This window comes from Ranitomeya imitator, chromosome 2 (assembly GCF_032444005.1).
Source record: "Ranitomeya imitator isolate aRanImi1 chromosome 2, aRanImi1.pri, whole genome shotgun sequence".
NCBI classification, from domain to species: Eukaryota; Metazoa; Chordata; class Amphibia; order Anura; family Dendrobatidae; genus Ranitomeya; species Ranitomeya imitator.
The window spans coordinates 358,796,441-358,868,529 of record NC_091283.1 but is presented as its reverse complement, the minus strand read 5'-3'; the positions used below and the strand labels follow the sequence as shown (position 1 = coordinate 358,868,529).

At 41.5% G+C, this 72,089-nt stretch overlaps 2 protein-coding genes across 2 annotated transcripts; one reads left to right on the top strand and one right to left on the bottom strand.

The window, feature by feature from the left end:
* Nucleotides 1-19,523: 19,523 nt before the first annotated feature.
* On the bottom strand, nucleotides 19,524-43,179 carry LOC138663816 (zinc finger protein ZFP2-like). Its single transcript, XM_069750157.1, has 7 exons — nucleotides 43,118-43,179; nucleotides 35,539-35,688; nucleotides 35,231-35,410; nucleotides 35,033-35,156; nucleotides 34,855-34,949; nucleotides 34,570-34,663; nucleotides 19,524-27,408 (listed from the first exon to the last, which is right to left on the bottom strand). The coding sequence occupies exons 1-7, from the start codon at nucleotides 43,142-43,144 to the stop codon at nucleotides 26,132-26,134; spliced, it is 1,947 nt and encodes a 648-aa protein (XP_069606258.1). The 5' UTR covers nucleotides 43,145-43,179; the 3' UTR covers nucleotides 19,524-26,131.
* A 26,134-nt stretch (nucleotides 43,180-69,313) lies between these two features.
* Nucleotides 69,314-70,951, top strand: LOC138666571 (uncharacterized). The gene is made up of 2 exons (XM_069754776.1): nucleotides 69,314-69,757; nucleotides 70,241-70,951. The coding sequence occupies exons 1-2, from the start codon at nucleotides 69,314-69,316 to the stop codon at nucleotides 70,949-70,951; spliced, it is 1,155 nt and encodes a 384-aa protein (XP_069610877.1).
* Nucleotides 70,952-72,089: the final 1,138 nt, after the last annotated feature.

Sequence of the window (72,089 nt, the reverse complement as noted above, 5' to 3'; positions counted from 1 at the left end):
TCTGGCAAATTCTAAGTCCATTAAGTTCAGATCGGCGCCTGAATCCACAAATGCCATGACAGAAAATGACGATAATAAGCAGATCAAGGTCACAGATAACAGAAATTTAGGTTGTACAGTACTGATGGTAACAGAACTAGCGATTCTCTTTGTACGCTTAGGGCAATCAGAAATAACATGAGCAGAGTTGCCGAAGTAAAAACACAACCTATTCTGACGCCTAAATCCTTGTCGTTCAGCTCTAGACAAAATCCTATCACACTGCATAGGCTCAGCGCTCCGCTCGGAGGACAACGCCACAGTGTGCACAACTCTGCGCTCGCGCAAGCGCCGATCAATCTGAATGGCCAGAGACATAGAATCACTCAGACCATCAGGCGTGGGAAACCCCACCATAACATCTTTAACGGATTCAGAAAGACCCTTTCTGAAAATTGCCACCAAGGCATCCTCATTCCATTTAGTCAGTACAGACCATTTTCTAAATTTCTGGCAATACGATTCTGCCGCTTCTTGACCCTGACACAGGGCCAACAAGATCTTCTCAGCTTGATCCACAGAATTAGGCTCATCATACAATAACCCCAATGCTTGAAAGAAAGAATCAACATTAAGCAAAACAGGATTGCCAGATTCAAGGGAAAATGCCCAATCCTGTGGGTCACCACGCAGCAGGGATATGATGATTTTAACCTGCTGAATGGGATCACCAGAGGACCGGGGTCTCAATGCAAAAACAGTTTACAGTTATTTTTGAAACTCAAAAATTTGGATCTGTCACCAAAAAATAAATCAGGAGTGGGAATCTTAGGTTCTAAGGCAGGAGTCTGAATAATATAATCTGAAATACCCTGTACCCTAGCAGCAAGCTGATCAAACCGAGAAACTAACTCCTGAACATTCATGTTATTACTAGGTTCCGTAGCCACCCAGAGATTAAGAGGGAGGAAAAGACAAAACAGGCTAAGGAAAAAAAATGGCTCAAAACCTTTCCTCCCTTCTTCTGAGATGCAATTAACTCATTGTGGGCCAGTTGTACTGTTATGATCTGGTGGCCTAGGAGCAGCATGAGACGTACTCTGGAGAAGGTGGTACCTGTACTGACCGCAAACCCTGAACTTAGCAGCGCAACTAGAAGTAGCCGTGGGGGGTACCTAACACTCCCTAGACCCCTCGACACAGCCTAAGAACTAACTTCCCCTAAAGACAGAAACGGGAAAACTATCTTGCCTCAGAGAAAATCCCCAAATGATAGACAGCCCCCCACAAATATTGACTGTGAGAGGAGAGGGAAATAACATACGCAGACATAAAATCAGGATTTAGCATAGGAGGCCATTCTAGCTAAAAAGAAAGAATAGGACAGAGTACTATGCGGTCAGTATTAAAACACTAGAAAATATCCACCACAGAAAATACAAATCACCACATCTGACTAAAAACGTGGAGGGTATATCTGCATCTCCAGAGACACAGCTTGGCTGCAAAAAATCCTTCACAAACAAAGCTGGACAAGACAAAACATGAAAATGCACAGAACTATAATGTCCACAGCAGGTGGACAGCAAAAACAAAGCCAGAACTTATCTTTGTAGAAATGAACAGCAAAACAGAAGAGACCAGGTATGGATGTGAATCCTCCAAAAACAAAACAATGGACAACTGGCACTGACTAAAGGATAAAGCAGGACTAAATAGCCCAGCCTAAATTGCAAAAAATGGATACACCTGATAAATGCTGCGATCCAAAGACAGCAGCACTACCACTCATAACCACCGGAGGGAGCCCAAGAGCAGAATTCACAACAGTGCATACGTTGCGGATTTAGATGAGGATTTGCAGCGTTTTTGGACACGCGAAATTGCATCAAATCCGCAGTGTAGTGCACAAGCAATGTTAGTCAATATGAAATTGACATTTGATGTGCACATGCTGTGAAAAAAAATGCACGGAATCGCATCACATCGTTTTGGCGCTGTGCCATCCGCAACAAAATGCAACATGTTGCATTCGACGCAGCATCAAAACGACGCATGCAGACGTATCCGAATTCATCCGCATGGCCTGCGTACCCAATGTTAAAGATATTTACGCAGGATGCATGCAGATGTAGGCGGAGCTGAATGGAAGAGGTGCGGCAGTGGGCGAGGCTTAATGGAGGAACTACACAGCCCTCCGCAGCTCTGCCCTATGCAATTGTGAAACCAGCCTCTGCAGATTTGCTGCAAATGTGCCTGCGAGAAACACTGCAGATCAGGAGGGGGAAGAGTGTGTGGGTGGAGAGTGTGTGTGCGGAGAAGATGTGCTTGTCTGTGTGTGGGTGTTTGTGTGTGTCTGTAGGGCTGTGTGTGTGCATGGGTCTGCAGGGCTGTGTGTGTGTTTGAGGCTGTATGTGTGTGTCTGTGTGTAGGCAGGCATCGACCAATGGGCCTACTAGCCCCATCCAGCTATGCCTCATACAGTGACAGCTAGCCGGATGATGGGACAGTAGTAGTCCCATCATCTGGCTACGGTGTTCAAGTGTAAAAAAAACAAAATACATACTCACATATACAGTACATACAGCATACAGTATGTACATATAGATATACAGTACATACTCACCATACAGCTAATCCCCAAAGCAAATTAAAATAATAAACTAACAGTATACTCCCTGTTCCGATGTAATCCATTTAACAACGAGTGTTCCACGGCGATCTCCCGTAGAAGGTCTCATTCCACACTGTATCCCTCCACCACTATGAGTGCACAGTTCATACTGTCACTTGCGGCACCGTTGTGTGAGAAAATTCTCACGTAGTAGTGCCATAAAGTGAGAGGCCATTGAACCCTCAGTGATAACAATGCAGGAGCCATTGTCTCCTGTCAGTATGTCACTGGAGGCCTATAGAGCAGTCACATCTACTGTTGTAACAGCTCTATAGAGGGGACACTCATTATTAAATGGACTGCATTGGACCAGGGAGTATTTGTGTTGGTTTATTATATTTTTATTTTCTCCAGGAGATCGAGCGTCGCATGGATTGGCAGAACAATAAAGATGGCAAAACTGTGTGGTGTTTTATTTCATTAAAATACTTTATTCTGCATGTGTGTTTATTTAACCCATTAACAACTATAGGATTAGTAATGGATAGGTGTCTTATTGACGCCTCTCCATTACCATACCGGCTTGATAATGGCTTGATTAACCCCCTATTAACCCATATGCCACCGCTACAGGGCAGTGGGAAGAGAGAGGCTAAGTGCCAGAAAGATGCGCCATTTCTGGGGCAGCTGTGTGCTGGTATTTGTAGCTGGGGGGGCCAATATCCATGGTCCCTTCCTAGGCTATGAGCATCAGCCCGCAGCTGTCTGCATAGCCTTTTCTGGCTATTAATTATAAAGGGACCCCACGTCATTTTTTGGGGGGTCCCCCTATTTTAATATCTAGCAAAGGCTAAATATACAGCTGTGGACTGATTCATAGCCTGGGAAGATCCATGGGTATTAGCCCCTACCCAGGCCATAAACATCGGCCTCTATTCGCTGACTTTCCCTTTCTGGTGCAGAAAAAATTAAACAGATATTGCGTTTAATGCCAGGATCATACTTGTAAGAAACTCGCACAAGTCTCTCGCATCAATACCCAGCACTGCCACTGGCACTCGGGGCAGGGTTTTGAGGTACGAGACTTGTGCGAGTTTCTCACAAGTGTAACCCCACCCTAACACAGATTTTGTGTGTGTGTCTTTAACTCTTTATGTACCATTTTATTATGTTTATTACTAAACATCGGGCTTGGTATTATCTATCTATCTATAGATCTATCTATTATCTATCCATCTATCTTTCTGCCTGTGTAAACATTATTCTTCAATGGAGTATGTAAATGAAGAGGTTGGACAAGAAATTACATCACAATTCTTATTTTTTGTTCAATAATCTTTATTTAGCTTTCAAAAACGCATTCAAATCCGCATGAAAAAATGCATGAAAATCCGCATCAAAAACTAGCAGATTTTTAACTGCGTTTTCTGCCAAGAGATGCAGAATCTGCTCAGTAAATTCCACAGGCAAATCTGCAACGTGTGCACATACCTTTAAAGACAGTTGTCTTACATAGTCACCTTTAAAAGACTCCTGTCCATAGACTTAATCAGTCAGACTCCACCCTCTACAACATGGGTGAGACAAAAGAGCCTTCTAAGGATATCAGGGACAAGATCATAGACCTGCACAAAGCTGGAATGGGCTACAAAACCATAAGTAAGACGCTGGGTGAGAAGGAGACAACTGTTGGTGCAATAGTAAGAAAATGGAAGAAATACAAAATGACTGTCAATCGACATCGATCTGGGGCACCATGCAAAATCTCACCTTGTGGGGTATCCTTGATCATGAGGAAAGTGAGAGATCAGCCTAAAACTACACGGGGGGAACTTGTTAATGATCAAGGCAAATGGGACCACAGTCACCAAGAAAACCACTGGTAACACTTTACGCCGTAAAGGTTTAAAATCCTGCAGTGACCACAAGGTTCCCCTGCTCAAGAAGGCACATGTGCAGGCCTGTCTGAAGTCTGCCAATGAGCACCTAGATGATTCTGTGAGTGATTGGTAGAAGGTGCTGTGGTCAGATGAGACAAAAAGTGAGCTCTTTGGCATTAACTCAACTCTCCATGTTTGGAGAAATGCTGACTATGACCCAAAGAACACAAGGCAACAAAGGAATGGCTCAAAAAGAAGTACATTAAGGTCATGGAGTGGCCTAGCCAGTCTCCAGACCTTAATCCCATAGAAAACTTATGGAGGGAGTGGAAGTTCTGAGATGCCAAGTGACAGCCTCAAAATGTGATTTAGATGATGATCTGCAAAGATGAGTGAACCAAAATTCCTCCTGACATGTGCGCAAACCTCACCATCAACTACAAAAAACATCTGACTGCTGTGCTTGCCAAAAAGGGTTTTGCCACCAAGTATTAAGTCTTGTTTGCCCAATTGCATCCCGCTGTGGGTAGTACTCCCAAGTTTGCCCAGATTTATATCTTGGACAGTGAAAATGCAATAAGTAGAAGAAGTCAAGCAAATAAAAAGTGCCTCCCAGCACTGCTATCATCTCTTGGAGAGAAAATGAAAGCAATTAACCCACTCACAAGAGCCTTCACAATGATGAGGGAATTTGAAATAGAGGAAGAGAGGATTGCTGAATTAAAAAATCGCGATCCACTCGAAATAACAATGTCAATTATAAATGACTACAACGATGACCAGAGGCACTACAATGCACCAAGGTGCAATGAAGTAGCTATAATTTGTCAAAATGCAATGGGTGAACCCCCATTTAATAGGAACATCAGAGTTCACCTCAAAAGTGAAAACCAAACTGTTCAAATCAGCTTTCTTCACAGAAAGTGTGATGCAATGACATATCCACTTCTATTCTCATATGGGGACAGTGGATGGACAATAAATTTGACAACTCCAATTGCCCTAGGTGTGCAACATCAAGGAATTGGTGATATTCATCTACCATCCATACCAGTGGATCAAGATCGACAAGAAAAAAATCCCCCTGTTGCAGTACTATGCATACAGGCTTGCCATTCGTGACGAGTTCAAACCCCTTTTAAATGCTGGGAAGTTGACACAACAATTTATCGTTGACAGTTACGTCAAAATTGAATCTGACTGGATCGAATATATAAAACAAAATCAAAAAACATTTCGAGTCGACAGTTATGCCAGCGTTATGGATTATATCCATAATGCTGCATTACACCAAGGGCTAAAAGCTGGGACACCAGTAATTTTACCGTCCACTTTCATTGGAAGCCCTAGAGCTATGCAGCAAAATTACCAATACGCCATGACAATTGTCCAAAAATTCGGAAAGCCAGATCTTTTTGTTACGATGAACTGTAACCCAAAGCGGGAAGAAGTTACTGAGAACTTAGAACCATGGCAAAGGCCAGAGTTCAGACCAGATTTGGCTGCACAAATCAAATTTAAAATCAAACTCGAAGCCATGCTTAACGAGATTTTGAAAAAAACACATTTTTGGCCGTGTAGTTGCCTATGTGCATGTAATAGAATTTCAAAAGAGAGGACTACCACACGCTCACATGCGCTTAATACTTGGAGAGGAAGATAAACCGAGGGACAAAGAAATAATTGACGAATTGGTCTCTGCTGAAATCCCAAATGCGACAGCAAATCCAAAACTGCATGAGGCAGTGATGAAGCACATGATTCATGGCCCATGTGGCGAAGATCAACCTGGTGCTATATGCATGACAGATGGTCAATGCACAAAAAAATTCCCAAAGGAATTTAATACAGAGATAAACCCCAATATTGATGGTTATCCACAGTACCGTCGAAGCAATACTGGGAAAACCAGAGGAGGAACGCGAGAAATCGACAATAGATGGGTAGTTCCATACAACCCTTATTTATTACTCAAGTAAAATTGCCATATCAATGTTGAGATATATGCTTCAATAAAAAGTGTTAAATATCTTTTCAAATATGTATACAAAGGACATGACTGTGAATATATCAAGTTTGATACATAAAACTGGAATGAACCAGCCATGTACCTAGATTCTCAGTATATAAGCGCCCCTGAGGGCATGTGGAGAATCAGAAAAAATAAAATACATGATGCTTCACATACCATTAAAAGGCTTGCTGTTCACCTTGAAAACATGCAGCAAGTGTTTTTCGAAGATGGTAATGTCGATATGGTTATTTCAGACTCAAAAGCCTCTACTCTGCAGGTTTATTTTGAGCTAAACAGAGTTGATGCTTCCACCCGTCAGTATTTGTACAGTGAAATCCCTGAACATTATGTCTGGGATGGAAAAAATAATGGCTCAATTTGGGAAAACAATTGCCTGAATGTATACAGTCTCTTTAACAGATGGTGAGCTGTATTACCTAAGACTCCTTTTACTTCACGCAACAGGAGAAAAGTCTTATGCTGACTTAAGGACTGTCAATGGAGTTGTACATGACACGCATAAAAATGCATGCATTGATCTTCATCTTTTGGAAGACGATTTGAAATGGGAAACGGTATAACAGATGCAATCGCTTTCCAAATGCCCTACTAACTTAGCAAATTATTTGCTATAATTTGTGTATATGGGGAACCAGCTAAACCATTGGTATTATGGAAAAAATATAAAACCGAATTTATGGAGGATTACACCAGGAGGTATACTCCAGAAACTGTTGAGCAACTGGCTCTTCGTGATATTAATGAAGTACTCTTAAGCAATAAAAAGTCCTGTGCTGACTACGGATTGCCAACTCCAGAAAATGTTCCAGATGAAATACTGGACCAACTGAATTATGCTGTAATAAAGCAGGAGGCTAAGCAATTGAAAGCTATGCTTAATGAAGCTCAGAAATCAGCTTTCGATGCAGATCTGTGCCCCCAACCCCACTCTATGGGCAGTAATTGGCATAATTCACTTGATTCACTCTGTACAGAAAAAAGCAGCATCTCATCATTCCGCCAATGTGCGTCGCTGTTGCGCCGGCGACGCAGCGGCGACGCGCCCCTATGTTTAACATAGGGGACGCGTGCGTTTTTTGGGTGGCGTTTTTCGACAATTGCGTCGTTTTCGACGCTAGCGTCGGACGCAAGAAAATGTAACAAGTTGCATTTTCTGTGCGTCCGATTTTGGTCAAAAAACGACGCACGCGTCGCAAAACGCGCGCGTTTGCGCGCGTTTTTGCGTGCGTCGCGTCGCCGACGCAGGGCGGCGCAACGCTAGTGTGAACGTAGCCATGAACGTTATGTATTCCAGCAGCTAACTAAGCCTATTTCCGGTAGGCGGCAAGCAGAAACATCTAAAAAGGGATCCGAAATCATTGGAAAGCACACAGTGTTCCATTTTGACACACATAGTACTGCCCAGATGGCAGTGGCTCAACGGTAGCAGCATTTCTCATTTGAGATTATTTCCTCTGATGAACCCCTTTCTACAGCTAAGGGAGGGTGGTGGAAATGTGTCAGGATGGGGTACTCTACCCAAAAATAGTACATTACTATGCAGTGTTGTGTTTTTATGTACCCAGTTTTCAATTAACTCTATTGTGGGTATATTTTCAGAAAATCTGGCATATACTGCATTGAAACACATATTAGATCATACATTCCTTTTGCTCATTTGACCAACAGATTAGAGAGTTATTAATCTATTCCACTTGAGAATCTCTCCTTTTTACCAGACACACATTTGAGTCATCTACTAATACGAACAGTGGGCCAAAAAAAATCACGGCACTCTGTTCATGAGACCCAATTGCCTAAGCCAGAATATAATTTAACTTTTTTTGCACTATAGAACATTATTGGGTGTTGTTGGAGTTTTTTTTTTAGGGAAGTCCGGTGAAGGTCAGGTAGGGTAAGCTTACGTTGAGCGGGGGTGCCATGACAAACTTTTAATATGCCAACCTCCGCTGTTACGGTCATTTAGGGCTAAGCCCTCTGTCTCACATAGATACTTTCTCATATGTTACTTAATACAATTGTCATACTTAATTTATCTAATATGTTGTTGGTCTTGACCCTTTACAGCCTTGGTGTATTATAATTTAGAGTTCTAGTGATATTAATAAAATACTAATAAAAGTAATTTATTAAGAAATCTTTTTCTCATGTGGCTGTACTGTTGATAGACCCTTGTTCACATTATTCAGGTTTTCCTTTCTTTGACTGTACCGTCTGCTCCCTGGCAGCATATTTGGATGGATTTCATTACCGATCTTCCAGTGTAGGATGCTAGCAGGTGCGTAGGATGCAGTGATGGACGGGAGGCAGAGCAAGGGTTAACAGGTTTATTTACAGGGGAATATTCCACGCAGGAATGGAAACAGTTAAACAGTATTAAAAGGAAACAGCATTAAAGGCACAGTACAATACAACGGTTCAAATATTAGCAAAAGTATAAGGAAGTCAATACTGCAGCTCCTGCTGTGAACTAAATGGTGCCGGCAACGGCCGACGCAGTGTCCTCATCAATGGGGTCAAGCAGACAACAATACACCAGTCTTCTGGTGACAGTGGTCGGTCTCTGGTACCTTTCACTGCCCCTAGTCCATATACTGTAGTTTCCTACAAAGATAAGGGCCACGACTACTGTCTAAGCTCGACGAGACTCCTGCACAACTCTCCTCACAGTCTCGGTCAACCGAGCCCAAAGTGGTTGATGGTAATAGGGGACACGATCTAGTACGGGCCGCACGTGGCTCAGTTGTTTAACAGCATGGTCAGGGTACAAGGGTCTGTCCTGTCCTTGGTCACTCGTATGGAGCACGTGTGTTATACTCACGGACACGGAGCATTCTGTGCCATGCTTTCTGATAGTCACCGGACTCACGCTGTACGTCCCTTTCTCTCTGGTCTCTGCTGTTGGTGACGTCTGGCACTAGCTTGCACACTGCCTATGTTCTCGGGGCTTGGCACTTCTCTATCTGGCTACTGCACGGCTGACTCAGCTCTACTCTGTGTGCATGTCTCAGCTCTATGTACACAGCTCGGTTCTTTTTTTGCACTGCTCTGCAGCGGTCTCTCTCTGGCGTGCTACTGTACACACTTGGCTCTGCAAGCGACAGGCTCTTTCCATGCAACCCCTCGCAGCGTTGGTACTCCGTGCAGGGGACAAGGGAAGCAGAGCGCGCCACTCACCGCTCTGCTCTGGCACCAAACTCCTCTGCTTCGTGCATTCTCCTTTTATCTCCCTGCTGCTGAGCGCCCTTTTCTCCTGTCTCTCCCTGCCCTCTTGGGTCTGCAGGAAGGTCCGCCTCTCTCGTGCTTCCCTCATGCAGAGGGGAAGATCCACCCCACTCCGGCTTCTCCCGGGAATAGAGGATGCAGCCTTTCTAGTTCTGGACCCAGCATGTAGGTACCCAAGGTCCGGTCTATCTCCTTACACCAGTATCAGCTGAGTGTACCGACATGTGGATGGTTGTGCGCTTCTATAAAATGGCCCATTTCACTCCACTGTCCGGTCTCCCATCTGCTGCTGTGCTTGCTGAGAAGTTCATACTACATATATCCTGGCTCCATGATTTATCTCTCCATGTCTCAGATAGAAGAGTTTAAGTTACATCTTGCTTCTAGAAGGCTACCTGCAAACTAATGAATGTCACTTTGGATTTCTCTTTAGCCTACCGTCCACAGTTCAATAGCCAGGTAGAGCAGGAAAATCAGATCCTGACCGACTTCACTTTGTTAAAGTAAACCTGTCAGCAGGATTGTGCTCAGTAACCTACAGGCACTGTCATGTTAGCGCCGTTATACTGGTTAAAATGATACCTTGGTTGATGAAATCCGTCTTGTGGTTGTTGTTTAATCTTAATTTGCAGCTTTCAGTTAATGAGATTCTCATGCTTCGGGGCGACCTGTGTGTGGGGGAGGGGGGTCTTTATTTGGAGCTCTGCTTAGATATTCATACTGATGGCTTATGACAATTCATTGAGCCCTCAGTGACCTGCCCCCTGTTTTACATACTGTATATAATATGTATTGAAAAAAAAAATCATATTCCACAGGTAGGCATGATAGGCATCAGCAATATGCAATAAATTATTTTTATTTAGTCATATACAGTTATTCTGCAAAAAAAAATTTCTGTCTCAAAATGGAGTTGGCTGCGCCTGCGCAGTAGCATCTATCGGCAATCCGATAGATGCTACTGCACAGGCGCTGCTGATGCCATTTTGCTAGAGGAAAAAAATAGTCTCCACCAAGATGAAACCGGTGGCACCTGCACAGTATCATCTGAATGTTTTGTCCAGTTTTGGGGGTCATCTAAGTACAGTGGGTATGGAAAGTATTCAGACCCCTTTAAATGTTTCACTCTGTTTCATTGCAGCCATTTGGTAATTTTCTCATTAATGTACACTCTGCGCCCCATCTTGACTGAAAAAAACAGAAATGTAGAAATTTTTGCAAATTTATTTAAAAAAAAACCCTGAAATATCACACAGTCATAAGTATTCAGACCCTTTGCTCAGTATTGGGTAGAAGCACCCTTTTGAGCTAATAAAGCCATGAGTCTTCTTGGGAATGATGCAACAAGTTTTTAACACCTGGATTTGGGGATCCTCTGCCATTCTTCCTTGCAGAACCTCTCCAGTTCCGTCAGGTTGGATGGTGAACGTTGGTGGACAGCCATTTTCAGGTCTCTCCAGAGATGCTCAATTGGGTTTAGGTCAGAGCTCTGGCTGGGCCAGTCAAGAATGGTCACAGAGTTGTTCTGAAGCCACTCCTTTTGTTATTTTAGCTGTGTGCTTAGGGTCATTTTCTTGTTGGAAGGTGAACATTTGGCTGAGGTCCAGAGCACTCTAGAAGAGGTTTTCATACAGGATATCTCTGTACTTCGCCGCATTCATATTTCTTTCAATGGCAACCAGTCATCCTGTCCCTGCAGCTGAAAAACATCCCCAAAGCATGATGCTGCAACCACCATGTTTAATTGTTGGGATTGTATTGGGCAGGTGATGAGCAGTGCCTGGTTTTCTCCACACATACCACTTAGAATTATCACCAAAAAGGTCTAGCTTCATCTCATCAGACCAAAGAAAATCTTATTTTCTCATTGTTTAGGAGTCCTTCATGTGTTTTTTTTAGCAAACTCTATGCAGGCTTTCATGTGTCTTGTCCAAAGGTAGAAGCAACACACATCCGCACTGCTAGTATGTCAAACCCATCGACCGTGTAAAGCTACCGGTCCGGCACCTAGTAGAATGGTCACGGCTGTATATATCCCCCACACTTCAAACACAGGGGTGCCGCTTCCGAAAAATATATACAGAATCCAATGAAAAAAATGAAGAAAATGGAAGCGCACTTACCCTGGTGTGGTTAACATCACTTTATTCGGACATGTGCAAAAGCAGACAGCAGGGAGGGATAGGATCAGCTACGGACAACGGCCGTTTCGTGCTAGATGGCACTTCAACGGGTCCTAGCGCTGAATGGATCCGGGGAGTGTTTTATAGACCCACCTGAGTCCTCAACTCCTCCCCCAACGCTCAAAACATGAACAATGTTACATTTACAAACAGTGTTACATTTAAAAACAACAAAGTATTTAAAATAGCACACGCTATGAACCTCAAAATGACCGGATTCGATATTCACAGGTTGACATGCTTTACAATAAGACCGACATGTTGACTTTTTCATTCAAACCAGATGGTCCTGCTGCGTCTGCGCGCAGGATCCATCTGGCTTCTCTACGTAGTAGAAGGCGGCACAAGTCGCCTCCTCCCTCCGGCAATGAGACCCGCTCCAGACCAGCAAACCTCAACACCTGAGTGTCCCCCGCATGGTAAGAACGGACATGCTCTATTAATCTGGGAGCTCCCTTTCCTGTGCCTACGGAATAAAAATGCTCCCTAATACAGACAAATAAAGGGCGGATCGTTTTCCCAATATAGAAGTATCTACATGGGCCTCTTTTTTCTATAAATATTTTTATGGAAAGGTGGTTTTGATATGAAGCATTTGAGGTGTGTCTTACACTATTTATGGATTTATGAGATTATTATAGTGTATTTTCTGTTTTCTAACAGAGTGTCCAAATACCATAATATGGACCTGAAAGCCAGGGAAAATAATTGGCGGTCCAAAGCGTGTGATTTGTTTAAACAGGGAAATTCTTCGGGACTACAGGATACGATTGAAAATAGAGATCTTTCTGTTCAGTATAAGAATGCTATCTTTAAAAAGACTAAGACGTGGTGGAATAAGACCACTTTGGAGAACTATGTGACCAGAAATATTGTACCAAGAGGTTTACGTGTACAGGTATACCCTTCTTTTGATCTGGAAGATTCGGAGTTGATATTAAAATGGAAGAAAGCCGCTATTACCTGCTCAGTGGAATTTATGAAAATTATTATTGAAAAAAATGTTGCTAGTATGGAAATATTGGACAGTGAAATTGAGGAATTACACAAGTCTTTGAAAAACCAATTAACGGCAGATAGGATGGAAAATTTGATTCAAACACTTGAGAAGGAAATTGATAAGAAAGAGGCTGAAATTAGTGAACTTAAACTCAAGAAATTCATTAGAGATACAACGGATTTTGAAACTGACAAGATATTTAGGTGGCAACTTCCCAAAAAGAAGCCTATTAAATTAGGCCTGAAAACAGTAAGATCAGCAGGGGAGCTATCTGCATATGCTGAAAGCAGTACCTCATGTAGTGAGGCGGAGAGTTCCAGTGAGGTATATACACGTACCAGAGCATCTAACAGAGACAATAGAAAATATCCTGACATTTTCTATAATAAAAAGACCAACAAACGCGGCAATGATAGATTGAAGGTAATTAATCTATCGGAGCATGTTCTCACAGAATCTCAGATACAACTACTTGAAAAGGGCCTAACATTCTCACCTTCTTCATATTTAGATAAATTCGAAGTGGTAAAGGATTTACATCTGTTTGCACGCAAAATCATTTTGCAAAAAATACACCATAGATCTGATCTGGATAGTTTTATTACCACGGATGTAGAAAGGGAGGCATTGAGATGTTTGGAAGAACTTATTGAAGAAAACAATCAGGAAATACCTGATAAGTTTCCCACACATCTGTTGGGGAAATCAAATAAATTTCCTAGTCTCAATATGTGTTCGGCCGTTGACATTTTCATTAAAATGGTAGTTAAAGAAGTGGAAAGTCTGCCTCAGATACCTGGTTGGGTGTCCAATATTAGTGCTAAGGAGAATGTGGCTCTGAGGGAATTACAGTCTTGGAATGATGTCGTCATCAAGCAAGCAGATAAAGGTGGTAATACTGTCATTTGGCCATGTAAAATGTATGAAAAACAGGCCTACAAAATCTTAAATGACAGTAATTGCTACAAAAAATTATGTTATAATCCTCTTGCTAAATTTCAGGGTGAACTTGTGACTATACTTGAATCTGCGTTTGATGACGGCATCATCCCTAAAAGACTGGTAGATACTGTTTTAAAGCTGCAGCCCAGAATGGCCACATTCTACCTTTTACCTAAATTACATAAGAATTCATTGGACCCACCAGGTAGGCCAATTGTGGCGGGAAGTGGGAGTCTCTGTGAGATAATATGTACGGTTATAGACTATTACCTGCAGCCTTTAGTGTCCTCATTGCCTTCTTACATCAAAGACACCACAATGATGTTAAAAAGACTGGATACATTACAGTTGGAGAAAGGAGCTGTTTTAGTTACAGCTGATGTAGAGGCTCTATATTCGTCCATTAAGCATGATGATGGCTTGAAAGCTGTGGCCCACTATCTATATGAGAGTAACCTAGAAACATCGTTGATAGAACTTCTTCTGGTACTTTTAAAGTTTGTATTGGAACATAATGTGTTCTTGTTTAGAGACGAAGTCTTTATACAGAAACAAGGTACTGCCATGGGGGCCACCTGTGCCCCAGCCTATGCGAACTTATTCATGGGATACTGGGAACGACAGATATTCCAGGACGATGAGTGGGACAGTCATGCTATACAAGGGTGGAGTCGTTATATAGACGACATCCTATTCGTATGGGAAGATTCTATTGATAAATTGCCCGCAGCCATGAATAAATTAAATCAAAATCAATGTAACATCAAGTTGACCTATAATGCTGGCAGGAGAGTGGAATTTTTAGATCTGGATATTAGGGTATTGGAAGATGGTAATATAATTACCAATGTGTTCAGGAAACCCACAGCAACTAACACACTGCTGCATGCCTCCTCGGCCCACCATAGGTCTACAATCAATGGCATTCCAACGGGGCAATTTCTTAGAATCAAGAGAATATGTACCACTGTAGATGATTGTGAACACCAGGCATCTGATCTAGCCAGAAGGTTCGCTGATAGAGGATATAGTAATCGTCAAATCAAAAAAGGCCGCAAAAAAGCCGCTATTGTCTCTAGAAATGAACTATTGTATGGTAATGGAAGGAAGGTGAAGACTTCCAAAAAAGCAACAAGTGAAGTACGTTTTATTACGAGGTTCAATAAGCAATGGCCGGAACTATGTGGGATTATGCGAAAGCATTGGAATATCTTGCAAACAGACCCAGTTTTGAAAACAATTCTGCCAGATAGGCCATTGATGGTTCCGAGAAGATCAAGGAATCTTAAAGATCTTCTCGTACACAGCCATTATGCAGCAACGGGTTCTACAACAGGTACTTTTGGTGAGAAGGGCTTTTTTCCGTGCAATATGTGTAAGGGATGTATTAATATGTTCAAAAGTAAATCATTCGTTAATCATGACGGATCCAGAGTCTTTGAAATAAGAAAGAGGCTTACATGTACATCAAAGAATGTTGTTTATCACGCTCAGTGTCTTTGTGGCAAAGTTTATATCGGTTTACCTACACGTGAATTACGTGTTAGAACAAGAGAACACGTAAGAGATATTGAAAAATCTGTTACTGTAACCGATCTAAGTGCCTTGAAAACTCTATCTAGGCACTTTAAACTTTGTCACAAGTCTGACCCCAGAGGGCTTAAAATCCAGGCGATTGACCAAATCCAATTGGGAAAAAGAGGTGGCAACGTGGCAAAAATACTTGCGCAAAAAGAAAGCAAGTGGATTTATTTGCTTGGTACCTTAGCCCCTAATGGTCTTAATGAGACGCAGGGCTTTGGATCATTTTTGTAGGCCCCATTAGATAAGATATATATATAGCTTTTCTGATAATACATCTATATTCTATCTATAGTTTTTACAGGAAATTCCGAGAGTCTCTACACACGCATTCCACAAAAATTGGGAGTTGACACGATTAAAAACATTTTGGAGAATACACCCACTGGACAGGACACTGTTAAGTTCATCTGCGATGGACTCTCTTGCATCCTAAAGCATAATGCTTTTGAATTTGATGGCCAGTGGTACCTGCAGACGGAGGGTACCGCTATGGGTACCCCTGTCGCATGTACCCTGGCTAACCTCTTTCTTGCGAGGTTCGAGGAGGAATATATCTATTCCTCAAATAACCCTTTTCTACGACATATCAAGCTTTATGCTAGATATGTCGATGACATGTTCATGGTGTGGGATGGGCACCAGGATACCTTCACGGAATTTGTGAGGTACTTGGGGACATCCAACACCATGAACATGAGGTTTACCTCGCAATTTGGGGGGACCAATTTGGTCTTTTTGGATGTTAAATTACAAATTGGGGATAGGGGTATCTCCACAGAAGTTCACCGAAAACCTTCGGCATCTAACTCCTTGTTACACTATAATAGTGCTCATCCGCCACATATGAAATATTCTTTGCCGTTCAGTCAACTACTCAGGGTAAAGAGAATCAATAGTGATCCGACGGGGTTTGCGCAGCAGTCAGCTGATTTGATTGACAGGTTCAAAAAACGGGGTTATCCTCCTGCGGTTTTGAGTACTGCCTATGACAGAGCAGTTGCCACAGAAATTTCTATTTCCCCCAAGAAAAGATAAGAAAAAGAAAAAAAGTTTGTGTTTAGCTTTAAATTTGGTCCGCTGGACAGCCACATCAGAACAGCCATACGAAAGAATTGGCAGATTCTACGACAAGATAATGATCTTAAAGATATAGTATATAGAGGACCTCTATTTGCCAATCGTCGTAGTAGGAATATCAGAGACAGTATAGTCCGTAATCGTTTTGTAACCAAGAGAAATAACTGGCTCACAGATAGCATTCCTAAGGGGAACTTTAAATGTGGGGGCTGTAACTTTTGCAAATACCATTATACAGGAAACAAAATTAGAGTAGGGCATATACAGCATATAGTGCGAGATTTCATATCCTGTAGAACCACACACGTTGTTTATGTTCTTTTCTGCCCATGTAGATACTTCTATATTGGGAAAACGATCCGCCCTTTATTTGTCCGTATTAGGGAGCATTTTTATTCCGTAGGCACAGGAAAGGGAGCTCCCAGATTAATAGAGCATGTCCGTTCTTACCATGCGGGGGACACTCAGGTGTTGAGGTTTGCTGGTCTGGAGCGGGTCTCAATGCCGGAGGGAGGAGGCGACTTGTGCCGTCTTCTACTACGTAGAGAAGCCAGATGGATCCTGCGCGCAGACGCAGCAGGACCGTCTGGTTTGAATGAAAAAGTCGACATGTCGGTCTTCTTGTAATACATGTCAACCTGTGAATATCGAATCCGGTCATTTTGAGGTTCATAGCGTGTGCTATTTTAAATACTTTGTTGTTTTTAAATGTAACACTGTTCATGTTTTGAGCATTGGGGGAGGAGTTGAGGACTCAGGTGGGTCTATAAAACACTCCCCGGATCCATTCAGCGCTAGGACCCGTTGAAGTGCCATCTAGCACGAAACGGCCATTGTCCGTAGCTGATCCTATCCCTCCCTGCTGTCTGCTTTTGCACATGTCCGAATAAAGTGATGTTAACCACACCAGGGTAAGTGCGCTTCCATTTTCTTCATTTTTTTCATGTGTCTTGCTCTGAGGAGAGGCTTCCGTAGGGCCACTCTGCTATAAAGGCCCGACTAGTGGGGGCTGCAGTGATAGTTGACTTTGTGGAACTTTCTCCCATCTCCCTACTGCATTTCTGGAGCTCAGCCACAGTGTGATCTTGGGGTTCTTCTTTACCTCTCTCACCAATGCTCTTCTCCCATGATTGCTCAGTTTGGCTGGACGGTCAGGTCAAGGAAGACTTCTGGTGGTCCCAAACTTCTTCCATTTAAGGATTATGGAGGCCACTGTGCTCTTAGGAACCTTGAGTACTATAGAAATTCTTTTGTAACCTTGTGTCATGCTCCAGGTCGGGGTTTGATTCTTGCTTTTCCTTCCCCGGCCTGGTTATGATGGGGTTAACCTTTCCTGCCTCTCTTTGGTTCGTGGGTGGCTATTTATTGGTGCCACTTCTGGTAGCATGTGTCAGTGATAGTTCCAGTCTCTGGCTTGAGCAGCTGACCCGTGTACCTGTTCCCTGTCCCTGACTTAGGGTGTGTTTGGTGGTTTCCTACAGTGTATGACTCGGCTTGTATTTTGAACCCTGCCTCCTGCTTTCCGTCTCTGTTACTACATTTCCCGTCTGGCTTTGACTCTCTGGCTCATACCCAGACTACGTCTTTTGTCTCACGTTTTGGATCCCGCGCTCCCATCTGGTTTCAATTTCTGGCTTGTCTCTGACCTCGTGCATTGCTGTGACCTCCGGAACTTTGTCTTCCTGTTTGTTGCTGACCGGCCTGTCTGACTACTCTGCTGCCTCCTGGTGGCGCTTCTTGCTTTGCACTGTGGTGCTACACGATGATTGCTACCTTTTTCACCTTACCTGCGCACGTGTTATGATCCGGTGACCTTGGAGCAGCATGAAAACTTTCACTGGAGTAGGTGGTAACTATACTGACCACAAATCCTGATCTTAACACCGCAACTAGAAGTAGCCGTGGGGTGTACCTAACAAGCCCTAGACACCTCGTCACAGCTGGAGGACTAAATACCCCTAAAGATGGAAATAGGAATACTACCTTGCCTCAGAGCAGAACCCCAAAGGATAGGCAGCCCCCCATATTGGCTGTGAGTAGGAGAGGAAAGACACACACAGTCAGAAAACAGGATTTAGCACAAGAGGCCACTCTAGCTAAAATAGGAAAGGATAGGACAGAGTTCTGTGCTGTCAGTATTAAAACCCTTCCAAAAATATCCACAGCAGATTATACAAAAAATTCCTCCATCTAACTAAAGACGTGGAACGTATATCTGCAACTCCAGAGACTACAAAACTCAGAGCAGGAATACAATCAAAAAACAAGCACACAGCTTGTGTGCCATAGAAAAAGAAACAGACACTTATCTTTGCTGAATTGGCAGCTAAGCAGGAGAAGCCAGACAGGGATCCAACACTTTCCAAGAAACATTGACAACTGGCAAGGACTAATGAGTCCTGCAAACCTAAATACCCCAGTCAGAACTGCAATCAGCAGATACACCTGTCCAGGACTGCAGCCCAGAGACAACTGCATTACCACCTACAACCACCGGAGGGAGCCCAAAAGCAGAATTCACAACACGCACCCTGGTGGAGGTTGCGTGCAACTGCCTTGCAGTTGCATTACACCTTGGCCAGATCTGTGCCTTGCCACAATTCTGTCTCTGAGCTCCTTGGCCAGTTCCTCATGAATCTCATTTGATCTGACATGCACTGTGAGTTGTGATGTCTTATATAGACAGGTGTGCGTCTTTCCAAATCAAGTCCTACCAGTTTAATTAAACACAGCTGGACTCCAATGAAGGAGTAGAACCATCTCAAGGAGGATCACAAGGAAATGGACAGCATGTGACTTAACTATGAGTGTCTGAGCAAAAGGGTCTGAATACTTATGACAATGTGATATTTCGGTTTTTCTTTTTAAATAAATATGCAAAAATTTCTACATTTGTCTTTTTTTTTTCAGGCAAGATTGGTTGCAGAGTGTACAGTAATGAGAAAAAAATGAACTTTTTTGAATTTACAATAGTGAAGACAGAAAGTTCTCCAGCGTTGATTTTCATAGAATTAAAACATCAATTTTATTGGAGACATATTTAAAACCATAATTAGGCTATATGCAACATGGAAATGGGGTCCCTGGTGGTCCAAACCAACGCTTTTGACTTATTCATGGTATGAAGACAGACCCACATCGCTGGTATTAAATACAAAAGGACATACAAAAAATAGGTGCATTAATTAAAAACATCAGTGGAGCAATCAGAGACTCTCCAAACAGTTAACCAGTTAACCATAATGAAACCACATGAGTTAAGATTATAACATTGACACAAAAACTTTTGTAATAGTGAAACGGTAAGTAGCAAAAACCGCAATAATAAAACCTACGGACGTAAGAATGGTGATAATTTAGTCAATAAAAAAACCTGCTTGGAATACTGGAATTAATTAGGGCTAACAAAAAAAAATCACATGAGATTCATACTTGCAGAGTCTATATCCTTAGAAAAATTAATTAATCAAGCTGCAATATAAGATTCAGCCGTTTATGTAAACCTAGCGGCACTCTTGACTGTAATCTAAAAATCCAAAATGATTCACGGTTTAACACTTTTTCTCTGACGTCTCCCCCCCCCCTGGGTGGTTTAAAGACTTTTTCAATAGTGACCCTGAGGGTATTAGGGTTACCAGCATGTTTTACAATGATTAGACACTGCTGAGACCTGGGAGACCTATATTTTATATGTAGTGGATGGTAGTTGTCCCTAGCAGGGTATACTTGGGGCCTGTCCTTTTTGGGACAGGAGCAATACAAGCGGCATGACAGGGAGTTTAGTAAAGCCCTGTACCCCCTCCCCTCCTATCTAGAGAAGGCAACAGGAGGAACCTGCTGTGAACGTTTGCCCGTTACTATTGGTGAGATCAAACCAATTTTTATCTTGAGCACTGGTTTGCAAGAGCACTTTACTCACAAGTCTTATTTGTGTCATGTTAGTTTGTCCATTTTATTTTAGTGATTAAAAGTTACGTTTTATTTTATTGGGAAACTCTCCGTTCTATACTCTACTGATATCCCTGAATGCATTGTATAGGTGTGACTCATCTCACACTTTTGGTAGTTTTGCTGTTCGAGGTTCTCCAACAGATAAATCCTACAGCCTACAAGCTCAAACTCCAGGCCTCTTTAAGGATTGATTTCAAGTGTCCCTCCTAAAGCCAGTAGTCTTCAGTCCCTAGTCTTCCAAGGTAAAGGGACCAGATCTGTTCCAGTCAGCTCTGAAGACGTTTTCAAGGTAGAGAATATTCTGTTCGCCAGGATAGTAAGACAAAACTTTTTTTCTTGTGGATTGGAATTGGTTCAGTCCTGAGGAGAGGTCGTGGGAACTCAGGGAGAACATTCATGCTCCTCTGCTCCTAGAGAGATTTCTTGCGGGCTTAAAGAAAAGAGTTGTAAATGGTGGAGGGTACTGTAGCACTGGCGTCCTTCCACGTTTCTCCCATTCCCCGGCAGGGACGCCTGCTCACTCACCACTGCGGCTGTGGTCTTGCACTTTCTCTCGTGCTATGTCTGTTGCCTGGGGTCTGCACATGGTGTGCAGATCCGCGGGCACTATTCTTAGGGCATGCACACATTCCCTCCTTCTTCTTTCTTGAATGGAGGTGCCTGAGCAATGTGTAAAGCTAGTCCCTTGCATGCTTGCTTGTTGTCAGGTCCCCAGTACCCACCAGTCAGTCTTCATATCCGGTACCTGTCTGCCTGTACTTGCCTTGTCTCTTTGTATTTCAGCTGAACCAGGCCACACGTGTCAATGCTTATCTGTACACCAGCCCCTACCTGCCAGTGCTTATCTATATACTGGCCAAGCCAGCCTGCACCTGCCAGTGCCTATCTGTATAGCAGCCGCACCAGCTTGCACCTGCCAGTTCTTATCTGATTACCAGCCTGCACCTATCTGTATACGAGCTGGATTAGCTTGCACCTGAAAGTGCTTATCTGTATACCTAGCTATACCTGTCTGCATCTGTGGTTCCGGCAGTGTCTGCATATATTAGCTGTACTCTCCTACAGAGCCATTCCAGCTACCTGTCCCTTGGGGGTCAGCTGCCGTGTGTCCGTGATCTGTCCTGGAGTAGCATCTGATGACCATCGGGAGCCAAGCCTAAACCCACCATCACGGGCTCTAGTGAAGAGTCAGATGCTCACCTAGTCACGCACTTCCAGGCTCTCCTTCGATCACGGCACAGTGGTTTCTCCAATCCTATTACACCCTCTCTTGACCCATCCTCTATGTCTAGCTATTTCCCCATACCACTTCTACCCTATGCCTAAAACTACTGGAACAACATGTCCATCATGAACTGTCCTGCCACCTCTTCTCCTGCTTCCTCTTTGACTGGTTACAGTCTGGCCTCCTAACCACCAAATCCAAGCAACACTACTCTGTCCTACTCCTCCTGGACCATTCCCTCTTAATACAGATTCTCTCATCTCTTGGCATTACAGACTTGGCCCTATTGTGGATCTCTTCATACCTAACAGACCAGATATTCAACGTCTCCCACTCACACACCACCTCCTCATCTCACCCCTTATGTGTCGGTGTCCCCCAATGATCAGTTCTAGGACCCCTGCTCTTCTCCACCCACACCTTAAGCTTGGGAAAGCTCATAGAGTCCCATGGCTTTCAGTATAATCTCTATGCTGATGCCACACAAATCCACCTCTCTGGACTGAACTGAATATCACCTTCTTATTAACCAGAATCCCACAATGTCTGTCAGCTATTTTATCCTTCTTCTTTGCTCAATTTCTAAAACTTAACATGGACAAAACAGAATCCATCATGTTTTCTCGATCTTACTCAATCCCTCCAACAGATCTTATCCACCAAAGTCAATGGCTGCTCACTCTCCCCAGTCCCGCAAGCTTGCTGAAACGGGAAACCTTTCCTTAACTCTGCTCTCTCCTTCAAACTATACATCCAAGCAATTCCCACCTACTGCCAACTGCAACTCAATAATATTTTCCAGATACGTACATTCCTTAACCAACACTCTGCAAAAACACTAGTGCCCTCATCTCCCGCCTTGACTATTGCAACCTCCTGCTCTGTGGCCTCATTTCTAACACTCTTGCAACCCTACAATCTATCCTAAACTGCTGCCCGACTAAACCAACTGTACCTCTGCTATTCCCTGGCCTCTCCTCTCTGCCAATCCCTTCACTGGCTCCACATTGCTCAGACTCCAGTTCAAAATCCTAACCATGACAAACAAAGCCATACAGTGAAATAGTCTACCAGCACTTGCTTACAAGCAACCTCCGATCCTCACAAGTTCTCCATCTCTCTACTCCATTCTTATCTCCTCTTCCCACAAGAATATATCTTGCATACAAGATTTCTCCCATGCATCCCCTCTACTCTGAAATTCTGTACCCCAACATATATCAGGCTATCATATAATATGGAAACCTTAAAAAGGAACCTGAAGACCTACCTCTTCCGACAACCCTTCAACGTGCAGTAACCATCGTTCCATTTACCACTGCACGACCACCTCTACTCTCGCCTACTGTATCTTCACCCATCCCTTGAAGACTGTGAGCCCTTGCGGGCAAAGTCCTCTCTCCTCCAGTACCAGTCGGTGACTTGTATTTTTTATGATTATTGTACTTGTTTTTTACTATGTATACCCATTATAACAGGCTGAGGTACATTATTACAAGCTAGGGGACATTAGTACAGGACAAGAGACACTATTACAGAATGATGGATATTATTACAAGCTTGGGGATATTATTACAGGATTTGGGGACATTATTACTGAACAGGGAACATTACATTCTTGGAGACAAGATTACAGAAAAGGGGACATGATTATAAGATCGAGTATATTTTAGAGGATGGCAGACATTACAGGTTTGGGGATATTATTACAGGATAGGAGACCTTATTACAGTCTGGGGGCCAGAATTACTATATGGGGATAATTGTAAAACAATATTACTGTAAGGGGCTGATTACGGGTAAAAAAAAAAAAAAGAAAAATTACAATAAAGAATGAAATGACAATGGAATAATATTTGGCCACTAAAAATGGCATTTTATGTAAAAATGTAAGCAAAAAGGAGACCTGTACCATAACCCATATGATAAACACCACTAGAAAGAAAAAAACTGCTAAAAAAATGATCAAATAATGGTATTGCTGAAAACATCACTGCAAAGAACGCGGCCGTTCATATCCAATTTTTTTCTATGTTTGAGCCATTTATCAGGCTGAGTGTGATGGCCCTGCCCTAAATGATTATTCCCTGTCTCGATATAGAAGTATGCATTAACACAATTTTACATCAACGAGTATATTCAATATTTTCATTATTCATGAGTGTAGCCAATTTTAAAATTCAAAAGGACTCCCTATTGATTAGCCTCTGCAATTGATCACAAAACTTTTCAGATATACAGTCATGGCCAAAGTGTTGGCATGCTTGAAATTGTTCCAGAAAAGGAAGTATTTCACCCCGATAATTATTGCAATTACACATGTGTTGTTATATACATGTTTAATTTACCTTGTGTGCATTGGAACAACACAAAAAGAGGAGAAAAAGGCAAATTGGATATAATTTTACACAAAAAAAAACAAAAATGATCCGGACAAAATTGTTGGCACCCTCAACTTAATATTTGATTGCACACTTGAAAATAACTGCAATCAAGCACTTTCTATAACCATCAACAAGCTTCTTGCATCTCTCAAATGGAATTTTGGACCACTCTTCTTTTGCTAACTGCTCCAGGTCTATCATACTTGAAGGGTACCTTCTCAGCAATTTTAAGATCTACCCAAAGATGTTCAAAGGGAATGATATCAAGACTCAATGTTGGTCACTTTAGAACACACCAGCACTTTGTTTCCATCCTTTTCTGAAGGCTTCTTGAAGTATGCTTGGGGTCATTGACCTGCTTGAAGACCCATGAAAAAATAACATGCAAACCCAGATTTCTGGCAATGGGCACTACATTGCAACAGAAAATCCTTTGGTAATCTTCAGATTTCATGATGACTTGCACACAGTCAAGGCACCTAGTGCCAGAGGCAGAACAACCCCAAATCATCTTTGTTCTTCCACGATATTTGACTGTAGGTGCTGTGTTTTTTCTTTGTTTGCCTCCTTACGTTTTCTGGAAAACAGTAGAATGATGTGCTTCATCAAAATTCTGTCTTGGTCTCATCTGTCCACAAGATGCTTACGCACGTACATTTTGGCAAACTGCAGTCTAAATTTGTATAAGTCTGTATCAGCAGTGGGGTCCTCCAGAGTTGCCTGCCATAGTGTTTTATTTAATTGAAATGTCGACAGATAGATCAAGCTGAAACTAACACACCCGAAGCCTGCAGGATAGCTTGAACTTCTTTGCAACTTGAATGCGGCTGCTTATTCACGATTGCAACCTTTCATCAATTTTTCTCTGCTGTCTATGTCCTGGAAGGTTAGCTACAGCTTCATGGGTTGTAAGCTTCTTGATTATGTTGCTTGCCATGGACGAAGAAACATCAAGATCTCTGGAGACGGACTTGTAACCTTGAGATTATTAATATTGTTCAACAATTTTGGTTCTCGAGTCCTCAGATAGTTCTCTTCTTCTCTTTCTGTTCACCATGCTTAGTGTGGCACACACAGACACTATATGCACAATGCAAAGACTGAGTCAACTTCTCCCCTTCTTATCTGATTTCAGGTGTGATTTGTGCACCACATGCTTGAAACAAAGTTGTTAACTCACAATTTTGGAAAAGTGCCAGTATTTTTGTCTGGACCATTTTGGGGTTTTGAGTGAAATTATGGCCAATTTTCCTTTTTCTTTTGTGTTGCTCCAATATGCACAAAAGAAATAAACATGTGTATAAAAAACAGGTGTCATTTAAATAATTTTCTCAGAGAAATACTTCATTTTCTGGAACAATTTCAAGGGTGCAAACACATTTGGCCATGACTGTATATTCCAATATTATTATGCGTAAACAGTCTGGATTTTTCTGATGGTCAATAAGAAAATGTTTAGGCAATGGTTTAGTACTCAGTGCCTAATGGTTTACCTGTGCTTGTTCATTACTGAATGTTGCAGCAAACATATTGAAGCATACAGTTGCACTTTAACAAATAAGCAATAAAAGATGTGTTGCAATTTAAAAAGTGGCTGACAGCCCACTGGACCTAGAGTGAAAGCTCTCGCACTTATGTATAAGCAATGCACAGCATAAATACTTGGGGCACCCACAACGATAAACCCCTCCTCAGTCGGGAAACAAGGAGGATTTTGCCTCACAGTGGATGTAAAAATGTTTGAGTTGTTTTGGACTCCAATGAATTTGTGAGAACATAACTCACAATAGACACTTTATGTTCAAAGCAAAAAAAGGTGCTATAGGTGATCACCCCGGGAAAGACAATGATGGAACTAACACGAGTGGATTGTGAACTGACAAACTCTGAAAAATGTTTTTAGACATGTTGAGGTGAAGGTAAGGTCAAATTTTTATCCCCTACATCATCGGGGCAGTCATCTAGATACCTTCTACCATCTTCTGTTAAAGGAACGTAGATCTTTCTTCCATGATGAAAAAGGATAACTTAATCCCAGCCCTGCGCCAGGTTTTAAAGTCCTTCAGATCCAGTAATCAGATGGTGAGCTTTTTGATGTCTAATAAGGTGCCATTTTTGGATAAAACGTTTCCCGCATTCTGAACATGAAAAAGGCTTTTCGCCTGTGTGAAGTCTCTGGTGCTTAACAAGAATCGATTTCTGGTTAAATTTTTTCCCACATTCTGAACATGAAAAAGGTTTCTCACCTGTGTGGATTCTCTGGTGTTTAACAAGATGAGATTTTCGGATAAAATATTTCCCACATTCTGAACAGAAAAAAGGCTTCTCCCCTGTGTGAATTCTCTGGTGCTTAACAAGATGCGATTTCTGGTTAAAATATTTCCCACATTCTGAACATGAATATTGTTTCTCCCCTGTGTGATATCTCTGATGTGATATAAGATTTGATTTCTGTGTAAAACTTCTCCCACATTCTGAACAGGGAAAAAAAGGCTTCTCCCCTGTATGACTTCTTTGGTGTATAGTAAGATGCGATTTCCGGATAAAATACTTCCCACATTCTGAACAGGAAAGAGGCTCCTCCCCTGTGTGAAGTATTAAATGTTTGACAAGATTTGCTTTCCGGATAAAATATTTCCCACATTCTGAACAGGAAAAAGATTTCTCCCCTGTGTGAATTTTCTGGTGCTTAACAAGAGTTGATTTTCGATTAAAATATTTCCCACATTCCGAACATAAATATAGTTTCTCCCCTGTGTGAGTCGTCTGATGTGCGATAAGATTTGATTTCTGTGTAAAACTTCTCCCACATTCTGAACAGGAAAAAGGCCTCTCCCCTGTGTGAGTTCTCTGGTGACTAACAAGATGAAATTTCAGAATAAAACATTTTCCACATTCAGAACATGAATACGGCTTTTCTCCAGTATGAATTCTCTCATGCCTAATAAGATCTGCTTTCCGGCTAAAATATCTCCCACAGTTGGAACAAGAAAATCCATTCTCCTGTGTGTGAATTTTTTTATGTTTAACAAAAGACATTTTGAGGGGAAAAATATTTTCATATTCTGAATATGAAGAGGTCTTCTTTGCTTTAAGAGGAGTTTGTTCATTAATGCCTCTTTTGTGACTTTTATTTTTATTAGTAGTCTGTAATGAATGAGAAGATAAGACATCTTTCATATGATCAGATAATCGATCTTTACTGTAAAGGGATGATGGTATATGTGGAGTAATGGCATTCACTTCAATTGTGTCCTGGGTAATCTCAAGGTCATCTGATTTAAAAATTGAAGATGTCAGTTGTCCCTCTGATCTCCTGGTAAAATAATCTGCCAAGAATAAAACCAATTATTTTTAATAAAATATCCCTGATATCTATATTTTTGAACCTTTCTACCTAAAATTTCCATTGAAATGGCAAGTTACGTAGTAAAATTCAATTATTCACAAAAGGACAGTTCACAGTCTTATAGAACGCCTCATAGCATGATTTCAAAGAGAAAAAAAAAAAAAAAAACTCCAAGTAAATGTGGCGCTAAGCACCTATGGATTTTTTGAATTCATCCACTTCAAGTGAAAAATGTTAAAAAATTCATTTATTTTCTCAAAATAAAATATATTTGTAAATTTTTTTAAAAAACAGTACAACGCGTTTCGGCTGCTATTTTTACAGTGCAGCCTTCATCAGGTAGTAAAAAAACAAAAAGAACAAACAATACAATAAGCACTATAAAATGATGTTACAACCTCCAAGTTCTCTTATTTATGAGGGTTCCTAGAAGGGATTAGCAGGGCGGGACCGGGGATCAGGTTCTCCTTTCCTGATGACTAACTACATGGTAGCCTCTAAAGAGACACATTTATCCTATATATATAAAAGAGCAGTTTAGTACTTCTATTCTATCCAAAATGAGCTTTTAGATACATGGTATTACACTGTTACGAACAAACACAACATTAAAAATATAGGTATATACACAATCATAAATATGATTCATTCCAATACCTCATCAATATGTTTAAAAAAAAATATATAAAAAAAAAAAAAAAAGGGAATTCTCCCTTTTTTCTTTTTTTTCCCCTTCCCTTTTCTTTTTTTTTTTTTTTTTCTTTTTCCTTCCCTCCTTTTTCCTTTCCTTCCCCTTTTTTTTTTTTTTTTTTTTTTTTCCTTCCCCCTTCCTTTTTGTGTTGTTGTATTGACACATGCGCGAACGACTGAGCTATTTATGACAAACCCTTACACATTCTCTACTACATCATTAAGTCCATTTGGATAAAGGCTTTGTAACCTATATATCCAATATGACTCCTTGCGGTTTAATAATTTGTTCCTGTTATTAGCCCCTTTTGGTATATGCTCCAGCGGTGTGACCGTAATGCAGAAGCATTTATTGTGCTTCAGCAGGAGATGACGGGACAGACTATGTTTAATCTGCCCGTTCTTTGCATTATAGCGGTGATTATTCATCCGGGCACTCAATTCCTGGGAAGTTCGTCCCACGTATTGGAGCCCGCATTTGCAAGTCACTACGTAGATGACAAAATCCGTTCTACATGTGAGTCTCTGCTTAATCTTAATTGTTTCCCCAGTAGTATTAGATTGAATACTCCGAGCTCCATGGTTAATGATCTTACAACATTTACATTTGTTTGAAGAGCATCTATATACTCCTGTGTTCATCTTCCCTCCATTCACATTGGTATTGTTTCCTATCATGTTTTTTATTTTTGGAACCTCTCTTAATTTACTCTGAGCTACAATATTTTTCACTGTCGCCCCTCTCCTAAAGGTTACTCCCGGTTCCCTTGGAAGCATTTTCCCAAGAATCACATCTTTTTTTAAAATATACCAATATTTTTTTAAAATTCTCCTTATCAATACATTCCCTTTATTATAAGTTGTTATAAAATTAAACTTCCAAAGATTTCTCTTATTCTCCTCATTGCTTGCTGGCCGTTCTTTCCCTCTAGTTTCCTCTGCATTACAATCTTTTCTCTTCCTACTTGGGAGACAATCCTCCTGTACTTTGTCCAAATTCTTTCTGTATGCTGCCTCGATTAATTTTTTTGGATACTTCTTATCACTGAACCTTTTCTTCAGTATCGCTGATTGGGTCACATAATCTTTAGTGTTTGTACAGTTTTTTCGTATCCTTAAGAACTGGCTGAATGGTACATTAGTTTTCCATTTTTTATAATGCGCACTTCTAAAGTCCACGTAGCCATTCGTATCACAGCTTTTGAAGTGCGTTTTTGTTATAATTTTCCCCGCTTCATGCCCCAATTCCAGGTCCAGGAACACGATTTTGTCCCTTCTGATGCATGACGTAAAGGAGATGCCCCAGTTATTGCTATTAAGAGAATCTATTAATTTACAGGCTTCTTCCTCAGTCCCGGCCCAGAAAATGATCAAATCATCTATATATCTACGGTATAGTAATATTTTTTCTTTGTATTCAGATGCATACAACAGCGATGAGGACTCGAAACGTCCCATATGAAGTAAAAATATCAGAAATTAGGAATAAGTGTGATAAATCTACAGTATCGGTAGATCAGAATAAAATAAGTACAGGGATTAATGAGGAAATAAAAAGTATTCCAACAGTAAAAATTTTTAATCTCTCTGATCACTTGTTATCATCCACTGAAATGGGCATCCTAATGAAAGGGTTAAATTTTTGTCCATCACAAAACACTAATGATTTTGAGTTATTTTTGGACTTAAATAGATTCACAAGAAAATTAACCCTATTGAGGCATTTCACAATTAAAGAAAGAAATGCCACAGTACAAACAGATACAAAATTAGTTGACAAAGATATAGATATTTTGGAAACAGAGACCACAAGTGCTAGCAACTACCTACATAAAGAAGTAGTGCCTGTCTCTTCGTTTTATCCGACTCACCATAGGGGGCATTGTCTAGAGACATTTTTTCATCTTGTTTCAGAAGAATTCAGGAATCTGAATAAAAATAGTCTTAGTTCTAATGAGGAACAGAAAGTTGTTGGTAAGAATAAAAGGATAAAAACAAAAATTTTTAAAAAAAAACATTATGTTTACAAAGAGAATATTACACAGCAAGAAAAAAAATGCATTGAATTCCTTGAAAAACAACACAGAGATTGTGATAAGACAGGCAGATAAGGGGGGAGGGGTAGTGATTCAGAATAGGCCTGATTACTTGAAAGAAGCCTATAACATTCTATCTGATACTAAATATTATGAAATTTTAAAAAATGATCCTTCAGCCAATTTTAATAAGGAATATCATGGTTTTATAAACAAAGCCCATAAAGAGAATATAATAAATAAAAAAGAAAATAAATTTTTGACCAACAATACACCAACAATAGCACATTTTTATCATCTTCCAAAGATGCATAAAAATTCCACTAATCCACCTGGTCGCCCGATTATATCTGGTATTGATTCCTTAACAAGTTCATTATCGCATTACATTGATTTATTTCTTCAAGAAATTGTAACTACCCTTCCTTCATATTTGAAAGACTCTGCACAACTGATTGAGGAATGTAGGAATATAGAATGGCAGGAGAATTACAGCTTTATCACACTGGATGTAAATTCATTGTACTCCAACATTGATCACACACTTGGCATCAGATCAGTAGATCATTATTTATCATCAGTATCAGGACTGCAGGAGGAACAAAAAACATTTTTGTTGGAAGGGTTGAAATTCATATTAACGCACAATATCTTTGAGTTCCAGGGTAAACTCTATTTACAGCGCCTTGGTACAGCGATGGGGACTCGGGTAGCGCCAAGTTTCGCAAATCTCTTTATGGGACGTTTCGAGTCCTCATCGCTGTTGTATGCATCTGAATACAAAGAAAAAATATTACTATACCGTAGATATATAGATGATTTGATCATTTTCTGGGCCGGGACTGAGGAAGAAGCCTGTAAATTAATAGATTCTCTTAATAGCAATAACTGGGGCATCTCCTTTACGTCATGCATCAGAAGGGACAAAATCGTGTTCCTGGACCTGGAATTGGGGCATGAAGCGGGGAAAATTATAACAAAAACGCACTTCAAAAGCTGTGATACGAATGGCTACGTGGACTTTAGAAGTGCGCATTATAAAAAATGGAAAACTAATGTACCATTCAGCCAGTTCTTAAGGATACGAAAAAACTGTACAAACACTAAAGATTATGTGACCCAATCAGCGATACTGAAGAAAAGGTTCAGTGATAAGAAGTATCCAAAAAAATTAATCGAGGCAGCATACAGAAAGAATTTGGACAAAGTACAGGAGGATTGTCTCCCAAGTAGGAAGAGAAAAGATTGTAATGCAGAGGAAACTAGAGGGAAAGAACGGCCAGCAAGCAATGAGGAGAATAAGAGAAATCTTTGGAAGTTTAATTTTATAACAACTTATAATAAAGGGAATGTATTGATAAGGAGAATTTTAAAAAAATATTGGTATATTTTAAAAAAAGATGTGATTCTTGGGAAAATGCTTCCAAGGGAACCGGGAGTAACCTTTAGGAGAGGGGCGACAGTGAAAAATATTGTAGCTCAGAGTAAATTAAGAGAGGTTCCAAAAATAAAAAACATGATAGGAAACAATACCAATGTGAATGGAGGGAAGATGAACACAGGAGTATATAGATGCTCTTCAAACAAATGTAAATGTTGTAAGATCATTAACCATGGAGCTAGGAGTATTCAATCTAATACTACTGGGGAAACAATTAAGATTAAGCAGAGACTCACATGTAGAACGGATTTTGTCATCTACGTAGTGACTTGCAAATGCGGGCTCCAATACGTGGGACGAACTTCCCAGGAATTGAGTGCCCGGATGAATAATCACCGCTATAATGCAAAGAACGGGCAGATTAAACATAGTCTGTCCCGTCATCTCCTGCTGAAGCACAATAAATGCTTCTGCATTACGGTCACACCGCTGGAGCATATACCAAAAGGGGCTAATAACAGGAACAAATTATTAAACCGCAAGGAGTCATATTGGATATATAGGTTACAAAGCCTTTATCCAAATGGACTTAATGATGTAGTAGAGAATGTGTAAGGGTTTGTCATAAATAGCTCAGTCGTTCGCGCATGTGTCAATACAACAACACAAAAAGGAAGGGGGAAGGAAAAAAAAAAAAAAAAAAAAGGGGAAGGAAAGGAAAAAGGAGGGAAGGAAAAAAAAAAAAAAAAAAAAAAGAAAAGGGAAGGGGAAAAAAAAAGGAAAAAAGGGAGAATTCCTTTTTTTTTTTTTTTTTATATATTTTTTTTTAAATATATTGATGAGGTATTGGAATGAATCATATTTATGATTGTGTATATACCTATATTTTTAATGTTGTGTTTGTTCGTAACAGTGTAATACCATGTATCTAAAAGCTCATTTTGGATAGAATAGAAGTACTAAACTGCTCTTTTATATATATAGGATAAATGTGTCTCTTTAGAGGCTACCATGTAGTTAGTCATCAGGAAAGGAGAACCTGATCCCCGGTCCCGCCCTGCTAATCCCTTCTAGGAACCCTCATAAATAAGAGAACTTGGAGGTTGTAACATCATTTTATAGTGCTTATTGTATTGTTTGTTCTTTTTGTTTTTTTACTACCTGATGAAGGCTGCACTGTAAAAATAGCAGCCGAAACGCGTTGTACTGTTTTTTAAAAAAATTTACAAATATATTTTATTTTGAGAAAATAAATGAATTTTTTAACATTTTTCACTTGAAGTGGATGAATTCACAAAATCCGTAGGTGCTTAGCGCCACATTTACTTGGAGTTTTTTTTTTTTTTTCTCTTTGAAATTGCCACCTATGTGGATCTGAAGCAGGATCAACACATAGTTCTCCAAAGTGAGCTGCACACCTTATTGGATTATACAACATACGAAGAAGAGTTGCCTAAAGAATTGATTCCTTGAGAATCTCAACGTGCATTTCTTACCGATAGAAGGTGAGCATAACTACAAATAAAAGAAATGTTTTTAACTTGTTGGTAAAAACGTATTACGCTCAGAGGAAGCGCCGCACTTGTCTCTTTTTTTTTTTTTTTTCCCCTCTTTCCCTAAACCAGGGTATTTCTAAAGCCTCATAGCATGAACCAGTAAAGCATGGTAATCAACTATTTGTTCATTTGACCTCCTAAATATTGCAATACAAAGCCAAAAAAATGTCTACTTATCCCTTAAAAAAACAAGCCTCTGCTAGGGTCCATCATCTCTTAATGAAAAAACATATTTAGTATCTCGAAGGCTCTTGAAAAGCAACATGTCTTCCATAAACCAACCCAGCAAAATATGCTCTCCCAATGAGATGTTGGAAACATATGATCCGGGCTACACAGGCTGTCCAGCCACTAAGAAGAGGGTGGCTAGGATATGTAGTTCCATTCAGTCTGGCCGTATGGGTGTGTGCTGTCCAGGTGAAGTAATAAGCTCTCTGCTTCAGCCAATTGGAAAGAAACACATCCTACTAAAGCTTGTATTATATTGCTGGAATTGGCTAAGTACAACCTTATTCTTCTCTGGTTCAGTCCTCTATGCTCAGCACCCAACTTGTTTGTTTCCTGCTTTGACCACGGCCTGTTTACTGACTACTCTTGTGTTTTTTGATTTTGTATTTTCTCTATCATTGGAGCTGTCGTAAGTCCTGACTAAAATAGTAGAGAAGGTATTCATGTTCCCCATTATAGTACTCTGAATTTTTAGCATTGAAAACATAATGGAGTTTGTGATTTTGCAGCAGGCTATGAAACCAGGGCTCAATACATCTCCAATAGGTGTGAATAAATGTATATTACAGCTATCAACTACTCACAGCTTAGAACTATAAAATAGTACAGTGGTACAGGTGTGATTTTTTGTGTGTAGTTTTTGCAATCCTCTTTGAATGTGGTTGGTTTTAAAAGAGAATGAAAAATCAGAGTAAAGAGAAACTCTGTTGTTATTGTACAGAAAATCACACTTGGTTGTCTATCATAAAAGCGAAGTTTGGCCAGAAAAACTGGGCCTGGTCTTGTAGGGACCATATGAGCACATTGAGCAGAACAGAAGTGAGAGAAGGTACCGTACATTCATCCTATATGATGCCAGTATTCTGTCAAGGTAACTGTATCATTACTGGCCACTTTCTATTAGAGGCTCATCATAATATTTTCCTTCAATTGATTTTCTAACTTGTCAGCATATTCTACCTACACTGTCATTTGGCTTTATAGTATACAGATCTGGGAAGATAGGGGACAGCCTCTTCTGATCACAGGAGTTAGGTAGATCCTCCAGGATGAAAGTTTTCTAGAAGTAAAAGGTCTTTAAATGCCCAAAGAAATGTGGAACAGTTTTGCATGGAGGATAATGTGGAAAACCAGGAAACTGGTGATCACATGATTGTGATATGGCCGGACTACGCCACCGATAAAGAAGTCACAACTTGTGACTGAGAAGAATTTGTTACTTTTCTGCAGTTACTCTGGTTACGACTCACCTGGGTGATCATATGTAGGAATCTCCTCCTCATAACACTGCTCATCACTCCTCACATATGTCTCTTTAGTATTAATGTGGGTCAGACCTTTACCCTGAAACAAATATTGTACAAGTCACAGACAGAAGCAGAAGTCACATCTATGATCAGCTCTAATCCTGCCATCTCCTCTGTTCTAATTACACAAGTATAAAAGATAATACTGGTGGATAAAACAAGACTGAGCACAAGACCTTCACAGAGGTCTATACATTAGGTGACATCTCAAGACACCTCTCCATTTACCTGTTGATCCTGAGGAACATTGGGATTTTCTTGTTTACAGTCCTGTGGAAGAGGACATAGACATCTCTCTGGTGTTGCTCTCTTACCGGATAGAACTGAAGAAAACACATACAGGGACTGAATGTTTTCTTCACATACAGATAATTATAGGCTGTGTGTATTTTGTCCTGTCTATTACCTGGTGATGTGAGGGGCTGGGAAACCTCCATCATGATCTCCTTGTACAGATCTTTGTGTCCTTCTAAATACTCCCACTCCTCCATGGAGAAATAGACAGCAAAATCCTGACACCTCATAGGAACCTGACACATACAAAGACGCAGTCATTCCCCAGATCCCTTCATAGTGTTACTGTATAATGTCCCAGCATTCTCACCTCTACAGTCAGCAGCTCAATCATCTTGTGGGTGAGTTCTAGGATCTTCTGGTCATTGATATCCTCATATATCAGGGGGAGAGGTGGAGGCCCTGTGATTGGGCTCAGGGGTCTTCCCCATCCCTCAGACACAGGGTCCTGACAGCGCGCACTAGAAGTCTTCTTCACTACAGTGTAATCCTGGTTATGGAGAGACACATTAATAAATCTCACTCAGACACTTCCAGAGTCCTCACCTCTCCAGTTCTATCCATCTGTTAATCCCATAGATAAGAATTATACAATGTGACGTCATCAGAATCTCTTACCTCTCCAGTAAGTCGGAAGAGGATCTCTAGGGTGAGTTGTAATATCCTCTCCACCATCTTGTCCCTGTCCAGATCCATCATTGAAGGCTCAGTCGGGCAAGTACTCTTAAATAGAAGATCTGCACTGAGAGAATCCAATATTGTAGGGACCTGAATGGAGAGAAGTTGAGTCGATGTAACATTATAAAGAATCTTGTGTAACAGGGGTGTGCAATTAATTTTGCTAGAGGCTCACATAAAAAACTATGACTGCTCTGGATGTCTGATCCAACCGGCCAAACATAAATCTCCTATTTTATTTTTTCTATCAGTTTTGTCACATAATCTTGAGCAGAATTATGTCTGCTGACTTGATGCTACTGTTAATACATGTAGTGTTTTTCCCTGTAGCAGCTAATAAAAAACTATTTACTGCTTTGTACAAAGTTTATATGAAGTAAATTAAATCTGCTCCTGTTATTCAGCCTCTGTGCCTTAATCATCAACAGAACATGATGTCCCGAAAAACCATCTCACACTATAGTCCGTCTACTGCTGCAATATCATCTTTTGTGGCCTCCCTGATAACACTCCCGCTCCTCTCCAGTCTGTCGTTTACTCTGCTGTCCGACGAATCCACCTTTCTCCTTGCTATTCTTCCGCTTCTCCCTTTTGCAAATGCCTCAACTGACTCCAAATTCTCCAATGAATCCAGTTCAAACTACTAACATTGACCTTAAAAGTTGTATATACAGTGGGGCAAAAAAGTATTTAGTCAGTCAGCAATAGTGCAAGTTCCACCACTTAAAAAGATGAGAGGCGTCTGTAATTTACATCATAGGTAGACCTCAACTATGGGAGACAAACTGAGAAAAAAAAATCCAGAAAATCACATTGTCTGTTTTTTTAACATTTTATTTGCATATTATGGTGGAAAATAAGTATTTGGTCAGAAACAAAATTTCATCTCAATACTTTGTAATATATCCTTTGTTGGCAATGACAGAGGTCAAACGTTTTCTGTAAGTCTTCACAAGGTTGCCACACACTGTTGTTGGTATGTTGGCCCATTCCTCCATGCAGATCTCCTCTAGAGCAGTGATGTTTTTGGCTTTTCGCTTGGCAACACGGACTTTCAACTCCCTCCAAAGGTTTTCTATAGGGTTGAGATCTGGAGACTGGCTAGGCCACTCCAGGACCTTGAAATGCTTCTTACGAAGCCACTCCTTCGTTGCCCTGGCGGTGTGCTTTGGATCATTGTCATGTTGAAAGACACAGCCACGTTTCATCTTCAATGTCCTTGCTGATAGAAGGAGGTTTGCACTCAAAATCTCACGAGACATGGCCCCATTCATTCTTTCATGTAACCGGATCAGTCGTCCTGGCCCCTTTGCAGAGAAACAGCCCCAAAGCATGATGTTTCCACCACCATGCTTTACAGTAGGTATGGTGTTTGATGGATGCAACTCAGTATTCTTTTTCCTCCAAACACGACAAGTTGTGTTTCTACCAAACAGTTCCAGTTTGCTTTCATCAGACCATAGGACATTCTCCCAAAACTCCTCTGGATCATCCAAATGCTCTCTAGCAAACTTCAGACGGGCCCGGACATGTACTGGCTTAATCAGTGGGACACGTCTGGCACTGCAGGATCTGAGTCCATGGTGGCGTAGTGTGTTACTTATGGTAGGTCTTGTTACATTGGTCCCAGCTCTCTGCAGTTCATTCACTAGGTCCCCCCGCGTGGTTCTGGGATTTTTGCTCACCGTTCTTGTGATCATTCTGACCCCACGGGGTGGGATTTTGCGTGGAGCCCCAGATCGAGGGAGATTATCAGTGGTCTTGTATGTCTTCCATTTTCTAATTATTGCTCCCACTGTCGATTTCTTCACTCCAAGCTGGTTGGCTATTGCAGATTCAGTCTTCCCAGCCTGGTGCAGGGCTGCAATTTTGTTTCTGGTGTCCTTTGACAGCTCTTTGGTCTTCACCATAGTGGAGTTTGGAGTCAGACTGTTTGAGGGTGTGCACAGGTGTCTTTTTATACTGATAACAAGTTTAAACAGGTGCCATTACTACAGGTAATGAGTGGAGGAAAGAGGAGACTCTTACAGAAGAAGTTACAGGTCTGTGAGAGCCAGAAATCTTGATTGTTTGTTTCTGACCAAATACTTATTTTCCACCATAATATGCAAAAAAAATGATAAAAAAACAGACAATGTGATTTTCTGGATTTTTTTTTTCTCAGTTTGTCTCCCATAGTTGAGGTCTACCTATGATGTAAATTACAGACGCCTCTCATCTTTTTAAGTGGTGGAACTTGCACTATTGCTGACTGACTAAATACTTTATTGCCCCACTGTAATCTGTCTTCTCCAAAAGTCGCTAAGCCAATTTATCGATATTTTCCACACGTAATCTTTAGCACTCAGCAATGAGAGATCTTACAATTGGTGTTGGGAAAAGGCATCCTTCAAATAAGATAGACCTGGAACAGTTTGCAGAAGTTTGATCCATAACTCCAATTGAGAGGTGTAAGAAGCTTGTTGGTGGATATAGGAGGAGATTGGTTGTAGTTATTTATTACAAATATTAAGTTGAGCGTGCCAACAATTTTTTCTGGCCTATTTTGGGGAGTTTTGTGTGAAATTATATTCAATTTGCCTTTTTTCTCTCTTTGTGTTCGAATATATAAAAAGGATATAAACATACATATAACAAAACGTGTAATTGCAGTAATTTTCTGGGAGAAATGCTTATTTTTCTGCAATAATTTGAATGGTGCCAACAATTTTTACCATGACTGTATTTTGTATCTAACCCCCTTCTCATGTACAGCACAATGGAATCAATGGTGCTCTTTATATAAATAATAATGTCCCCTCACACACTATGATGTCATCACAGAGTCCATCCCCATGAATTATAATGTCCTCACACAGGCCACTTTATAGTATGATATCCCCATAGAGCCCCCTATGCAGAATGATGCCCCCACACATGCCCAGTAGGGATCAGCATCATGTCCCTAAACTTACCCCATAGGGCACAGAATGATGTGCCTAAATGTATCCCATAGGGCACAGCATGATATCCCTAAACATGCCCCATAGGCCAGAGCATGATATCACTAAACATGCCCCATAAGGTATAGCATAATACATAAAAATATTTTACCTATATAGCGCCAACAATTTACAATTAAAGGGAACCTGTCACCCCAAAAATCGTATATAAGCTAAGGCCACCAGCATCAGGGGCTTATCTACAGCATTATGTAATGCTGTAGATAAGCCCCCGATGTAACCTGAAAGGTAAGAAAAACAGGTTATATTATACTCACCCAGGGGCGGTCCCGCTGCTGTCCGGTCCGATGGGTGTCGCGGTCCGGCGCCTCCCAGTTTCATGCGATGATATCCTCTTCTTGTCTTCCTGCCGCGGCTCTGGCGCAGCCGTATTTTGTCTGCTCTGTTAAGGGCAGAGCAAAGTACTGCAGTGCGCAGGCGCTGGGCCTCTCTGACCTTTCCTGCGGCAGGAAGACAAGAAGAGGACGTCATCGCATGAAGATAGGAAGTGCCGGACCGCGACACCCATTGGACCGGACCACAGAGGGACCGCCCCTGGGTGAGTATAATATAACCTCATATATGATTTTTGGGTTGACAGATTCCCTTTAAGTGGGGACATGTTCAGACAATACAAAGTAACACATAGTTCACCGGTTACAGGAGGAGTGAGATTTCTGCTTAGTAAGCAAAAAAACTTGCTCAGTTACTAACACAAATGACAATGGAATTAAATTATACCAGACTGAAGCTGGCTATACACAGACTTACGTCGGACTAACCGGCCAGTATCAATGGGTTCATCTGCCAGCCTAATGTGTATGGAGGCGGCGACTGACTGGTGGTCGGGAGAGATGTTGATCTCGCGTTTCCGATTGTAGACTGCCGATCACATTGCACTCTGAGTGATAAGTCGCCGGCCGACGTGTCAGTCAGCGGCTTTCACATAGAAAACACAAATGAGTTCGGCCTAATGAGCGGTCCTGTGTTCACAGGAGTCTGATGAGATACTGTTGTCGAACGATCTTTCGACCCACAGCCATCTAGTGTGTATGGCCCGCTTTAGAGAATTAAAGCTATTGGCTATGCTAATTGGTTTATAGAAAGCAAAAAAAAATAATAACGAACAGACAAGTATTATCCGATGAAAACAGACATAAAAATAAAAAAGAACAATGTGGAATCTTAAAAACTAATTAAAGTTTAGAATACAATCCAATAATATATTATAAACAAAAATAGCTATCCATGTTGTACCATGATCCGGGTCAGAACAAGATCTTTCAACAGGATGTCTGATTTGTTCCCAGCAGAGCTTCTACCATTGCCAACATGCGTTGTCCAAGTGCCTTTTCCAGTTTGTTTCCAGTATACAAAATCATACAGAGAGAACTATCTATGTCAGGCTTTTTTGCTTGTGGTCAGGCTATCGGCAAAACATGTTGTTATTTAGACCCGACACACGCTTTTCAATCTCACCAAAATTACAAATATTTAATAAACTAGATTTCAACAATTGTACTACTAGTTTTATAGAATGTTTAATCGAGTGTACTCTTTGTAAAGTTCAGTATGTGAGATGTACCCCAGGAGCTCCGAAAATTCTTAATCAAAAAGTTAATTTATTTCAGTTCTTCAATACCAAAAGTGAAACTCATTATATAGAGTCATTACAAACAGCATGATCTATTTCAAGTGCTTATTTATGTTAAAGTTGATGATTATGGCTTACAGCCAATGAAAACCCAAAAGTCATTCTCTCAGTAAATTAGAATACTTTATAACACCAGCTTGAAAAATTATTTTTAAATCCGAAATGTTGGCCCACTGAAATGTATGTTCAGTAAATGCACTTAATACTTGACCGGGGCTCCTTTTGCATCAATTACTGCATCAATGTGGCGTGACATGGAGGCGATCAGCCTGTGGCACTGCTGAGGTGTTATGGAAGCCCAGGTTGCTTTGATAGCAGCCTTCAGCTCATCTGCATTGTTGGGTCTGGTGTCTCTCATCTTTCTCTTGGCAATACCCCATAGATTCTCTATGGGGTTAAGGTCTGACAAGTTTGCTGGCCAATCAAGCACAGTGATACTGTTGTTGTTATTATTATTATTATTATTTATATAGCATCATTGATTTCATGGTGCTGTACATGAGAAGGGGTAACATACAAATTACAGATATCACTTACAGTAAGCAAACTAACAATTACAGACTGATACAGAGGGGAGAGGACCCTGCCCTTACGGGCTTACATTCTACAGGATGGTGGGGATGGAGACAATAGATTGAGGGTTGTAGGAGCTCCGGTGTTGGTGAGGCGGTAGCTTCAGTAGTGGTGAGTAGGCAGCGGGGTCAGCTCAGGCTGTAGGCTTTCCTGAAGAGATGGGTTTTCAGGTTCCATCTGAAGGATCCGAATGTGGTTGATAGTCGGATGTGTTGGGGCAAAGAATTCCAGAGGATGGGGGATATTCTGGAGAAGTCTTGGAGGCGGTTGGGTGAGTAGTGGATAAGTGTAGACGAGAGAAGGAGGACTTGGGAGGACCGTAGATTACGTGAGGGAAGATATCGGGAGATTAGTTCAGAGATATATGGAGGAGACAGGTTATGGATGGCTTTGTAGGTCAGTATTAGTAATTTGAAAAGGATACACTGAGGGAATCGGAGCCTGTGAAGAGATTTGCAGAGGGGGGAAGCGGAGGAGTAGCGAGTAGAGAGATGAATTAGTCGGGCAGCAGAGTTAACGATGGACTGGAGAGGTGCAAGGGTGTTAGCAGAAAGGCCGCAGAAAAGGATGTTGCAGTAGTCAAGGCGGGAGATGATGAGGGCATGCACAAGCATTTTAGTAGATTGACGGTTGAGGAAAGGACGGATTCAGGAGATATTTTTGAGCTGGAGGTGGAAAGAGCTTGGATGTGTGGTCTGAAGGACAGGGCAGAGTCAAGGGTTACTCCGAGGCAGCGGACTTCCGGTACAGGGGGAAAGCGTGATGTCGTTAATTGCGATAGATAAGTCAGGTATGGAAGATCTATGGAATGGAGAAAAGATGATGAGTTCAGATTTGTCCACATTGAGTTTGAGGAAGCGAGAGGAGAAGGAGGAGTATATGGCTGATAGACACTCTGGGATTCTGGACAGCAGAAAGGTGATGTCTGGACCAGAAAGGTAGATCTGAGTGTCGTCAGCATAGAGGTGGTACTGGAATCCATGGGACTTTATGAGTCTTAGAACAGAGCCTTGGGGGACTCCAACAGAGAGAGGGTGGGATGAGGAGGTAGTGTGGGAGTGGGAGACGCTGAATGTGCGGTTAGAAAGGTATGAGGAGATCCAGGAAAGGGCGAGGTCTTTGATGCCAAAGGAGGAGAGGATCAGTAGTAGGAGGCAGTGGTCAACTGTATTGAAAGCAGAGGACAGGTCTTGAAGGAGGAGTACAGAGTATTGCCCGTGAACTTTGGCTGTAAGTAGGTCGTTAGTAATTTTGGACAGGGCGGTCTCAGTTGAGTGATGGGGGCGGAAACCAGATTGTAGATTGTCGAAGACCAAGTTAGAGGAGAGGTGGGAGGAAAGTTCAGCATGGACGTGCTGCTCCAGGAGTTTGGAAGCGAATGGGAGCAGCGATATTGGGCGATAGCTGGACATAGCTGTTGGGTCGAGGGTTGGCTTTTTAAGGATAGGCGTGATTGTGGCATGTTTGAAAGCAGAAGGGAAGGTGCCAGAAGTTTTAAACCAGGTATTGGTACTTTTGCCAGTGTGAGCAGGTGCCAAGTCCTGCTGGAGAATGAAATTTCCATCTCCAAAAAGCTTGTCGGCAAAGGGAAGCATGAAGTGCTCTAAAATTTCCTGGTAGACGGCTGCGCTGACTTTGGTCTTGATAAAACACAGTAGACCTACACCAGCAGATGACTTGGCTCCCCAAACCATCACTGTAGAAACTTCACACTAGACCTTAGAAATCAAGGTCCAAAAGTTTAGAAGAAGAATGAAGAGACAAACAATTCAAGCTGCTTGAGGTCTAGTGTGAAGTACTATGGGATCATTATATTGTGTGTGGGGGATGGCGGTACTGGGGAAGCATTATACTGTGTGTGGGGGATGGCAGTACTGGGGGAACATTATACTGTGTGGGGGATGGTGGTCCTGTGGGAACATTATACTGTGTGTGGGGGATGGCGGTACTGGGGAAGCATTATACTGTGTGTGGGGGGATGGCAGTACTGGGGGAACATTATACTGTGTGGGGGAGAGGGCGGTACAGTGGGAACATTATACTGTGTGGGGAGATAGCAGTACTGGGGGAACATTATACTGTGTGTGGGGGGATGGCGGTACTGGGGGAGCATTATACTGTGTGTGGGGGATGGTGGCGCTGGGGGAACATTACACTGTGTTGGGCCAAGAAAGCAGCACCATACAATGAGAGTAATTCATGGTCTCATGTTATCTTTTTATAGTTGGTACTATGTAGCAGAGGAAAAGAACAAAATGCTATAAAGTGGCAACAACAGAAAAGCACCAAAATAGGAATCTCCAGCACCTACCTCCACCTGCAGAGCCGCACACCACATATATGGCTGCTCTCTGTGCGTACAGGACCTGTGATGAGGTCACAGGAGGGGAGGAGTCAGGGGTCACATGATCAGGGGCCTCAGTGTATGCAGGACTCTGCTGTGCTGGTTGTCATGGTGCTGGATGAGGGGAAGTTTATGTGTGGGGTCAGGAGGGGTTTACAGGGTGGGTGTAGCAGAGCCGTGTGTGTACGAGGTGTACCGAGCAGAGCCGTGTGTGTACGAGGTGTACGGAGCAGAGCCGTGTGTGTACGAGGTGTACAGAGCGGAGCCACATGTGTACGAGATGTATGGAGCGGAGCCTCAGTGAATGCAGTGTGAGCTGCTGTACACTGATATCCGGAGTGCAGACACTACATGGAAACTCCTCCTCAGTCCCGTGTCCAGCAATATTTGTTCCTCACTACAGGCACAATTCCCTGCGCCCCTTTTCTACACAATTATGTGTGGAATGTAACGTGTGATTTCTCTGCTTGGAGACAAACAGACCCCACACTTGAGGGAATTATCACCAGTCACCGGATGTTTACTATATGGCGGCATTAATACCTACAAGTGATTCTCACTAAATTAGAATATCAAAAAGTTAATTTTAATTCAAAAAGTGAATCTCATATATTATATAGAGTCATTACAGAGTGATCTATTTCAAGGGTTTATTTCTGTTAATGTTTATGATTATGGTTTACAGCCAGTGAAAACCCAAAAGTCATTATCTCAGTAAATTAGGCTTCCTAAGTGTTTAAAGGGACACTGTCACCTGAATTTGGAGGGAACAATCTTCAGCCATGGAGGCGGGGTTTTGGGTGTTTTTGATTCACCCTTTGCCTTGTGCAGGCATGTACTACGGAGGACAGAGAATGAACTTCAATCCAATATTGCAGCCAGCATGCAGCCAGCAGGTAAGGAAAGGGTGACTGTCCCTTTAAAAAGGTCCCTTTGTTTTAGTAGGCTCCACAATCATGGGGAAGACTGCTGACTTGGCAGAAGTCCATATGGCAGTCATTGACACACTCCACAAGGAAAGTAAATTTTGCATTTCATTTGGAAATCCAGGTCCCAGAGTCTGGAGGAAGAGTGGAGAGGCCACAATCCAAGCTGCTTGAGGTCTAGTGTGAAGTTTTCACAATCAGTGATGGTTTGGGGAGCCATGTCATCTCCTGGTGTAGGTCCTCAGTTTTGTATCAAGACCAAAGTCAGCGCAGCCATCTACCAAGACATTTTAGAGAGAAAAAAACTGACCAAAAATGTCCAAAATATACAATATTTTATTAGTAACATACATTAAAAATCAGAGTAATAACAATGGGACATGATTACATAAGAACAATAACCGGGTGTGATAAGAATAATACAGAAAAAGGGGGAAATGAGTAATATCAATAAAAAATCAATACATTAGATAAAATCACAGCGACGCCCATACCGCACAGTGGGTATCAATATTGAGACCAAAATACTAAGTGAGTGGCGTAAATGAATCAAAAAGTGTCGAAAAAAATGCTGATAAAGTGCACAATGCAAGATAAAAAATGTGACAGGAAATGCTGATGCAGCAACAAGTGCTAAAACGTAAATAAAATTAAAAGTTTAAAAATGAAAACACGCTGGGGCAGTAAACAGTGTTAAACTGCAAAAATTGCATAGTGCAGGAGCAAAAAGGTAAGAATATATAAGGGGACTCACGAAATGGAAATAATTCCAGTAACAGTAAGGTACCAGCGGTCAGTAATATACTTACAATAACAAAATAGTCCCGTACACCAGTGGATGGCGTGCCAACCCGACGCGCGTTTCGGCTTATAGCCTTCGTCAGGGGGTGGTAACAAAAGACTAAGGCTGCCGTCACACTAGCAGTATTTGGTCAGTATTTTACATCAGTATTTCTCAGCCAAAACCAGGAGTGGGTGATAAATGCAGAAGTGGTGCATATGTTTCTATTATACTTTTTCTCTAATTGTTCCACTCCTGATGCAAAATACTGACCAAATACTGCTAGTGTGACAGCAGCCTAAGACACAGTGGTTTAAATGTGTCCATGAACCAATGAAAAAACAGGACGTGATTGACGTGACAACCAATAAGGAAAGATGTGAATACAACAAGATACGTGTATCTAAATAAACCAATGGGAATGCCGTGGCTGCTGAAACAAACTACAGTACCCAGAGCACTTTAGACGCGCATACGCAGCATCAATAGCAAAAAGTTGGTAACACAGGGTTAATAGCTGCGTAACTGGAGTGCGTTACACCGCGCTCCGGTAAAGCTGGCATTAACCCTGTGTGACGGCTGACTGGATGACTGGAGGAGAGTATGGAGCGGGCACTGACTGCGGGGAGGAAAGAGCGGCCATATTGCCGCCGGACTGTGGCCGTCGCTGATTGGTCGTGGCAATGGTCGTGAGCGTTTTGCCACAAACGATCATCGACTTGGATTCCATGACAGACAGAGGCCACGACGAATGATTATCCGTGAAAGAAAGACACAAGGACAGACAGAAAGACGGAAGTGACCCTTAGACAATTACATAGTAGATGGCTTTGAGTAAAATTCAAAAACTGGATGATGTTGTCATTAAACCATCCGACAAAGGTGGAAACATAGTAATTTGGCCTGTACAGATGTACGAACAAGAAGCCCTCCGCCAACTTAGTGATACTAAGTGCAATAGGAAATTGACATACAATCCTTCCAATTCCTTTAACACAGCACTTCTTAAACTACTTACTCAGGCAAAAGCTAATTGTGTTATATCTAAAGACCTTTTTTCTGCATTACAAATTCCAGAACCCACAATCCCAACTCTGTATTTGTTACCTAAATACATAAGAATGATTTAAAATCACATGGTAGGCCCATTGTATCAGGGACTAATAACTATCTGACAAATGTTAACAAATTCATTGATGCTAAATTGCAACCTTTGGTTGAATGTCTTCCCTCATATACTAAGAACACTACGGAATTTCTCAAGAAAATTGATGGGCTGCATATTGTGGATGATACATTACTTGTCACTTGTGATGTTGAATCATTGTATACCAGCATACGACACAGTGATGGTGTTAAGGCCACCAAATATTTTCTGGAATCTTCGGTTATGTCATCGTCCATGTCATCTTTTATCATTCAGTTGCTTGAATTTACCTTGTCACATAATTTATTCATTTTTAAGGGGTCCTTCTACCTGCATCTCCAGGGAACAGCAATGGGAGCGGCCTTCACGCCTTTGTATGCTAACCTGATCCTGGGGCTGTGGGAGAGGGACCTCTTCATGTCTGATCGGCTGTCGTCGGTGGACCACGTTCTTTTTTGCATTTTACGGGCACTGTGGGAGATGCTCTCCGTGATGTAATCACTCCCGTACATGCGCAGAACTGATTGTTATGCTTTACATAGAATGGAGTCCCTGCTCATTCACACACTATTCCTTGCCGGCTAGTGTGCATGCCCGGGATCGAGGCATCAGGACCTTCCTAACACGCCCACTGTATCCGCACATAGTCGCTGTCGCCTAGCGACGGTGGACTGCTTGCGTTCCACGGGCACTGCAGGAAGTGTCCCAGATGATGCTGCGACACCCGCGCATGCGCCGATACAAAGGCGGCGCTTTATCTTATTGGCCACATAGCACTATATAATGCGACACACACATGATTCAAGCCACGCCTCCTGAAGAAGATCGGCGAAACGCGCGTTGAGGCGTCAGGCAGGGGTCTGGCTTCCACATTCCACAACAGGCAATATACGTTAGCTTACTACCTTTATTGAATAGCCTATAAATACAGTGGGGCAAATAAGTATTTAGTCAGTCAGCAATAGTGCAAGTTCCACCACTTAAAAAGATGAGAGGCGTCTGTAATTTACATCATAGGTAGACCTCAACTATGGGAGACAAACTGAGAAAAAAAAATCCAGAAAATCACATTGTCTGTTTTTTTTTAACAATTTATTTGCATATTATGATGGAAAATAAGTATTTGGTCAGAAACAAAATTTCATCTCAATACTTTGTAATATATCCTTTGTTGGCAATGACAGAGGTCAAACGTTTTCTGTAAGTCTTCACAAGGTTGCCACACACTGTTGTTGGTATGTTGGCCCATTCCTCCATGCAGATCTCCGCTAGTGCAGTGATGTTTTTGGCTTTTTGCTTGGCAACACGGACTTTCAACTCCCTCCAAAGGTTTTCTATAGGGTTGAGATCTGGAGACTGGCTAGGCCACTCCAGGACCTTGAAATGCTTCTTACGAAGCCACTCCTTCGTTGCCCTGGCAGTGTGCTTTGGATCATTGTCATGTTGAAAGACCCAGCCACATTTCATCTTCAATGCCCTTGCTGATGGAAGGAGGTTTGCACTCAAAATCTCACGATACATGGCCCCATTCATTCTTTCATGTACCCGGATCAGTCGTCCTGGCCCCTTTGCAGAGAAACAGCCCCAAAGCATGATGTTTCCACCACCATGCTTTACAGTAGGTATGGTGTTTGATGGATGCAACTCAGTATTCTTTTTCCTCCAAACATGACAAGTTGTGTTTCTACCAAACAGTTCCAGTTTGGTTTCATCAGACCATAGGACATTCTCCCAAAACTCCTCTGGATCATCCAAATGCTCTCTAGCAAGCTCCAGACGGGCCTGGACATGTACTGGCTTAAGCAGTGGGACACGTCTGGCACTGCAGGATCTGAGTCCATGGTGGCGTAGTGTGTTACTTATGGTAGGCCTTGTTACATTGGTCCCAGCTCTCTGCAGTTCATTCACTAGGTCCCCCCGCGTGGTTCTGGGATATTTGCTCACCGTTCTTGTGATCATTCTGACCCCACGGGGTGGGATTTTGCGTGGAGCCCCAGATCGAGGGAGATTATCAGTGGTCTTGTATGACTTCCATTTTCTAATTATTGCTCCCACTGTTGATTTCTTCACTCCAAGTTGGTTGGCTATTGCAGATTCAGTCTTCCCAGCCTGGTGCAGGGCTACAATTTTGTTTCTGGTGTCCTTTGACAGCTCTTTGGTCTTCACCATAGTGGAGTTTGGAGTCAGACAGTTTGAGGGTGTGCACAGGTGTCTTTTTATACTGATAACAAGTTTAAACAGGTGCCATTACTACAGGTAATGAGTGGAGGAATGAGGAGACTCTTAAAGAAGAAGTTACAGGTCTGTGAGAGCCAGAAATCTTGATTGTTTGTTTCTGACCAAATACTTATTTTCCACCATAATATGCAAATAAATTGTTAAAAAAAACAGACAATGTGATTTTCTGGATTTTTTTTTTCTCAGTTTGTCTCCCATAGTTGAGGTCTACCTATGATGTAAATTACAGACGCCTCTCATCTTTTTAAGTGGTGGAACTTGCACTATTGCTGACTGACTAAATACTTTTTTGCCCCACTGTATATTCCACAGCCTTATTCCTGGGCTTAGCACTTGCTACATTTTGCACTATGGCACTTTTCGCTTATGGACTTACGTTGATTTTACTAGGCTAATTTATATCTTTATATACTTGTGCTGTTCAATATATCTTTTCTAATTATATCATGGTATTTACATGTATTTTGTTGGTACTTTTTACCCTGATTCGGTGATCTATTGGTCTTGTCTATACCATTATTTTTTGCATTGTGGTATGTGGATAGCTATTTCTCCCACCCTGCATGATTTGCTCTACCTTGCGATATTGATTTGTATTTTACGGTTCAATAAATTTATATTTCTTGCTATAAACACTCTTATCTCGGTTTTTTTCATTATTTTAAATTTCCCTTTTGTGGTATATGTATTATTGGAGTGACCCACTTATGATTGAAATTATTGGTGGAATTGGATGTTCTAATTATCAGTGTTCTGTTTTATAACAGTGTTGATTCCCCATGGATCTTAAAGCCAGAGAAAAGAGCTGGCTGGATAAAGCTGCTAATTTATTTAAGCAGGGTATTGCTATCAATTTTAATTCTACCCAGAGCGATAATAAGGAACTTATGTCTAAATATAAAAATGTCATGAATAAAAAACTAAAATCTGGTGGACAAAAACAACATTAGAGAATTATATACAACAAGGGATCGTTCCCCGAGGTCTTCGTGTTCTGTCTTCATACACGTTGATACGGTGTGTGATCCGACATACGGCATAAACCACTTCTGTCTCCCAAATAAGCAGACTGTTCTCTGTAGTCTAACTTGTTTATTGGTAAACATGAGCGCGGTAAAACTATAAGAATACAATTGATTTGAGTAAGTATTGGGCAAATAATAACATGACTGCAACTAACAGGGAAAGCATACAGGATCATGCAACTTCTATAATAACTGCATACAGCAGGTAACTGAAATCACATTTCCTGTGTACTGGCTGCTATACAGTTAATCACACTCTGTACAACATTACATAGCAAGAACAGGGATAATGGTCTTACCGGATAAACTTAACCGGAATGGGAAGTAAGTGAGGTAGTTCAACACAGCAGATTAACACGTGTGTCCAGGGAAATACACAGAGAGAAAATGGAGTTTCCCCTTCCCATGATACCTTGGTAAATCCCAGAATGCAACACTCTAATAATTACTGAAAACACATGTAGTAAATTTAACCACCACTGGGTGGTGCTATAACACAGCAAAACCAAAACTATGGTATTAAACCTTTTTAAAGCTAGATACGAAACCTGACCTTCGCTAGAATGGGCAGAACACTCCCCGCTTGGCATCAACCGATGCCACCCACAGGTTCTTTTGGCGAAAACAGTAAGACAAGTTCCGCAACTGGTCTGAGGAATAGTTTACTCTCCCCGGACTTGCCTACTTTGACCTCTACCTTACGCACCTTCCCATCTTTGCTTGGGAGTATCTTAGTGATGAGGCCTAGTGGCCACTCATTACGGTGAGACTGGCTGTCTTTCATGAGAAAGACATCACCGGTTTTGATGTTTGGTTTGTCGGTCTGCCACTTCTTCCTGGGTTGTAAGGTAGAGAGGTACTGCTTCCTCCATCTGTCCCAGAAGGTATTGGAGAGACTTTGGACTTGTCTCCATTGTCGTCTGTAGAGGTCCTTGTTGCTAAATTCTCCAGGTGGAGCACTGAGAACGCTGGCTTTCTGAGTAAGTAACATGGCAGGAGTGAGAATGGTCGGATCCTCAGAGTCACTAGAAAGTGAAGTCAATGGTCTAGCATTAATAATGGCCGAAACTTCTGCCAGGAATGTGGTCAAACTTTCATGTGTGAGTCTTGCGCTACCTGCTTGCAAGAAGGTGGAGTCAAGGATTCTGCGTGCCATTCCTATCATCCTCTCCCAAGCGCCTCCCATGTGAGAAGAGTGTGGAAGATTGAAAGTCCAGGTGCATCCCTGCTAATTCAAGTACCTTTCCACACTGGTGGTGTCTAGGTTGGAAGGAATTTGAAGTTCTTTCACTGCTCCTACAATGTTGGTACCTCTATCGGAGCGTATGTGCTTCACGGGTCTGGTTGCGTGGTCCGCAGGATTGTGGTTTGTGGACACATAATGCCACTGTTTAGGGTCGGTGGATCTCCTGATCCTTAGCACCCGATTGCTGACATAGACATAGAAACGACGAGTTTCATTGCAAATGTACCCCAACACTACCTTGCTGTCAGTGTAGAACTCGATTTCTTTGACCTCCAGGTCCATTTCTGTTGAGATAGGCTCAGCTAACTCTACTGCTAACACAGCTGCACAGAGTTCCAGTCTTGGTACTGTGTGTTCACGGAGCGGGGCCAGTTTTGTCCGGCTCATAACAAGCCTCACGTGGCATTGTTCGTTGATGTCAATAGTTTTCAAATACGCCACTGCTGCAATTGCTTTGGTTGAGGCATCACAGAAGATACAAAGCCTTTGCATCTTGATTTCTGTTGATGGCACAGAAGCATATGGTCGTGCAACGTAGAGACTTGACAGGGCTTCTAAAGAGTTCTTCCATCTTACCCACAAGTCTCTTTTCTTACTGGGAAGCGGATCATCCCAATCGGACGTCTCTTGGGTGAAGTCTCTCAACATCATTTTACCTTGGATAGTTACAGGAGTTACAAATCCCAGAGGATCGTACAAGCTGTTCACAACGGACAGGACGCCTCTACGCGTGAAAGGTTTCTCTTCTTCGCTGATCTGGAAGGTGAATGCATCCTTATTCAAATCCCAAAGTAAACCCAGGCTGCATAGGAAGGGAGTCCATGCTTAAATCCAAGTCTTTTAAATCGGTTGAGTAATCTTGAGAGAGAAAGGCTGCCATTAGTTTTTGACTGTTGGAAGCAATTTTGTGCAACCTCAAATTGGATGAAGCGAGCATTTCTTGTGCCCTTTTCAGGAGACTGACTGCCGACTCATCTGTGGGTGTGGATTTCAGGCAGTCATCTACGTAGAAATCCTTTTCCACAAAAGATCTTACATCCGATCCATACTTTGCTTCACCCTCTCTGGCTGAATGTCTAAGCCCATAGATAGCGACAGCAGGGGAAGGGCTGTTCCCGAAGATGTGTACCTTCATACGATATTCCACGATGTCCTTGTAGGGGTCAGTATCGCGGTACCAGAAAAACCTCAAGTAGTTTCTGTGTTCTTCTTTAACAAGGAAGCAGTGAAACATCTGTTGTATGTCAGCCATAAATGCTACTGCATCTTTGCGGAAACGAAGAAGTACTCCCAGAAGTCTGTTGTTGAGGTCTGGACAAGACAGAAAGACGTCGTTAAAAGAAACACCTTCGTATCTGGCACTTGAGTCAAATACCACTCTTATCTGACCAGGTTTCTTCGGATGATACACGCCGAAAATAGGTAAGTACCAACATTCCTCGGAATCTTGAAGTACAGGTGCAATTTCTGCGTGGCCACTCTGGAATATTCTCTCCATGAAGGTAAAGAAGTGTTCTTTTGTCTCTGGTGACTTCTGCAGTTTGCGTGTAAGGGAGACAAATCGACTGTACACAAGTTCTCTGTTGTTGGGTAAGCGTTGCCTCTGTGGTTTGAATGGTAAAGGTGCGACCCAACTCTTTGATTCATCTCTTACTATCTCCCGCTCCATGATGTCCAAGAACAGTCTGTCCTCTATGGACGTTGCTACCTGGTTGTCTCCTCTTGTCCTGTGGAAAACTGTGCACCCTATATGATCTTCCTCACCGTCGCATGCATGGTCTTCACAGGAAGGATCAGCTAACGGACAAGGTGGAGGGGCGTTGTGTGGCAATTCTTTAATCAGGAAACTGCTCTCGCATGGCTGGAAGAGAGACAGGCGTCCATTCTCGAGGGTATTGGTGAGCATGCTGTTGACTGATGTCGGCCTGTGTGCTCCACCCAAACAGACGTCTCCCACAATGACCCATCCTAGGTCAAGTCTCTGAGCATATGGGGCGTTTTGTGGGCCGCTTATCTGTCCTCTAGCCTTGTGGACCCGTAGAATGTCTCTTCCGAGGAGTAAGACGATAGGAGCTCCTTGGTCAAGCTCCGGTATCAGGTGAGCTATACATCTCAAGTGGGTGTGATGGGCTGCTACCTCCGGTGTAGGTATCTCAGACCTGTTGTCCGGAATTTGATTGCACTCCAGTATCGATGGTAAGGATAAGCAGGTTTAACCGTCTATAGACTCTACCTTGAATCCGGTCGCTTTTCTCCCCGCCGTCTCGACAGTACCTGCACATGTCTTCAAGGAGTACGGAGAGCCGGGACCAGCAATGTTGAAGGTGTTGAAGAAAAAGGACTTAGCTAGAGACCTGCTACTCTGATCGTCCAAGATTGCATATACCTTGAATGCCTTATTCCGTTGGCTCACTGGGAATACTCTGACAAGACAGATTTTCGAGCAGGATCTTCCTGCTACAAGTTCCTTGCAGATCTCTGTACACTGAGAAGTGACCACTGGGGTGTCAATGTCAGTGTCCATCTGTTTTTCGGCAGACTCTTCTACTCGCGACGATACCCCTGAGGGTGGTCCAGGGTGTAAAGCCGTGTTGTGCTCCACACTACTGCATTCTGCGCATTTCACACTGGTTTCACAGTTCTTGGCGAAGTGTGAGGTAGTCGCGCAGCATCTGAAGCATATCTTGTTTTCCTTTAGGAAGCTCTTACGGTCTTCTAGAGGCTTCTCCCTGAAGGCACTACATTTTAGTGGAGGGTGAGGTTTCTTGTGTAGGGGGCAGTGTTTGCTGAGATCCTGAGGTTTGTCCTCCTCTGGAGAGGACTTACTTGCCCTGTAAGGAAAACCTGTGGAGGTAACATTAGTTTTGTGTACTGCCACTGGTGTTTTACTGGGTTTTACACCGGAGGCAGTGGCACATGACATAGTGAAATCGAAACTGGGGTCATTTCTAACTTTAGCCTGCTGAGCAACAAAGTCTACAAACACCCTGAAAGGAGGAAATGGCACCTTATGAGCCTGTTTGTAACGGGACCCGTGACTGACCCACTTTTCTTGTAAGTTGTAAGGGAGCTTTTGGACAATCGGGTTGACACCTCTGGCAGTGTCTAGGAATGCCAACCCTGGTAGGTCACCTTCTGCCTGAGCAGCATGTACCTCCATTAACAAGTCGCTCAGTTCCCTGAGCTTTTGATAACCCTTATTTGCTATCTTGGGGAAATCATCAATTCTTTTATACAAAGCATTTTCTATAGCTTCTATTGACCCATAACATTCTTCTAGTCTCTCCCACACCATGCGAAGTCCTGTGTGTGGGTACTTTATGTTAATGTTCCTGATTCTTTTGGCGTGTTCAGCTGACTCGCTCCCAAGCCACTTAACCAGTAGATCTAACTCTTCACTACTGGAAAGATGTAAGTCTCTGATGGCATTCTGGAAGGAGGCTCGCCATGCTCTGTAGCTTTCAGCTCGATCAGTGAACTTTACAAGTCTCTTGGTCACCAGCTCCCGGCGGGTAAAGAACCTTGCAAAGTTCATAGTGGCTGAGTCAGTGCCGACATGAGCTGGTGTGCTGTTGTCATGCGGTGTGTGTGATGCATCCTCATACCTGGTAGGAGCTTCTGCCTTAGGAAAGTCTGTATAAAACCGTTCTGAAGCGAAGGGTGTCCCTGTCAGTCTGGGAGGAAGCCGTACCTTCTGTTCTGTAAGACGGTAGTGGTGGTCGACGTCGTTTCGCAGTATATCTTCCTGCTTCCAGTACGGTGTTTGGAGGAAGGATCTCTGGTAATCTGTATAGGCTGGTTGGTGTAACGGATCAGGGTTATCGTCTATTCTAGAATGTTGGTGGACATATTCTGAGACGCGTTGAGCTGGGTCCTATCAAGGTCTGGTCCACGTACGTCGCTGTCACGCTCGGATTCGGGACACTCCACGGCTTCTAAGAACTCAGCTTTGGCTATTGCGGCTGCTGCTTCTTTTTCAACGGAAAGCCTTTCTAAGGTTGCTCGCAGGCGTGCTGTATCTGCGTCTCTATCGGCTTGCAGGCGGGCTTTCTGCTTCTTGCTCTGCTTGCAGGCGGGCTCTTCCTGCTTCTTGGCGGGCTCTTTCTGCTTCTTGGCGGGCTCTTTCTGCTTCTTGCTCGGCTTGCAGGCGGGCTCTTTCTGCTTCTTGGCAGGCTCTTTCTGCTTCTCTATCTGCTTGCAGGCGGGCTCTTTCTGCTTCTTGCTCTGCTTGTCTTAACTTTAACTGCAACTCTTGTGCAGCGAAGGAGGATCTTACCTTCGCCGCCTCAGCTTCTGCTCGGGCGAGGGTGACAGACCTTTTCGAGGAAGACTTGCTAGAGCGGCTTGCTTGGGACCTCGTCCTGAGTGAAGATGCTCGACTTGCAGACATTGTGTGTCCGTTTGCAGGCTGTAGGACGTCTCAGAGCGGGTAGGAATGACTTCAGCATGGACTGAGACATGTCGTGCTTGGTGGGCAATATGGCGGCCGCTGCAGGATCTGCAGGCAGTGCGATGTGGTACAAGCGGCTATGTAAGTGGTCTTTGTTATTGCTGGCGTCTAGCCTGGTTTTGCTAGCCTCCGCTGGATTATAGCTTCCGTTTTACTGCTTGCTGGTATCTAGCCTGCGTTTTACTGGCCTCCGCTGGTATCTAGAATCCGTTTTACTGTTCTGTCTTCATACACGTTGATACGGTGTGTGATCCGACATACGGCATAAACCACTTCTGTCTCCCAAATAAGCAGACTGTTCTCTGTAGTCTAACTTGTTTATTGGTAAACATGAGCGCGGTAAAACTATAAGAATACAAATGATTTGAGTAAGTATTGGGCAAATAATAACATGACTGCAACTAACAGGGAAAGCATAAAGGATGATGCAACTTCTATAATAACTACATACAGCAGGTAACTGAAATCACATTTCCTGTGTACTGGCTGCTATACAGTTAATCACACTCTGTACAACATTACATAGCAAGAACAGGGATAATGGTCTTACCGGATAAACTTAACCGGAATGGGAAGTAAGTGAGGTAGTTCAACACAGCAGATTAACACGTGTGTCCAGGGAAATACACAGAGAGAAAATGGAGTTTCCCCTTCCCATGATACCTTGGTGAATCCCAGAATGCAACACTCTAATAAATACTGAAAACACAGGTAGTAAATTTAACCACCACTGGGTGGTGCTATAACACAGCAAAACCAAAACTATGGTATTAAACCTTTTTAAAGCTAGATACAAAACCTGACCTTCGCTAGAATGGGCAGAACACTTCGTATACAACTATACCCTACTTTTGGACTAGATGATGCTGAATTAATGAATAAATGGGTAAATGCTGCCTCGTCTTGTTCAATATCATTTATGGAAATTATTAATTGTAAAAATACACTGCTATTGGAGGATATTGATGGTCAACTGAATGACCTACAAAAAGAACTAGCAGGAAAGTTAACCTCTGAGGAGCTAAGTAAGTTTTATAATGAGGTGAATTTGGTGTATCCGCACGTAGTCGCTGTTGCCTAGCGACGGTGGACTGCTTGCGTTCCATGGGCGCTGCAGGAAGTGTCCCAGATGATGCTGCGACACCCGCGCATGCGCTGATACAAAGGCGACGCTTTATCTTATTGGCCACATAGCACTATATAATGCGACACATACATGATTCAAGCCACGCCTCCTGAAGAAGATCGGCGAAACGCGCGTTGAGGCGGCAGGCAGGGGTGCGGCTTCCACATTCCACAATAGGTAATATACGTTAGCTTACTACCTTTATTGAATAGCCTATAAATATATTCCACAGCGTTATTCCTGGGCTTAGCACTTGCTACATTTTGCACTACGACACTTTTCGCTTATGGACTTACGTTGATTTTACTAGGCTAATTTATATCTTTATATACTTGTGCTGTTCAATATATCTTTTCTAATTATATCATGGTATTTACATGTATTTTGTTGGTATTTTTTACCCTGATTCGGTGATCTATTGGTCTTGTCTATACTATTATTTTTTGCATTGTGGTATGTGGATAGCTATTTCCCCCACCCTGCATGATTAGCTCTACCTTGCGATATTGATTTGTATTTTACGGTTCAATAAATTTATATTTCTTGCTATAAACACTCTTATCGGGGTTTTTTCATTATTTGAAATTCCCTTTTGTGGTATAGGAATGTTTTTATGTCTAACTTCTGACATATGTTGTCGCGGTGCTTGTAATGCTGATCTCGGCATTTTTCCAATTTATTTTGTTTGATGCTTACCTGCTCCCCTGGCGCTATGAATTATGGGCAGTGTAGTTCAATTTTTTGTGCCATTTCTGGTCCCTGCCGACATTAATGCGGCATGTATTTGGTTTTTGGTTTCCGCCCCTTTGATTAATTTGGATGCAACTCTGCGCCTGCGCGTCTAAAGCGCTCTGGGTACTGTAGTTTGTTTCAGCAGCCACGGCATTCCCATTGGTTTATTTAGATACACGTATCTTGATGTATTCACGTCTTTCCTTATTGGTTGTCACGTCAATCACTTCCTATTTTTTCATTGGTTCATGGACACATTTAAACCACTGTGTCTTAGTCTTTTGTTACCACCCCCTGAGGAAGGCTATAAGCCGAAACGCGCGTCGGGTTGGCACGCCATCCATTGGTGTACGGGACTATTTTGTTATTGTAAGTATATTACTGACCGCTGATACCTTACTTACTGTTACTGGAATTATTTCCATTTAGTGAGTCCCCTTATATATTCTTACCTTTTTGCTCCTGCACTATGCAATTTTTGCGGTTTAACCCCTTAATGACCGCCAATACGTCTTTTAACTGACCTGAGATATAAGAGAATAGCCTCCCCATACAGATGACAATCCAGCAGCTGTTGGTTGTACACTATAGCTGACAACTTGCTGTATCAGCCACGATCAGTATTTGCACCTTCTAAATCTGTTTAACCCCTTAGATGCTGTTGTCAATAGTGACTACATTATTATAAATGGTTAACAGAGTGTGGGGGCTTCTTCTTTATCCCAATTGGTGCCCTCAGATCATGATTTTGTGGTCCTGATGTTTGCGATGGCAATTCATGACCAAATAGTGGCCTTAGAGTCTGACGGCTATAGTAATCTGTTTAGAAGTTAGCAACATTTAGGTGGTAAAAATACACATTTTCATTTCTGTCATGCCACTTTGCATTAATTCCTGTAAAGCACCTGAAGGGTTAATAAACTACCTGACAGCAGTTTTCAATAAGTTTAGGGGTGCTGTTTTTAAAATGGTATCACGTTTGGGGGTTTCCCAATATATGGGACCCCTAAAGTCACTTCAAACATGGATAAGTCCCTAAAAAAATAAATGTGGTAAATTTCTTTGAAAAAATGAACAATTGCTGCTACATTTTTAAACCTCCTAACATGCTAACAAAATAAAATAACATTTTACAAATGGTGCTGATGTAAAGCAGACATGTGGGAAATGTTATTTATTAATGGTTTGCTGTTGTGTGACTATCTGGATTAAAGGGATAATCATTCAAATTTAGAAAATTGCTAATGTTTTAACATTTTTCTCAAATTTTTTATATTTTTTATAAATAAACACAAAAAATGTTGAACTAAATTTACCATTATCATAAAGTATAATGTGTCACGAAAAAACAGTCTCAAAATCACTGGGATTTGTTGAAGCGTTGCAGAGTTATTACCACATAAAGTGACACTGGTCAGATTTCAAAAATTTGGCTCGGTCACTAAGGGGTTAACACTGTTTACTGCACCAGCGTTTTTTTCACATCATTCATTTTGCACTTTATTAGCATTTTTAATTGTTTCATTTTTAAACTTTTAATTTTATTTACGTTTTAGCACTTGTTGCTGCATCAACATTTCCTGTCACATTTTTTATCTTGCATTGTGCACTTTATCAGCATTTTTTTCAACACTTTTTGATTCATTTACGCCACTCACTTAGCATTTTGGTCTGAATATTGATACCCACTGTGCGGTATGGGCGTCCCTGTGATTTTATCTAATTTATTGATTTTTCATTGATATTACTCATTTCCCCCTTTTTTTTGTATTATTCTTATCACACCCGGTTATTGTTCTTATGTAATTATGTCCCATTGTTATTATTCTGATTTTTAATGTATGTTACTAATAAAATATTGTATATTTTGGACATTTTTGGTCAGTTTTCTTCTCTCTTTTTTATTTTGACAATTTCCGATTGTCCATTTTATTTTCCAATACCCATGGTAGCTTTTATTATTATTTAGTACAAATACTTTCTGCCTCCTTTTGGGTGTACCTTTGTTGTTTTATTTGATTTTCAAGACATTTTAGAGCACTTCATGCTTCCCTCTGCCAACAAGCTTTTTGGAGATGGAAATGTCATTCTCCAGCAGGACTTGGCACCTGTCCACACTGCCAAAAGTACCAATACCTGGTTTAAAAACAACAGTATCACTGTGATTGATTGGCCAGCAAAATCGTCATCGGTGCGTTCTGCTCATCTCTAGTGGGGACCTGGGATTATATTTTGTTCCCTCATTCACAGTCGGAGTCGCCAGAACTTTCTCATCTTCATGTAGCTTCACCATATGACATCAGAATTTTTGGTGTCTGTAAGGCCGTGTTCACACATAGCACTGTGTTTTTTGTTTTCTGCAGGATCCGCACCAAACTACACAACAACATTCGCCTCTGATCGTTTTTGCATTTTTTAGGCCTTTTTCCCCATTATTTGCTGCATTTTTAGTACAAATGTGAAGCCGTTTTTTTTTTTTAAAGAAAAGCTTTGGTTCTGCTCTTAAAAAGTTTCTGCAGTTTTTTTTTTTTACAAGCGTTTTTATTAGGCTTCACATAAAATCCTCCAGAGAAAAAAAAACGGACTAAGACCGCACAGTTCCAAAGCGTGTTTAGACGACATGGAGGCGCAGTTTTCATGAAACCACATCCACTTTGCTTGGACAGTTAAACGGCAGAATTTCTGTGCAAGAACGCAGCATTTACACTACACGTGAACACGGCCTAAGTATCTTAGCAAAGTGGAAGTGATTTGATGAATTTTCCACCCTCTGTTGTCTAAAGACACTGCTGAACTCTGCAGTTTTGGTGCATTTTTTCTTTATAGACTTCTGAAAAAAACGCATGAAAAAAACCGCCAGTGCATATTAAAGTGCAGAATCAAAGCTTTTCTGTACTGTTAAAAAAAAAGAGTTAACAATGCGGCTTCATATCTGTCCCAAGTCGGATCAAATAAGGGGGAAAATGCATAAAAAAATGCAGCAAACATGCAATAATCAGAGAAGATTGTTATTGTGTCGTGTGGTGCTGACACCTGCAGGAAAAGAATAGTAGAAAAAACACAGCAGTGTGAACACGTAGTGTATTCGTACCTGAAATTGTTACGGTCATCGTCCTACATGTCTTTCACCAAAGAGAGGAAGCCAGAACTCAGGAGAATTTTTCAGTTTTTAGTATAATTTAGCACAACTGGCTCACAACATTTGAAAAGAGGTGTATTGCTATCATACTTCGGACATTGTCTCAGCTGGGATTGAAATCTACCTGGGTGTAAGCTAGATATCAGACAACAGAGAGAATACAGGTGCATACCAAAAAATGAATCATTTATAGTCCAAAAACAGTGAAAAAAGGTGGCACTCACCATCCGGTAAAACATTCCTTTATTTAGTCCATGACACGGGTACAGCAGGAGAGGAGATGATACCTTCTGTACACACACCACATACAGTAAAATGCAGCCCCCTCAGAGTATAATGCAGCCCCACACACACAGTATAATGCAGAACTCTCAAAGTAGAAAGTAGTCCCAGCAGAGTATAATTCAGCCCCCCACAATCACACACATTATAATGCAGCCCCTCCACACAGTATATTGAAGCCCCCCACAGTATAATGCAGCCCCCATAGAGTATAATGCATCCCCCCACACAGTATAGTACGGCCCCCACCACACACACAGTATAATGCAGTCCCCAAGAGTATAAAGTAGCTCCCAGAGTATAATGCAGCCCTTGCACAGTATAGTATGGCCCCTCACACAGTATAATGCAGCCCCCCAGAGTATAAAGTAGCTCCCACACAGTATAGTATGCCCCCTACACACACAGTATAATGCAGCCCCCTAGAGTCTAAAGTAGCTCCCACAGAATATAATGCAGTCTCCCACACAGTATAGTACGGCCCCCACATACACACAGTATAATGTAGCCCCCCACACACAGTATAGTGCAGTCCCCCACATACACAGTATAGTGCAGCAGACACACACTTTAATGCATACACACACACACACACTAGAATGCATTCACACACAGTATAGTGCAGCAGAAACACACACACAATGCTTGCTTCTCCTCCTTCCCCCCTGCTCTGGCTTCTGCACTCTGCAGAACGTCTTAGCTCCTCTGCTGGCACACGCTGAGTCAGAGGTAGAATGATGGGAGAGGGGGCGTCACCATGCCCCTTTTACACACGAGACCCATAGCGGCCACGTGGGGTGCCGCTATTAGCGAAACGCCACTGGCTGGTGGCCCCTGGAGGAGTGAGGGCCCTAGGTAGCTGCCTGGTCTGCCTGACCCTAATGCCGGCCCTGCTCCATCATCTCTGAGCTTTTTATTGTGCCTCAAAGGTAGTTTCCTATTACGAGTAGGGTATTTGCACAACAAATTGTAAGGTCCATTTTATTCTTATTAGTTCTTATAAAAATTTAAAATTTGGGGCTAAAACAACATTTTAGTGGTAAAAATGTAATTATTCTTTCTTTACCGCCTAATGGTATAAACGTCTTTGAGGCACATGAAGTGTAAACATGCTCACTGCACTCCTATATAAATTCATTAGGGGGTGTATTTTGTAAAATGGGGTCACGTATGGGGGGGTTCTGCTGTTCTGGCACCTCAGGGGCTCTGCCAATGTGACATGGCACCCTTAACCCCTTCACGACATGCGCCGTACTAGTACTGCGCATGCCGTGTCACCCCCTTTGATGTGGGCTCCGGCGGTGAGCCCACATCAAAGTCGCGACATGTCAGCTGTTTTGTACAGCTGACATGTGCGCGCAATAGCGGCGGTTGAAATCGCTATTCACCCGCCGCTATTAACCTGTTAAATGCCGCTGTCAAACGCAGACAGCGGCATTTAACAGGCGCTTCCGGCCGGGCAGCCGGAAATGATGTCATCGCCGACCCCCGTCACATGATCGGGGTCGGCGATGCATCAGGAAGGTAACCATAGAGGTCCTTGAGACCTCTATGGTTACTGATGCCGGCCTGCTGTGAGCGCCCCCCTCTGTTGTCGGCGCTCACTGCACACCTGCATTTCAGCTACATAGCAGCGATCTGATGATCGCCGCTATGTAGCAGAGCCGATCAGGCTATGCCAGCTTCTAGCCTCCCATGGAGGCTATTGAAGCATGGCACAAGTAAAAAAAAAATGTTTTTAAAAATATGAAAAAAATATAAAAAAATATAAAACTTTAAATCACCCCCCTTTCGCCCCATCCTAAATAAAACAATTAAAAAAAGAAAAACCTACACGTATTTGGTATTGCCGCGTTCAGAATTGCCCAATCTATCAATAAAAAAAAGCATTAACCTGATCGCTAAACAGCGTAGCGAGAAAAAAATCCAAAACGCCAGAATTACGTTTTTTTGGTCGCCGTGACATTGCATTAAAATGCAATAACGGGCGATCAAAAGAACGTATCTGCACTGAAATGGTATCATTAAAAATGTCAGCTCAACATGCAAAAAAATAAGCCCTCACCCGACCCCAGATCACGAAAAATGGAGACGCTTCGGGTATCGGAAAATGGCACTTTTTTTTCTTTTTTTTTTAAGCAAAGTTTAGAATTTTTTTTCACCACTTAGGTAAAAAATAACCTAGACATGTTAGGTGTCTATGAACTCGTAATGACCTAGAGAATCACAATGGCAGATTAGTTTTAGCATTTAATGAACCTAGCAAAAAAGCCAAGCAAAAAACTGTTAAAAATCGTTATTGCGCAAAAATATCTAATCAAGACTTAACCAGGTGCGTTATTCTTACAAGAAAAATGTCATGATATTCTGACGAAAGTATAGTGGTTTATTGAGTTATCCACCATCGCAACAAAAACATAAAAGGTAGATGAAACAATTACAAACAGAGTGTCCATGTGTAAATATCAGCGCTCGTCTTGATACTCATCTTTCCCAAAGTTCTGAAAAGTCATCTGTCTGTGTGAAGTCTGAAGTCATCACGGCATGGAGTAGCTAACAGCTGTTGTTCCTCGTGTCTTGTCCCATGTCCATGGAGAATGATGGTGAAGGAAGGGAGGTGACCGTCCCACGTGACCAAAAAGCCCCCACCCCCTCCTAAGAGACGTTATTTATATGGTTTCTACAGATCACGTGTCTTCTGTATATGGAGTTAACTTATACTCTGAGCTACATACACAGAAATAGCTTTTCATAGTGTCAGCAAGAAGCAATGTGCTCAGTACAGAATAAAAATAAGAATAATTAATATTTAACAATTCCCCCTTTTGAGGGTGACAGACATTGATTGGAACCCTCAAATTAAAATATTAATAAAATCTTCTTTCTTCTTTGGCAAAATTATTATTATTATTATTATTATTATTTATTGTTATAGCGCCATTTATTCCATGGCGCTTTACATGTGAGGAGGGGTATACATAATGAAAACAAGTACAATAATCTTAAACAATACAAGTCATAACTGGTACAGGAGGAATGAGGACCCTGCCCGCGAGGGCTCACAATCTACAAGATGGAAAATGATGTAATAAATAATATCAATAATAATATTGTTATATGTTCTCAATAATATAATGATATGTAACTTCATGTTATGGTAAGCCGTGACTAATATTCATATAAAATATATATTATACTTCCCTATATCTACTTGAAGCATCTCAGGTGTGATGTCATCTGATGTCATCTGGTCTTCATCTTGGTTCTTCTTCTTGGTTCTTTCAAACAATCTTTAATATGTCTTTTGCAATAGATGATAGCATGTAGATATGTAGAGACCGTGTGTCATGTGTCAATCAAAGTCCATAAATTCAAATGTTGATAAGAAAACAAAGTCCATAGATGAAATGTAGCTTTAATATCTGTGCAGTGTCACTTTTAGAGACCTGGACTTACATTGGCTCGCCTTGGAAATCATCTGGAATCCTCATATCGTCCGCACTGGTCTTGGGACAGGTGTGACGTCTTTGGTCAGCACAGCAAGGGTTACATTGACTCTTCCTTGCCAAACATAGCACCATAACCAGTCCTTAGTGCACAGGACACATGTCAGGGTTGTAGCGTCCTGACAATTACCTGAGTGTTCACCAGCTTTCATGGAAGTCTTATAGGTGATAGGAAACCACTGGAACGTAATAACACAGTTCATCTTTGATACTGTACTCAGTTGTCAGTGATGGATGCTGTAGTTGTTGTCAGTAGTGACATGAATTGTATTTGACACAGTCTATTATTTCTCAGAAATCATAGCATTGTTACCTTGTGGAACTTCTAGATAACGGCTTTTCTTCTTGCAACTTTTAAGAATCAATTGAATTTAGAAAAATGAAAAGTCTTTATTAACGTATCTCCGGTATCTTGATTGAAGTCTTCATTCCCTATTCTATACCAAATCTGGTAATTTCCCTAACTTATAATATCACAGCGTACCATAGCAATCAATAATATCCATATAATTATTAAATGATATTAAAATGAAATTTATATTTAGAAAATAAAATAATAATAATAATAATAATAATAATAATAAATGATATATTATTTACCATATTCTTCATGTGATTGGACATTTTTATGTCGTAGGTGTAATTTCTTCTTGAACCCATAGATGTCAGTATGTCTTTTATGTAACAAGTGCTGATATTTATTATTAAAACTTTATTAATTTATGTTCAGTAAACCAATAATATGTAAGTATGTATAGTCATGAACCAAAATAAGAATATATATGAATAAATAAATGAATGAATGAATGAATGAATGAATGAATGAATGAATGAATGAATGAATTGTTGTATTTAACTCAGGAATTGAAACATTTCTTATATAATGAAACCATATGATCACTATATTTGATAAAGCAATATGCTTGTAGACATTACTCTATTAAATATTGATTTTTCCTTGATAAACCATATTGATGTGTTATTGTACTTATTAAATAATAATAATAACTAAAGAAATATATGTTGCATACATGTTGAATAATAATATTTAAATATATCTTAATATTCTAATAATTTAACTAAATCTTATTTTCTCATTAACACAAGGTGTTTTTTTTTTTCTCTCAAACATACCATAAATCATGACTGAGGCCTCTGTCAAACTGTGCATACACATTCCACATTCCACATACCACGCTCTGGTCACTCTTACATCACATCTCATGTCAAATTCACTCAGCAGCTGCTCATATGTTCTCTCACCTGTCACATGTGACTCACATAGACGTTCACAATACATTTCACATACAAAGAATAAAAAACATGTATATTAACCCAAAATATTGTATCCTAATTATCAATCAATGCGCATTGTAATCTATTAAATTTAGTATTCTAATATTCCTTTGAATATTCCCCAAATATTATCTAACACTATGTTTTAACCTATAGAAAAGGACTCCTCCATTTACAAGAAACCCGAGTTGAATGTTTCACAGCTAATCCTGAAACAAGCCTGTAACTGAATCCGGTTGAATGCAAGTAAAGGCTGAGGAAAATTCCTAAAGTTAAAAATCAAGGCTATATGATATTCCTTAACTCACAGCTGTCACGTCATGCACCATGCAGTGGGAGGAAAAAAAACAACACGTTTTAGATTATTACAGAAAGAAAATTTACATGTAGTACATACATTTTTAGGTTGTTAGATATATTATTTATTTTGTTAGTGTCAAATATATATATAAAAATCATGCAGTTAATATAGCTTCCTGTGTGAATAAGACATAAATTCATGAAACAGGTATTTTTTGTTCAATCCTCGCTTTGAAAGTAAAATTCTAAGGGAAATGAAAGATAAAGGTTAATTTCATATTTATTTCAAAACAAAATAATTTAAATATCTTATACATATGTATATATTTAATAAATGTATTTAATTGTAATTCTAAATATTTTTTTTCTGGAGTAAATTTTAATTATTTCACTATATATATAAAAATACAGTTAATATAATCTCTATTTATACAAATATGCTACAGTATTTACTGTATACTATATTAATATATATAACTGCAGAATTATATTGAAATAGAATAATTACATTAATAAATAATACATTGTATAACTCTTCATATAATATAATTAATTTTTAGCCAATTCCTATCCCAAAATTTGGCTGTTTGTCGATAATCTGCTGAAATGCTAAATTTAGTAAGGTCAGTTTTAACCCTATGGACTCTTTGAAGAGCTGCTGTGATAATGGAGTGTTCAGCTGAGCTCCCCCTGGGATACTCACCTGCTTCCATCTGTCAGTTTCCGCCATCTTTAGAGACAGATCTGAGCCTTCAGATTTTAAATCTTTCAGAGAAATTTCTTTAATAGACTCCTGAATCTTTTCATACGGTTTGTAACAAATATGTAATTTTCTTCGTACTTCATAGATTTGATTTTGGATCAGATTTGAAGATTTTGATTTTGGCTTTTGATAAGATTGAATTCTGACTGGTTTCAAAAACTTAGTAAAATGTGTTTTCCTTTCAAGATTCTCGTGTTTTCTAGAAAAATCAAGGGATTGGGCGCATTCGTATAAAGAATTTTTCTGTGTAGCAATTGCACGAGATACAGGATTTAAGAATTTAAACTTGTTTACAAAACAATTTATCATGGATTGTTGATTCAAATTCGTACAGACCAATTTATAAATCCTTTCAAAAATGGCCATAAAAGTAAACGTACATTCTTCCTGGCCAATCTTCAATTTTAGAAGAATATCAAGATCTGGATAATTTTCTTTTAATCCACAGAAAATCAAAATTCTTAATCTTTCTACATCAGTCATCTTTTCGTGGAATTCATCAGTCTGCATTTTTAGTGAGAGTCTTCTGGAGAAGATTACCGGAAGCCAAATTTTAAACAAATTATTTCTCTGCACATTAGTCAAATCAAACTTATCAGCAAAACTCTCAAATATCTCTGAATTTCTGCACACATGGATTTTGTCATCATATGCAGGAATGATTTTGCATAATTTTAGCAGGATTTTCCTAGATTTAAGTTGGAGTTGGGCCTCTGAGTCGTCTATTTTTAGTGGCCCTTGTACATCTGTCCCTCGTAGATCATCTTTGTCAATTGTCATGTCTCCTTCACTTCCTCCATCTTGTTTTTCATCTTGTGTCACAAAGTCAATGTCACTTTGGGTGGTCATCGTCATTACAGATACGTGCGTCACATCTTTCTCACTCTTCTCATTACAGTCAATCTTGGGAACATCATTCGTTTCCTTAGAAATTCTTTCTACACTGTCTTTTTTGGACTTCTCTATGACAAACTCGTTAAATACATAAACCATATGTAAGATATTTTTAAGTTGCTCTTTTTCTTTTTTCTTAGACATTAGCTTACAATCTAAATTCAAATTCGCGGTTCTGCATTCTGAAAATAAATTAGACCAAAATATTTCTAAGCTAGATCCGTACAAACTTACAAAGTCTATCTGACTTGATTTAGCATATGAATTTATCAAATCCATTTGTCTTACCTTGAAATCTCAGCTTGTAGTTCCTTTGCTTTTACAACGCTGGGCTCCGGACTTCAGCACGGCTATTTTTAGCACGTCTGTTCTTCAGCTACTGCTTGTCAATCCGTCTGACACCTGTTAGTCTCCGTCATTCGTAGGTTCTTGTGAGATCTTTGTGACTTGTAGTTTTGAAGTGGAATTCCTGAATACTTGCACAATCTAGCGGAACTGTTCTGTCTTCCCCCGTGTGCAAGAAGAAGGAAATTCACGCAAAAATAGCACAAAAAAATCAAAACTGGCTGGCTTGGCCAAATGTTAAAAATCGTTATTGCGCAAAAATATCTAATCAAGACTTAACCAGGTGCGTTATTCTTACAAGAAAAATGTCATGATATTCTGACGAAAGTATAGTGGTTTATTGAGTTATCCACCATCGCAACAAAAACATAAAAGGTAGATGAAACAATTACAAACAGAGTGTCCATGTGTAAATATCAGCGCTCGTCTTGATACTCATCTTTCCCAAAGTTCTGAAAAGTCATCTGTCTGTGTGAAGTCTGAAGTCATCACGGCATGGAGTAGCTAACAGCTGTTGTTCCTCGTGTCTTGTCCCATGTCCATGGAGAATGATGGTGAAGGAAGGGAGGTGACCGTCCCACGTGACCAAAAAGCCCCCACCCCCTCCTAAGAGACGTTATTTATATGGTTTCTACAGATCACGTGTCTTCTGTATATGGAGTTAACTTATACTCTGAGCTACATACACAGAAATAGCTTTTCATAGTGTCAGCAAGAAGCAATGTGCTCAGTACAGAATAAAAATAAGAATAATTAATATTTAACAAAAACAAGTGTGGGATTGCACTTTTTTTGCAATTTCACCGCACTTGGAATTTTTATTCCCGTTTTCTAGTAAAAGACATGGTAAAACCAATGGTGTCTTTCAAAAGTACAACTCGTCCCGCAAAAAATAAGCTCTCACATGGCCATATTGACGGAAAAATAAAAAAAGTTATGGCTCTGGGAAGGAGGGAAGTGAAAAACGAAAAACGCAAAAACGAAAAAGGGCCGCAACTTGAAGGGGTTAAACCATTTCAGCAATATCTGAACTCTAATATAGAGCTTCTTCCCTTCTGAACTTTGCCATGTGCCTTAAAAGTAGTTTTTGACAACATATGGGGTATTGGCATACCCAGGAGAAATTGTGTAACAATTTCTCCTATTATCCCTTTGGAAATTAAAAAATTGGGGCCAAAGCAACATTTTAGTGGAGAAAAAGCCAATTTTTGATTGAAGCAGCCTAAGGGTACCGTCACACAGTGGCATTTTGATTGCTACGACGGCACGATTTGTGACGTTCGAGCGATATAAGTACGATATCGCAGTGTGTGACACGCTCCTGCGATCAGGGACCCCGCTGTGAATCGTACGTCGTAGCACATCGTTTGAAACTTTCTTTCGTCGTCTAGTGTCCCGCTGTGGCGGCATGATCGCATGGTGTAACAAAGGTGTGCACGATATTGTATACGATGTAAAGGGCGGAGGAGCTGGCTACGTAGGAGCGCTAAATTCTCCACCTCCCGTGTGCTGATTGGGCGGTACAATACTGTGCGCTCAGTCGACAAAGGACTATTGTTCCCAGCGGATAAAACCGGAGCTGTCGAGCGCGCTATTCATTTCTCTCTGTAGCACGTGCTGTAAACAGAACTCCTAAATTCGCTGGATTCCCTGGACTTTTATAACTACTATAACTAGACTTTTACCGCAAAAGGTATGTATAACGCTACAGCGTAGCAGATGTTGCGCTTCAACGGGGATAAACGCTGGAGCGTGGTCGATTGTTCCTTTATGGAGAGTAGGGTAGACCAGAGAACCTCAGGTACACAGCTGTAGCGTGGCCCAATTAATTAATCCTTTTACAGATCGAGATGGTTGACTGCCCCATTTAATACCAGTAGTAACATATATAGTTATTAGATCAATGGTCAGAACATTGTTTGGTAAGCACGTGTATTTATTGTACGTTTGTTTTATTTTTAGGAACTATGCTCACTTCCGATGAGAGTTCTGTTGTTGCTGCTGCCCTGGTGTTTGAGGCAGCACGTCTCCAAGAGGAGAGACGTCCTAAACGAAAACGTCGCATGTGGACCTGGAGCTGGCTGCAGAAAAGATCCACATTGTCACACATGGGTCTCATAAGAGAGTTACGTGACAATAACCCTCATGATTTCCGAAACTACCTTCGGATGTCAGAGGAATCCTTCAAAATAATACTGTCTGCTGTTACGCCACTCATACAAAGGCGTGATACGCCGATGCGTGCAGCCGTGCCCGTGGATGAAAGGTTGGCGGTGACACTGCGGTTCCTGGCAACAGGAAGGTCTCTTCAGGATTTGCAGTTTTCCGCAGCTGTTTCCAGACCTTTCCTGAGCGTTGTGATTCCGGAGACATGCGAGGCCATTGTGCACAGCTTAAGGCATTATATGGAGGTACTACTATATTTTTTTGGCTGCTGTGTTATGTCGATATATTATACTAGCTATTTAACCCGTTCTACGCCCTGCTTGCGCGCATTTCTATTGGTATATGTTCTACATCCTATCATGTGCTGCTCCCATGCTGCGCCCCCATTCAGACATGTGCTGCTGTGATCCTGCGCCTCCATTCTGACATGTGATGCAACCATTTTGCGGTTCCATTCTGATATGTGCTGCTCCAACCCTGCGCCACCCTTCTGTTATTTGCTGCTCCTAACGTTATTTTATTGATTATATAATTTCGATATATTGTTTTGCACCCCCTCTCAGTCACCGAAGCCATCTGATACAATGGCTGCCTGCATACTCAGGGTTGTTGACTTTGTTATACTAATCCATACTGCGCCTCAATCACTCTAGGATGTCCACATGTGAGTGTATGTGCACAACAATATATTTGACCTAATTTGTACATGTTTCCTTCTCATCTTGCAGTTTCCCAAGACGGCGGATGACTGGAAGAGGATTGCTTCCGATTTTGATGAGCTGTGGCAGTTTCCAAACTGCGGTGGTGCATTAGATGGAAAGCATGTGCGCATCACGCAACCAGCCAACTCTGGATCCTTTTTTTTCAACTACAAAGGATATTTCAGTGTGATCCTCATGGCCCTTGTCAATGCGAACTATGAGTTTGTCGATGTGGATGTTGGCATGAATGGTCGAGTCTCCGATGGTGGAGTTTTTGAACACACTTCATTTGGGGAAAGCTTGAGGAACAATCAACTGCAGTTGCCACTAAATGAAGACACAAAAGCAAACCTCAATTTTGTTTTCATCGCAGACGAAGCTTTCCCTCTTCATCCACATTTGCTGAAGCCATTTGCACAGAGAACACTCACACCGGAGCGCAGAATCTTTAATTACCGGTTGTCGAGGGCCCGTCGTGTGGTTGAAAATGCCTTTGGGATTATGGCAAATCGGTTTAGAGTGTTCCACACAGCTATCAACTTGAAGCTGCCGTCTATAGACTTTGTGGTTTTGGCATGCTGTGTGCTCCATAATTTCCTGAGACGTCATGATACGAGCTCCTATTCTCCTCCTTCGTTTATTGATGCAGTGGACGCAAGAACCGGAGATATTGTGCCCGGGGAATGGCGTACACAACCTGATAATTTCACTGTAAAACAGATACAAACATATAAGTGAATTATACATATATACATGTGATATATTAAAAAGAACCGAAAAAATGGAAAACAAGAAAACAATAACAAAAACAACAATAACATCAGGACCAAAATTCATAATGGTACTAATTGATAACTGTAACAACAGTACTCTGTCCCATACAATTACAAGAACATGCTGTGGAGACCCTATCATAGGGGTGGGGAGTCCCCCATTTTTTGCAGGTAGGAGCAAGGCTATTCCGGAGAAACAGTTCCATAGAGCACATATACAAGTCTTAAACAGGAAAACCAGGTGCAGCGATCAGGTCGCTGATGAAATGCACTGACCTTATGCCAAAGAGGTAGAGGAGAGGAGAAAGAGCCAAGTTCCCATAGGGCTACGGGGAAGTAGAGAGAAGGGAGAGAAAACAACAGGGAATAAGCAAATGACCAGTACAACAAGTAACCACTGTAAGCCAGAGGAGAGACTTAAAGGGAACCTGTCACCCCGTTTTTTGAGATTGAGATATAAATACTGTTAAATAGGGCCTGCGCTGTGCGTTACTATAGTGTATGTAGTGTACCCTGATTCCCCATGTATGCCGAGAAATACATTACCAAAGTCGGCGTTTTCGCCTGTCAATCAGGCTGGTCTGGTCAGGTGGGCGTGTTCACAGCGTTCTTTTCTTCCCCAGGTTTCCGTTGGTGGCGTAGTGGTGTGCGCATGTCCAAGGTCCGGATTCCCTGTTCCCACGTGAAGACACAGCGCGCGATCTGCGCTGTCATTCCTTTCATCGGTGCGGGCGGCCATCTTCCTGGGGCCGCGCGTGCGCAGATGTAGTGCTCTGCTGCACGGGGCTTCAGGAAAATGGCCGCGGGATGCCGCGCGTGCGCAGAAGAGATCGCGGCGGCCATTTTCCCAAAGCCGAGATGCAAACTCGGCTTTGGGAAAATGGCCGCCGCGATCTCTTCTGCGCACGCGCGGCATCCCGCGGCCATTTTCCTGAAGCCCCGTGCAGCAGAGCACTACATCTGCGCACGCGCGGCCCCAGGAAGATGGCCGCCCGCACCGATGAAAGGAATGACAGCGCAGATCGCGCGCTGTGTCTTCACGTGGGCACAGGGAATCCGGACCTTGGACATGCGCACACCACTACGCCACCAACGGAAACCTG

Excerpts from the sequence above, each read along its gene's own strand:
- LOC138663816 (XM_069750157.1), bottom strand. The coding sequence starts at position 43,144 with ATGTGGTGTGCGGCTCTGCAGGTGGAG. Across the intron at positions 35,411-35,538 it reads TCTTCCGACTTACTGGAGAG|GATTACACTGTAGTGAAGAA; the intron begins GTAAGAGATTCT and ends CTCCATAACCAG. Across the intron at positions 34,950-35,032 it reads CCAGCCCCTCACATCACCAG|TTCTATCCGGTAAGAGAGCA; the intron begins GTAATAGACAGG and ends TGTTTTCTTCAG.
- LOC138666571 (XM_069754776.1), top strand. The coding sequence starts at position 69,314 with ATGCTCACTTCCGATGAGAGTTCTGTTGTTGCTGCTGCCCTGGTGTTT. Across the intron at positions 69,758-70,240 it reads GCTTAAGGCATTATATGGAG|TTTCCCAAGACGGCGGATGA; the intron begins GTACTACTATAT and ends CTCATCTTGCAG.